Raw genomic sequence first — 70,000 nt, 5'->3', positions numbered from 1 at the left:
ACCCAAAGGTACCTGATGTCTTAAACTGATAAGGTGTGCATACTCTCCATACTGTTTCTCCATACACTTCCTAAGGTGCTGACAAGGAGAATTTGTCAAACAATCGAGAACTTCTTGAATGTTTAAGGTGATGTTGTACTTACAAATTAAATGACAGCCACTCTTAGGGGTAAAAGTAAAAAGTAGATTTGGTTAAAAGTATGTCTATTAGTTCAAATGTTTGCTGTTAGTCCATCAATATACACAAGCTGATTGTCAGCCAATAGAGTCAATTAATGACCACCAAACACTCAGCCAACATAAGTTGATATCTAAGTGTAGATAACTAAGAGTCAGCTTACATCACCTCACTATTGGTCAAATGTCAGTTGACCTATGACCATCAGTTGATGCTCAACCAAAACCTGATCATTTTGTAGCAAACATATTTCTGAGTGACCTACCTGTAAGTATGGACCAAGACTGAGTAAGGTTACTCATACTTACAGAACAAAAGATACTAAGAATGTGGCCGAGGAAATAAAATAAGTCTTATCCAAACACTGCCCTGCACTACATTCACCTTGTCAGCCAACTTTTGTACCAAATCTGAAATTTCACCTCCACTGCTGCTGCTGTCACTTCCATGGTGTTTCTTCCTTTTCCCTATTAAATTGACAGAAAAATTTGTTATATGTACACAGTCTATTTATTTTAACACATTCACATGCAAATTATGAAGAGGCTTCTCTCTGGATTGCATGAGAACAGGTCCATACCAATGAAAATTTGAGAGGTTCTCAGTGTTCCCAATGAGCCAGGGAGTAGTGCAATATTGCAGTTGGGTTGGTTAGATGAACATGGATCAGGTATAAATTGGAAGAGAACTCAACCAGTGCGAAAAAGTAAAAGCCTATGTTTTTTATGAATGTGAAATTACTTTTTAGAAAGTTGTCTGTTCATGGAATTTTTTGTACCATTGACTTGTTTTTCATTCATGTTACAGTTAATAACTGTTCACCACTTAAAAAGGAGGTAAGTTTCTGAAAAAACTGTGGCTGCATCAGTGGGGGTAACAAGGTAATTTGGTTTTATCAACTTAGTTGAAATTGTAAATTGGCCACCATAAAGAGTTAAAAAGCTGATGTTTCAAGCATTAGCCCTTCAACAGAGCAAATGATGAAGGGCTAACATTTGAAACATCAGCTTTTTAACTCTTTAGGGTGGCCAATTTACAATTTCTACTAAGTTGACAAAATTACCCTGTTCAAAACTTACACACACTATTTTATAAGCTTGCAGATTGAACAGTTTACCTAACAGTACATGTAGAAGGGAAAATTTAAGACTTAGACCGGTAATCACTTTGTATTGAGCCTAGTTTTCAGTTAATGTTTCTATGTTGTATAATCCATTACTATGAATGAGACACTTCTTGGACTGAATAATTGTTTTAAATGCACTGCGCAGGTAGTTAACCATGGACGATATTGTGAACAACTCCATAACGAACCCACAACCTGTAACATACCCTGAGTAAATCTTGTAGGTGATGGAGAATTGTTGTCCCATACAATTTCAAGAGACTGATCCAACAGTGAGTTATTACAAATACTACCTCCGAGGCGACGAGGAGTTCGCCGTAGTCTACTTACTGGAGGAGACCGGCTGAGGGCTGAAAAGTAGATATAACGTAATGGTGAACGAACACCCAGTTTACAATTCAAACCACACATTCGCTCTAACGAAGGGCTGCCGCTCGAAACGTCCGCTGTAAAAACTCTTTATTAAGGCCAATTTACATCATCGACTCAGTTGATAAAATCAAATCATCTTTCGGGGCCATTGAGGTCCACCTTGTCGGCATGCTTTGAAGAACGAGGCAGAAAACAAAAGGATGCATTGTGATTCAGTGAGATGTAATTAAGAGGCCCTGTATTCTGTAGTTTTGCCCATCTTTCAAACCATACAGCTCCCTTGTATTCTGTATTCAGTCCATGCTCAACGATACAAGAGAAACACTTTTCCTTCGCTGGACAAAAACATTCACACTAGCATAATTTCTTTTGTCACTGTCGCTATTTCATACCGAGCATGCACCGCTGAACTTAAAGCAAACGACTTTTCATCAAATTCACTTCATTAATTGCCAGAAATAATACGTTATAAAAAAACTTTGGAAAACATTAACAGTTGAATTACGGAATTGCCTTACTATCAGATGAACTACCTGAAGTGTCGTGAGATCGTCCGGGAGTCTTATCGAGAGATCGTCGCTTCCTCATTGGAAAACATTCCGTAATATTCATATCACCGTCCTGTAAACTTTAAACTCCACCATAACTCGTCAGTGAAGGAACACGACCCGATTTACGAGAGTGAAAACTCACACACCTTCCATGGTGTTCACTTCCCTCCACAAAACATGGCGGCAAGTTTTCGAAAAGCGAGCCTCGATTTCACACAGAGTCCCGAATGGTGGTTTGTCGTCAGGATCACACTCGGAAAGCGTGATCACGCGCGGATATCGTGCGATACTGCCAATGAAGGGGAGGGAGAGAGGGAGAGAAGGGAAGGAAGTGGAATGGTGATGGACTCAAATTGTGAAAAAGAACTGAAGACAGAAAAGGTGACAAGGTCATAAGTGGTCACATATCATAAACCATAACCCAGCTATTACCATTCATCAATGGAGAATTTTTGCTTCTCCCACACCATTTATTTACTGTCCATGCAAACTTAAAAGATCAAAGAAGCAATCATATGTCAATCTTTGCCTTTGATAAAAAATACTTTATTAAGGGAAGAGTTAAATGTTACATAAAATGCTGAAATATGAATGGCGAACTTGACCAGTGGTGTGGGAAACTGTTACTAACACAAAGCATTTTGAGTATACCGCACATGTTATTGTTGGTTCTCAATGCACATAAGAAAAAAAATACTGTACATGGTAACTCTAAATTTGAAAATTAATGTTCATTCATTACTTCCCTTCCCTAATTTCCTTCACTGTTTCACAAAACAAACGGAATCAGAGCTTTACGAGACTTTGGATAATCTTCAAACTTTGTATGATACCATCTACAAGAAAGAGAGTGAAAAAATCACCACACTAATGTTGCAAACAAAGACGAAAACAAAATCGCCACATTTAATAACCAATCATCCACTCCATGGGCACACATGTTGGTCAACAGTCAGTTGGTTCATTGTCAATGATATGTTTTGGGCCTAGCTCAGAGTCTTAGGTAGCTCAGCTTAAAATAACTCTGAAAAGGGTCCAAAACATATTTATATCCAAGAACAGTTCAAAATGACTAAAATGAAACAGGCATGATTCCCTCTAACTCTGAGTTTTGTGCTTGTACACTCGTCAGACAGATTTAATGAAAAACATTCTTGTTGGCTAATTTATATTTACATCGTTCTATATAAAAAAATGCAGCTGCTGATTACAATAGGTTGTTGATATATAATGGGTGAGAAAAAGTGAAATTGTAATTTTCACTTTTTCTCACCCAGTATATATTATAACATAACCAAAGTAAAGCGCGCGCTCTGATGGGTCAGTTTAGCGCCCCCCATTTGCCCATGGGTGTATGCTGCTGACGTGAGCAAATGCAAAGACTATTTTTCTGCGCGCACTCAAGAAGCTAGAGTCGCTCTCGGCTATCGCCTCAAGCGACTCTTACACTTCTTTCGTGCTTAGCAACCTCCCGAGTGCATCCATAACTCAATAGTGTACACTGTGGTGTTTACCATTTGTTAAACAACCTATTGTAATCAGCAGCTACTTTTTTATATAGAATGATGTATATATAAATTATCCTACAAGAATGTTTTTCATTACATCTGTCTGACAAGCATGTAAGCACGAAACTCAAGAGTTACAGGGAATCATGCGTGTTTCATTTTAGTCATTTTGAACTGTATTTTGCTCTACACTCATGTGTATTGAGCACTTCCCAACAGCATTCGCTACAATTTCGCACAATTATATCCAAGAACATAAACTGTATTAAAATCACTATCACTTTGGAGGGCACTGATAATTTGATAAATAAAAACTAAAAAAAAATGACAACAAAACAATCTCAGCAAAAAAATGTTTAAATATTTTTTATCAAAACCCATAAATAAAGAATACATCTGAAACGCCAGCAGTTTTGCTATTGTTTAAATATCCTTTTCATTAATAATGATAAATCTAAGTAGAAAATAGATGTAAAAGTGCCATCTTGATGCACATACCTGTGATGTTGAATTGCTCTTGGGCCGATATTAAATGCAGCAAACAAGAAAAAGGCTGAGCTGGGAAGTGACCAACAAGCAATAGCAAAACCAGCCCATTCAACTATTTCACCAAAAAAATTGGCTCCTGACACATATGTGAACATACCTCCTGGAAGATATAGATTACATTTATTTATACAATAATCGATTCTGATACAAAGAGAAAACAAATGCAACAATATGGAAAAAACATCTTGATTTGCAAGACTTACAGATCACCAGTAACAACTGTGAGCAATTATTTTCGGTGATGTACAACCAGGTTGTGAAAAAATGTGGTGAAGTTTTATTTCGTGAATTTTTTGTTTGCGGGGGACCCGGCTCAAAAGTCCCGGTAACTTAACATGCCTGTAAAGCTGTTCTGTTTTCATTCAAGATCGGGATTTCAAATGTTTTGAAAATGATGCAATAAAACTATCAGCTAAAGAAACAAAAGGGACTGGTTTGGGTGCCAGAACCTGCTTTCCTATCCTTTAAAGTGCACCTCAACCCAAATTTTTTTTTTTTTGCTTAACGAAATAAGCTTATTTTTTGGAGTATTCCTGTGCAAAAATGTTTTATTTGCTCAAATCTTTAATTTTCTGTGTCCAGTCAAAATACGGAAAATCGCCGCCATCTTGCCCCACGACCGAGTTTAAAGAGCAATGGCTCTAGCGGGTAATGTGATGTCAAATCGAGAACACGAAAGTCTGCATTTCACACATTTTCACTTGTTTGGGAAGGTTGTCATCGATATTGTCCAAAATATGCCAACTAGGTGTGTTGTACGAGGAATGTATGAAGCGCGATACTCTCTTGCAAATTTCGTTCGTTGCTACATCCTCCTACAACACACTTAGTTGGCATATTTTCGGACAATATGGACACAACCTTCCCAAACAAGTGAAAATGTGCGAAATGCAGACTTTCGTGTTCTCGATTTGACGTCACATTACCGGCTAGAGCCATTCCTCTTTAAACTTGGTCATGGGACAAGATGGCGGCCGATTTTTCGTATTTTGACTGAGCACAGAAAATTGAAGATTTGAGCAAATAAAAAAAATTTTTGCACAGAAATACTCCAAAAAATATGCTTATTTCGTTAAGCGAAAAAACATTTTTGGGTTTAGGTGCACTTTAAACTTTGATTTAGAAATGGCTTTGGGCCCATTAAGTTACTGGGACTTCCAAGAAACGGGTCCCCGGTCCATAAATTCATTACTGTACAGACCCAAAGCAACATAGAATCCTTTTCTTTTTAACCCTCTCTACCCTTAAATTGGTATGCATATTCTCCACACTGTTCTCTATACATTTTCCAAGGTGCTGACAAGTAGAATTTGTTTAAGAATCAAGAACTCCTTTAGTTGATGATTATTTCCTTTATTTCCTTGGCCTTAATGTGTGATGCAGGGGTGATATTGTAAGGAGAAGTTATATACTAGTCACTCTCGGGGGTTAATAATAACAACAACAACAATCTTTACTTGTACTCCCTTACCTGTGTCAAGTTAAAAAACAATATTGAAAACAAATAGAGGACTGCCAGTCTGGAATAACGATAGGGGCTGGCAGAGCCAGGCAGTCCGTAAACAACAACATTAAATGAAAATAAATTAATGGTCAGCAAGATAGCACAATTACACACATAAAAAAAAGGAAAGGAAGAGGAAAATGTTATTCACACATTATCAGAGGTTAAAGGCTTAAAATAGAAAAGCAAACTGCTGTTAATGGTGATGTCATCTATGCATCTGGCCTCCAATAGATCATACTTAAGAACCAATCAAAACAGTGTAGATTAGACTTAACATATAATACCTCTGTTGTTGATGGTGACATCATCTATGCATCTGGCCTCCAATATATCATACTTAAGAACCAATCAAAATAGTGTATGATTAGACTTAACATGTAATACCTCTTGGAATCTTGTATCCTGTTTCGCCAGGTCTCCTTAAGTTGCGTAGAATGTGATCTGAATGGATATTGATGGCCATCCCAATGAAAAATATTGCCAAACCACAAACAAAGCGGGGACTTGATACGTAAGACATGTCATAACGAGCATATTTTGTCAAATATCTTGCCTGCATGTATCCATTCAATGCACAAAACATAAACGCCAGAAATGACAGAAACATAGGAGTCGGTTTCCCTCCTTTGATAAGCCAAGGGTAAATAAGCGACCTACAAAGAAATATCCAAAGGATGATTGAGTTATTTATTTTCTTTTACTATCTCTTTTCAATTCCCTAAGTATTTAAGGAGAATGTTATAGGTCAATCTCTGGGAGTTGCAGTGCGTGATCCCAGGGGGGGTACTCCCTTATAAGAGCTTAATGGGGACGTGCGTCCAGCCAGGGTATGTTTTTTGAGATTTTTGTCGTAAACAGGGTATCAAATTTATCATTTTTTGTCTTAATCAGGGTATCAATTTATCAAATTTTTTCTTAAACAGGATATCTTTTCTTGGAAGATAAACAGCAAAATTTTTACAAGCTCTAATTTCCCCACCCAGGAATATATCGAGTACCCCCCCCCCCCCCTCCGTGCGTGATCCCCTGTACAGAGAACAGAGGGGACATATGGACGGTATGCTAACCTCTGAGTGTAATGTAATAAAAACAACGATAGCAGAATCATATTGGGAGTCAATCCAAAGACATCTTTGCGAGCATACAAAAGCAGCAGACATGGAACGACGAAGGCTGGTAGTTCTTGAACAAACCATGCAACTCTTGCATCTACAGCAAAGCCGTACTTCCGTGTTGAATTCGACGAAAAGTACCGTCCATATTCGGCCTTAAGAAAGATAAGACAGACTGCAACAATTACCCCCGTCACCATCATTATCTTTGAGAGAATGAAGATGAGCTGGAGTTCCTCCAGCCCTTTCGCAAAGTCTAGGAGGGAAGCCATTTTCTTAATATGCAACTGTGATGAAAACCTGGGAACGAGTAAATCGCCCGGTTACTAAGTTTTGTGTTTTGCGCCATGGCGGGAAATATATTGGAAAATCTTTGATTCACAAATTTTGACCTTTTTTTAGCCATGAAGCGAGAGATTTACCAACAGATATTATCCATGATGCATATGTATGGTTCAAGGGACTGTTTAAAAACCATAGCTTTGCAGTTCCCCGGGTAAGCGTAACGTAAAGTAACGAGAAAAATAAACATCTATCGAGTCGCTACATAGAACAGCTGACCCCGTGCTAATCCCGTATCATGTACAATTTACACCGGTGCTATCCATCTTGAGGCGGGTTTCATGTCTTTTTAGGCTTTATGAGTATTTATCGGCCTAAACAGTATGGTTTTGAGCCGGTTTTGGTCTGAAAAAGGTATCAATTTTTACCATTTTGTCTTAAATCGAGTGTGGTTTTTAAAGGAACCACGAGAACGAAGAAAAGTGCTCGTCTTTTCAACTCCAACTGAATTGTCGGAGAAAGATGAGAAGTCAGAGATATCATGCTCAGGGCCGTAGCTAGCGTGAGGCAAGACGAGGCAATTGCCTCGTCTTGATTTTAGCCTTTTCCTTTTTTTTTTTTTTTTTGCACCAGTATCGCTCGGCAATAAAAAAGTGAGCTTCCACGTTTGCCCAAGATTGACTTTTCTTAAGAAAAGTGCCACGGAAAATTTCTGAGCCTCTAGATTTCAAAATTTTTTGGGGGAGGCATGCCAGACCCGAAACTTGCTTCGTCTTGTTCTGAAGTCTGGCTACAGCCCTGATGCTAGCTGAATTTTGAGGTGAATTTTACCACCTCAAAGCTTAATTACAGGAGCAAACCTGGCGTAAAAAAATTTGTATTTACCGCAGTGATTCGATTGGAATATGGGAAAGGTTTCCATATAACCCCATGCTATTCTAAAACAAAGCCGTAATCCCAAATTGTTTTTACCATTGTTTTCTTTATCCAAGAACTGTTTGCATATATTGAAGTATGGGGCTGTACCAAAATCTTGCTAGACTTGCTCTAAAAATGTACAAAGGAAATGGTTTCATGAATACAATTTTGAAAATGGCTATAGATTTTAAAGAATATGCAGGCTTCAGTTGTTTGAATTCCACTGGATTAATTTCTATCTGGGGGATAGCACAGTTTGATTTGTGAACTCATTTCTACTGGATAGCAATTTATCCCGTTGGCAGTGTTATCTGCCCTTTGAACAACTGGGCTCAGATCTGTAAAAAGAGTGCAGAAAGTGCCAGGGTTAGGCTGAAATAGGGACAGGATTTCAGTGAAGAGGTGAATAACACACCCTTATCAAGAATTGTTGGGAGAGCCCTCTGTTTTGAATTATCCACATAAATTCCAGTATACCCCAAGGTTTTCAGTCATACAAAAACTTTTAAGTCCCCAATAATACACACTACTCTACACTGTGAAATGGTATCACATGTTTTACAAAGATTCTTTCTGTTTCTTTTTTCTTTTAGTGTGACATATAACACTCTAGTTAGTATATACTCACAAGATTATCAGGTAAGTCTTATAACAAATGAGTAGTTATCCTTGGGGGACCTATATCTGATATCCTGTGTTGCAAGAAGATAAATTATTGGTATTTCTAAGAGTCTAAAGCTTAGCTCTGTATGGAAACATCAGTAGATACAGTGTGATCTAACCCTTGTACATGGAAGATGAGAGAGAAAAAACACTACAAGAAATTATTAAATTATTAAATTATTTAATTATTATTTAATTATTTAATTATTATTTAATTATTTAATTATTATTTATTTAATTATTAAATTATTGGTATTTCTAAGAGTCTAAAGCTTAGCTCTGTATGGAAACATCAGTAGATACAGTGTGATCTGACCCTTGCACATGGAAGATGAGAGAGAAAAAACACTACAAGACCATTCCCATGCTGTAGAATCAACCTGAAACTCTTTCACCTTCTGGAATGTTTGTCAACAGTGGTACATCAAACAATATCACTCTTTGCTGTTAAACCTGAAAAAGCAGAATGATCATCAGAATTTTATATCATACGTACTGAGATTTACACTGTGATGTTATATCATTCATGTCTTTGATTGGGTGAACAATCTATTTTCAGTCATTTGCTTCCAATCTTTGAAACATGTCAGTCAGTAAGGTAAAATCTCAGTATGTATGATAATGAAATGAAAACATCGCACCATGGAATGTGCTTGAACAATTTTTTTTCACTTGTTGGGATGCAAAAAAAAAATCTCTTGTTGGCTGCACTCACTTTTTGGGTTTTTATTGTTATTATTATTATTATTTATTATTATTTATTATTATATATTGCAACTTGTAAATAAAAATCACTTGTGCACACATTGCATGTAATAGTCTCTATAATTATTTGCATGCTCATTTTGTCATTACTAATCCCACTAGATATCAGGACATGTGAGAAAACCACAAAGCCTAAAACTATGTAACTGTGAGTCGCTGCACAAGGCTTAGTAATCTTAAGCTGGATTGGCCTGTTACTCCTTTCCTTACCTGGCGACATTCCAATATTTGCACTGTTAACACTTTTTTTAAGTCTCTTTTAATGGTATTGTATGGTTCAGTGGTAAACTGTCACTATCAGTTGATTTTTGTATTTTGTAACCTAAACCCTTAGTAGAAAACAATGTTTAATCACTGAGTAGCTGTTTATCATCCATCAACTGTCATAAAGATATTTCTATCATCTTCAGTACCAGTTGTTGAATTTTTTGTCTGAATGTATTTTTTTCTTGGCGGTTTACTGTTACAGAAAAAGACAAGAAAAAACCACCACAAGCATCATAAGCCAGATGTGATGGAGACCTATTACAAGAGGTGTGGCTGAAGATATATTTTACAACCCATTTATTGTGTTTTTAGAGCAAAATGTGAATACTCGGCAAAGTGTTAGATATATAGTGCTTTCAGGACAGTGAAGTATTTGTAAATATTTTGCAAGGTACCTGAAATGGTTCTTCTGAAGAGAGCCTGTATGATTAAGGGTTTTCAAAAGCAGCTTGCCCCCTGTTATAACTAATAGATACTTCCTCAAAATGACTGGCTGCTCTGTGAAGAAATTCTTCTTTACTCCCATAAGTGACCAAGACAGAATTTCTCCTTACAAGTTATCAATAAAATATCCTGAAGAGAAATGATGAGGATAAATATATCTTATTAGATGTTTTGTTGTGTAATATCGCTGAGTATTTTTATGAGTTGTGCCGTATTTTGACGAACCCGTAGGGCGAGTCAAAATACAAATAACGAGTAAAAATACTCATTGATACTACCCAACAAAACGTCTAATAAGTTATTTATTATCCAACACGCCAAACTGTTATTTCAGTGTGGGCGAATTTTGCGGATATTTATTTACGGGGAGTGCGTGACAGAAGTATGTAAAGCAGAACGGAATTGGCGCGTTGTGTTGCTGTTTCTATTTTCTCCATTAAATGAAGAAATTTTCTGGTCGTCAAGCTGTTTTTCTTTGTTCGATTCATCTAATAAACTTGGATCTATATTTGCCAGCCATTCTGACTCTTCGTCATTGGAAATATGATTCAAATTGTCCGCCATTTTTTTTTTTCATAACTACAATCCAATTCTTCGCTTGTGCAATGCAAGAAAACCTGTTTAACTGGTACTGTATAATAGATGAGTACAAGTACGGCATGATATTTGTACTTGTCTGTGGCATTATTTGTACTCGTCTAAGTGTAGTTGGATAATAAAGAATAGTACGAATTAGGGGATTATTAGTTGATCCAAAACAAAATTCCCAGAACTAATACCATAAGAACTGTGTGGCAGACGGTAAGGAGAATTACCAATAAGATCTAGTAGTATAAGGGTAAAGTTAAAGGTGGCAAAACTGCCGCCTACTTGCATCCACAGCTGTAAATAAGGAAGCATCCTTGCCCAGAGCTCTCTAACATGCCTTGTTTTTCTAATAATAAGTTCCATTCTTAGTTTTATGTCTGGAAAGGTACAGTAATTTACCTCATCATCTTTGATGTATCAGTTATTGTTTCAAGTTAAACCTCATTTTTTCTTCTAAAATGTTTCAATTGTTAGATATTTGTCAGGTGTATCTCAAGACTCAGGAGAGCCTGTATTGTTAAGGATTGCAGAAGAGGTACGGGTATCTATACATATCAAATTAACAAGGGTAACTCGCATCTAATTTCTACTTACAATATCCCCTCTGAATCCAACATTAAGCTCACAAGAAGAGAGGAAATGATCACCAACTAAAGTAGCTCTTGATTTTCAAATGTCTGTGTTAAAAATTCCCATTATTATCATTATTCCCATTGTTTCAGAATCTAAAGATACAACATATGTTATGAACATGGTACTGTTGCCAAAAACTGTCCACAAAGTGGCATCTAGAACTTGCCAATGATGGAGAAAGTGTCTATTTACATCATACTCGTGTCTTTTTTTTTTGTTTTCCAATATTTCCATTCTTTCCTGAGGAGGTTGAGCTTTGTTTTTTCAAAACATCAGGTTGATTTATCACATTCTCTTCTGGCAAGAATAGTGCTTGAAAGACATCTATCTCACACTTGTTACGAGGGACAAAATCGTAAGTGCAGCGTTTTGTTTCTGACAGTATATATAAACCGTGTTTTGCCTTCTTACCTCTAGGAGTGACTAGCACCCAATTTCTTCTCACAATATCACCCTAAATCAAACATTGCAGTCGCAAGAATAACAGAAATCACCACCAACTAATGAATCTGTTGATTGTTAAACAAGTTCCCCTCGTCAGTACCTTAGGAAATATAGGGAGCAAGTATGGGAGAGGTATCTGGTCACTTCACTCCATGGTCATTTCGCCCCCAGTCACTTCGCTCCAACCAAAAGTCAGTTGGCTCCATAATCAAAGTCACTTCGCTCCATACAAAAGTAAATTCGCTCTTGGAGCGAAGTGACGGGGGGCGAAATGACCGTAATTCTATGGAGAATATGCTTATTGATGCGATGGGTTGATGAAACCTTAGCCCTGAAACTTTGATCCTCATGTCCGTGACTTGGATTTTTTAGTCATGGGAAAGTGTTACTGCAATTAGGCGAAATCTGAGGTCTGTGGCTCGGAAATTAACAACTCTGCGTCTTTCATATAAATATAATTAAGTAAGTAAGTAATTTTATTTAACCACATATCGCATATGAGCTATAGCTCGTTTAAATGCAAATGTGGAAACCCACCCATCCCACCCCAGGGGAGGACATTCATCACACAGTAATCTCGTGCGTGAGAAATTAACGTCTCCTACCCCTAACCCTGCAGGAGACGGGACCTCCATTTATTTGTCCCTATCCGAGAAGACTAGAATATCTAACCATTTCTTGATGTTATAAAAAGGTAGCATACTATTCTCAATTATTTTAAGACCTTGAGTGTGGGTCCGGCCGGGGCTCGAACCCTCGACCTCCCGCACAACAGTTCAGCGCTCTATCCGTTATTCACTTTAATCCTGATTAGCTGACGGTGGTTGAAACTAAAGAAAATAGAAAACGGTTGCAATAGTTGCACAATAGACAACTGAAAGAAATAACAAACAACACGGCGGAAAGAGGACCATAAAGTACTTACACTGTGACGGCGACAGAAACATTACTAAACTGTGCTTTGAGAAAACGAGAAAACAGTTATATCACATGATAAAGTTTGCAGGCAGCACAGAGCGACATAAGGCAGCAACGGAATGACAAAGAAAAGCGCTAATGAAACAAGTGTAATTACAAAGAGAAAAAGACTTAAGTAGATGAACTCCAAACACGCAAAAAGAAAAAAAATCAATAAGAAAAAATGTCGCACCTAGAACTTACAGGAAAGTTTACTTTTTTCTGTTCTTTCTCAGCTCCAAGAGGTGTCGTGAGCCAGATGATGAAAGATCCTCTGTCTCTCATAGAGGACAAGACACTAGCTACTGAGGTGCACCAGGTAGGATACCATAAACAATACAGCAGTCAAATGTCGGGCATGCGCGTGGGGATCCATCCTGGCCGGCCACGCGCCAGTTTCCCGCGCAAAATTTCAAAGAAAAACAAAAAAATAAGCGAAAGCAAATTGAAACGTTCATAGAAATTTGTAGAAGGAAACAAAAATAGTGAAAAATGAAAACTCAAGACAAAGCTTTTTCAAGTATTTGAGCATTGGCACCTCGGACGAAGGGCTAAGCTCTACAAGTCAGTTTTAGAAACTCTCTACGGTGGCTAATTTACGTCATCGACTCAGTTGATAAAACCAAATTGTTCTTCTACTCCCCCACCGACGCAGCACCACAGTTTCTTTAGAAACTTACCCCCCTTTTATTCATTCGCACGATTATATCGTTGCACATATACTAATGCCCGTGTGTTGAATTCATGTAGAGTTTTACTTTAAAACAAAGACTAAACAACGTATTTACCTTATGCCTCTCACTTTGTTTTCCAGTGTATACTGAATGATCCAAACTACGGGCCCTTGGTGGACAACATCAAACGGTATCCTTAAGATGTTAGGAGACAAAGAAAAGCGGGAATGAAAGATGGCATTTGAAGTTGCTCTCCGTGTAATTTAACGAAGTTTGAATGTAAAATACATGTATTTAGAGTACTTAAGTTTCAGTCTTTGTCAGGGACAAGACTTTTTAATTAGTAAGGTGTGCTGCGTTTCCTGGAGTTTCCCTTAACTTATTGACAGTTCTGTCGGTTACGAGTACGAGTTAATTCTACGAGAGAGACTTGAAAATCGAGGCATTCAGTTCCTTGGTGAGTGATAGATTAATCTAAAAGTGGAGATATTGAAATGTAAACAGGTACAGATATACGAAGTATCACTGATGATACTAGGTGAGCGGGGCCTGGTTTCGATTCCCGGATATGGTGTCGCATGTAGGTTGAGTTTGTCGTTGGTTCTCGCCCTTGCTCCAGTTTCCTACCCCGCAAAAAGAAAACAACCTTCCAAATTTCAATTCGATCCGGAGACAGAGGACAAGAAGAGTCACCTCGTGGAAAGTCCACAGCTAATTTCTCATTACTCTTTCCATTATTCTCGTTGTTTTCAGGGTTTCGTGCTCCAACTCCGCTTCCCAGTCAACTCAAATGGTCGAACGGCTTGTAACCGTGAAGGGAGTCGAGGGCTTGGGCCTGAGACCGAACTTTCATTAAGGGTCTCAGGACTTAGATGATTGGGGAGAATTAATTGAAAATTACTTAACATACAATTTTTCCAGGGCAAGGATCACAAACTGTTCTTGCGTTTCGTTTATTTTCACTGTTCTGGCTCTCTCAATGCAAATAGCAGGACACCTAGTGCATGTTTAAGTAAACTATTCGCCCTTGTTTGACGAGTGTGATACCCTACAGGTGTTGCAATGAAAAGACTTTTTGTGCCTTTCCATCTTAAAAATACCCGTACAAGAGAGCTTGCAATAAATCAAAAAGTAAATGAAAAAAAAAGACACTTTTTTTAACAACTGAAGGCCAATTTCGTCAAGTACCTAAACATCATGCCGATCACTGGGTATTTTGCCTCGCAGTCTTCTTCGGAATGTCACACAGTCCTTGTGGAGCTCAGTTGTATGACATATCTGAGAGAGAGACGGATTTTCCTGATAATTTCCTCTTCCTTTCGTTGTGTAGGTGAAGATGACTTGAGAAGTCGTGGATACGACAAAACACCGGACTGCAAACTGGAAATTCCTATCGGTATGTACAAAACCAATCGCAACTTCGTTATCTGCGTTTCGTCTGTTGCTTTACCAGTACACGCCGAACGAAAAGGGTAAAATAAAATGCTGGTAAATTTAGGATGGCAAAAATTCTGTTTCCTTTACCACCAAGTGACCAAAAATGGGGATATTAGAAAATCCTCCGCGTATGAAACTCTTTACGGCCAGTCCACTCGGCATAACTCGGAGTTTCAAAGGACAAGATCGCTCATGTAAGATGCCCAAAAAGAAAATCTGCAAGGAGAATCGTCTGTCGTGTTGCTTTGGTTAATTTTGGTTTTTAAGTTTTTGTTGCCTTGTGTTCAGCCATTGTGCGCCTTTTTTGAGGGTGAAATTTGTCTGAAAGTGGGTGTTGACTACTCAAGCTCCGAATATCCTTTGCTATTCACTTCTGAGCAACTCGCGCATGATTTGCGACTGAAAAAAGTGTAGCCGTTGCAGGAATATGTGAATGAAAATCATCTTTTTGTGCTATATTATCTCGCTGTTTTAGAATGTAGGAAAACAACTATTTACCTCAGTGTTGGAGGCTAGCGCCACCTCCACTTCGGCGAATAGTTATTCATTATCAACTGAGTTGACGATGGAAATATGCCACCACAAAGAGTTTCTAAAGCGCTGTTTTGTTTAGAAATTTACTCCCTTTCTTCGTGTCTTATTTTCAGCTGTAGACGGTTGCGTGATTAATTGGATTGAAAGCAAAGCTTCGTTTGGCGATGAGTACAACCACCAGACGTATTTGAAAGATCAGTTCTGGAGTTACTGGAACAGGTAAAACGATGGACGTTAGAAGACGTACGTCGCGATCCTTCACTGTTTTTGTTAGTTTGTTTTCGATTCTTCTTGTTGGTTTGTGTCTATTTCGTCTCGCGCAAAACTTTATTCACTTTGGAAAGCCTAGAAGTTAAATATAAACTCGTGGAGATAGGAAAATCCTAAAGAGACTGCGAAGGAGGCACTGGACTAGCGTAATGTGTGTGCTCAGACATTTTAACATCTTGTGTGTGGCAGCTGTGCGCGTGGCAGGTTCTGTTGGAAAGTCGCGTATTGGGTATTTTTGTTGGCAGTTTGTAAAACCCGTGTAAGGCTCTGGTGGTGTTTTGGCCGATTATTTTTCGACGTTCTTTTGTAACCAGTTACGGGACGTTAAGAGACGATCACAGACAAGGTGAGAATGGGAAATGTTTATGGATAGCGGAGAATACTGAGTAAGGATTGTAAATGACAAACTTGAAAACTTGAAGGTAACTTTAGATTGCACCTAACCAAGAGACCGTGATATATAAAGAGAACGTTAGACTATCGGCAGCGACTTATGGAATAAGTTATTGAAACCCCTGCTACACCAAATTCCGCTCTACCTCTCCCACCGTATTCTTGTGAGTGTAAAAGATAGTTCTGTATCCATCTCCCATAGCGGTGCAGTATCGCCATCGTGCGGATTGATAGCCCCCTTTTTTCAGCACTTCTTTTAATTTCTTCCAAGAAGTCGGGAGAATTCAATTCGAACTCTGATTGGAGAAAAATTAGATTAGTTTTCAATCAAGTATCAAAGTGATCCTGGAATGCTTTGGTTTTGCTCTACTTTGCTCTGTGATTGCCGGTAATCTAGAAAATTTGCGCGTGAAAACTGCTCTAAAACACATTGCAGATGATGGACCTAGAACATGTGGGCCAAACTTTTGTGTACAAACCGCAGCGCAGTAATGAGGTATTATTTGTCTGGTTTAATTTCGCAGATTTGGTCCAGGCATGGTGATTTACTGGTTTGGTTTCATCGATGAACTGGATTGCAACCGAGAGCGTGGAATCATCTTAAAAGATGACTTCCCGACAGATATCATTACCCTAGAATCCTTTTTAGAAACCTCTTGAATAAACAAAGGTAGATAAGGGAAGGAAGAATCTTTGTGGATTGGAGAGATCGAGGTTTGCCAAGCTGCCGTCGATTTGAACCAAAAAAAAAGGATTTTGGACGCAGGGTGTGTTAGCGCACGTCTCGCGTGGGTCACGCGCGTGTAAATCGGGACTCGACAGCGAAAGCACGATGCTTACTCCATGATTCACCTCCCGTGCCTGCTTCAAGTTGTGGAGTTCTAGATTGTAATGCTGAACTGTAATGAAGCTGGCATAGTACTTCTATAATACCTAAAGAAAAAGTTACACAATTCTAGAAGTCCAAATCACGGTTTCTGTAACATGAAACAGTTAAGAATGTTGGTGCTCTTCTTGGACGAGATTGAGAGCCGTAAAATTTCCCTGAAATTGTTACGGTATGCACCTATACTGGGTGGAGTCGGTAACCATCTATACTCCTGGGTAGAGAGAGGCAATAGTAAAGTGAATTATCTTGTACAAGAGTTGAACATGATGACCTCTCGAGAGGTCTTCCCGACCGTGTTGCTCCAGGGTCACTTACATCTAATTTGTCCTCACAATATCATTCCTGAATCAAGCATTGACGTCACGAGAACAAAGGAAGTAATCACCAACTGTTGAAGCTCTGTAAATACCACAAGAAATGCATATAGAAGACTACGGAGAATATGCTTTTTGACGTTAGAGTGTAAAAATCTCATTGGGTTGCTTACTCCCTCCCTCCCCCCCCCGCCGCCCCCCCCCCCCCTTTTCGGCTCAGGAAACTTTTTGTTAAGTTTTTGATTTTGTAGCCCAATTCTAGACCACTACATGTTCCCTAGAAAGGTTTTCTTTTCTTCTTTCTTTTAAGAATAAGCTACAGTAATGACTGCGAAACAAGCAAATTACAAGGAAGGTCCTTACGCTAATTACATTACAATTTAACTTAGGGATTTCACGTTATTTACAAATACATGTTGTACTTTTTTTTTTGTAATTAAAAATAGGTTTTTAAACTCAAGTTACACTTTTATCCTTATTAATTTACAATTTTAATCTTATAAAGAACCTGATACCTCTCAAAGAACATCTAACTTGAATTGTTACTACAAGGGTAAACAGAGATGGACTCTGTCAAAGGAATCTGTTCTCGTGCGCTAACTTGCTTCTACTACACTCTTTCGTACTCTCGGTCTCCCTCGTTTACCTCTGCTTGCTGTGTTTCTGCTCGTCTGTGATATTTCATCTCGACCCATGTTCCTCTCAGCCACTCTAGCTTTATAACCTTGAAATGTTTCGTTGGGTCTTAGAAGCAGGGGTACATATTGGACTTCCTGCGGGAGCCTCGATTCGTTTGGGTCATTGGAAGGTGATGTTATGGTCCGTTTCTCTACCAGAACGTAGAAGCCTTTGGATGCGAGATACTTGCTAGCGTAATCGTTTTTGTGGCTGCTGAGATCTAAGACTAGTCCTGGTATAAATAGAAACAAGAAAATATTTTGAGACGTATTCAGCGAGACTTAGATAATTGGACTTTTGATTATTGCATGACTCATTGGGAAACGTTGTCACCGGAATAAGTTTGCGTAAAACAGATTAAAATGTTTTGTGCTCGGAAGATTTGTCAACATAAATTGTTAACATTTTAGAGTTTAATTAGGGCAGTTTTCAGTTGTATCGAAAGTGATCCAGGGCTCCCTTTCTGGAAAGTCCCGGTACGTTTTGCCCGAAGCCATATTTTCAAATAAAATTGTAAGGAATAGAAGAGCAGTTGTAAGGAATAGAGGTAGAGTTCAATACCCTCACCAGTCCATTTTGTTTCTTCCGGGCCCCAGAATTGATCTGGTTTTGCTTTACTTAGCTCTGTGGTCGGCCAGAAAACTCGCGCCAGTCTCTCAACCAATCAAATGCAAAACTAAAACCAATCCCACTTGGTCAGTGGCGTTTTTCCGTGCTTCAAGCGGGTTGCCAGTTTTAACTTTGAGTTTTCAGTGGTTAATGATGTTAACCTTGGTTGTGATTAGTAGTTGTGATTACCTTGGGTTTGGTTTTTCGACACTTCATCGAAAACATGCTCTTATCAACTCCAGTCCTGTGCCGGGAAGATTGTATTCGCATGTGCTTTTTGTCGCCAAAAGGTGCAAAGAGCAGTGATGCATGTCAGCGGTCTTGTTTTCGGTTTGGACGAGAGGCCCGCTAAACAGTAGAAATAGAGTTTCCTTTTTCAAATTTCTGTGGTGTAGTTTGGACGTAGGCTTATTTGCGGCTTTTTTTTATGACTCATTCTATGAATGATTTTATTTGAGATTAAGTTGTGATCAAGAGAAAATTATGATTTTCTCTTGTTTTGATTCAATGTGTGTGTCTTTCCATCAAGCTGGTGAGTTGTAAACGTGCGGTGAATTCTTTTATCTTGCCTTTTACGATTACTTGACTCAAAGCCATCATGCTAATTCGTGCATTTATTCTGAAGCTTTTAATTGCCACTTCTGCTATTCGCTGATATTAGCCAGAACCATTAACCGTTAATTGTTGAGTCTGCTTTTCGTCGCTGAAAGTGCCTTGAGAAATAATTGGTTATTATTGTAGCCGGATAATCCTGGATTTTTTTCTCCTTTTCATACATAATCCCCTCTTTCGCGCCCCGTTTATTTGGTTTGTTTGTATAGTGATTACAGAAAAATTATTGTGAAAGCAGTTGAAAGATTGCCAAGTCTGTTACAATACCTAAGGAAAAAAAATACAAGTAGCTTAAACTTAAAGCAGTAATGGAAAGTCTTTGGGCCCTTATTGACATTATTAATCACACTAAAGCCTCTTGGATCTGCTATTTGCGATTTTTTTCGCAAACTACTTAGTTCTTATGTTGTCCATCTTAGTTTCAAGTAATTATAATTTCATTTGATTGTTATTTTGGCAAGGTTGCTTTGCGATGTTAAGCATGGAGTTGTTGCACTCTGCGGAACTCTTACAGGGTGGAAATACACGCCTCCATGGCAACTTTACGGATCTACGAAGATCGTTCTTAGAAAATAAACAAGATTTTCCATTCCTTACAAAGATTAGCCCGTATCATGTAAAGAAGTCCATAATTCTCTCTCGCTTTGGACCGTCTTTTTTTTTCTTCACGACACGGAATGAAAGAAAAAACAAGCTTTTTTGGCGGAGTGCAAATGTTTTCATGGCTTCTTGTTTTCAGGTTGATATACCATAAAAGCTAGCGATGTTATTCTGTCGAACCCTCTGGTTAACATTTAAAAGCTTCTAAAAACAGCTCGTGAGAACAATGACATTACTACTTGCATTTCCCTAACAAGAAAACCGCACATTCGTCACATGCTTCAGTAATTGCATTGAAGGCGAAATTCAAAACCTGATATTTATGTTGTCTGTATAAATCCACAGAGTCTCTTCGTAATCGAAAGGGATCCTTTTAATTTTCCGCTTCTATGTCAGTCTTCATTTTTTTGGAAAAAATGAACAGTGATTTACCATGACGTCTGCTTAGAATCCTGTTTTTGTAGGATCAGAATTGATCTAACGCTGTTATTAAGTCCGAGGTCATTTTAAAGTTATAGTTCTTTTTGCTCAAATTACCTCACGGTTTTTAATTCAAAGTGAGCCAACTTGTTGCTGCCTAACCCAAAGAAAAAAAAATTGAACGACTGTCGGTTTTGGCGCATTTCCAATTAACCTCCTCGCTGCTCTAATTGGAAATATTCATCTAAACGCTTCCTTATTTGAATTTGAATTAAATCAGATATTCATTATGTATGTCTATCCGGCGATGCTTAAAAGCTCTATTGAATTCGCTTCATCTTGCCGTCTAAGATTGTTTACTGTAAAACCTTCAGCCAAAGCCATTCTGATAATTTACCTGTTTCGTCGCTCAAGTCCAGAACTCTGTCACTATCGCCATAACCGCAGCGCTCTTTTATCGAGTTCAGTAGATTTACCACGGAACAGCTTGGATTGACAAGCAACGACTTCTGATCTCCGTAATAAATCGTTACAAACATGTTTGCAAAGCATGCATCGACGTCGTAACGAAGTAAAACAACCTCGCATCAACCCTTAAGTTTTTCGCAACTTGTCCACTACGGCGATGGTGTTTTGGCCGCGTCACAAACGCCACCCGAGTGATGTGCTCTTTTGCTTCAGACACGTTGACGATTGATTTCTTATTATATAAAGTACTTGCTTTTTTTTTTTTCGCATAAATGGATCTTGTCCCATAGTAACGGGCAGGTGATTTGAAGTAATATTCTTGAAACAATTGAATGGTAATGACTCAAATGAGGCATACACTGTATGATCGTGACCGTCCGTTACGCATTCGTTAGGGAAAGGCGAAGTTTGGTATTTGCAAATGTTTAATACGAAGCCCTCAAATTTGAAAGATATTCGTGTTACTTATTCCACTGTCGTTAGAAAGCGTGATAGAACCTAGAATTTCTTGTCACACCCGTGTAAGTCGATCGCCATAGCAACTTTTGCATTATTGTCACGCAAAGCTCCTTGTTGCGTGATGATCGTACAAAATTTTTTCCAACCTCGGTTCCAGGGCCCACTAGTTCCTCCACTCAGATACCCAGTAAACGAGGAAGGATTGTTTCTGCAGAAAAGCATTTGTCAATAAATTGAAATGGTCACAACATGTCTCATCAATCTGAAGTAAAGCAAATAAAACCTTAGGCTTGATTAATTAAACGAATCCTCTGGAATTGCCCCAAGAAAGTAAAAGAAACTGCTTATGCTAGACTCATGCTATTACCTAGGGTACGCAATTGCCTCTAGGGACTCGCATTACATTAAAAAAATGTTGCTATGAGAGGATTCCAGAGAAAAGTAGCTGGTTTCTGTCTTCAGAAATACAACCGAGAACTAGGATGGGGTACGCTAGAAACAAGACGAATGAAGAACAGAGGAACACAATGTATAAAATGAGTGATAATCTTACAAACATTAAAACAGAAAAATATTGATTGTCTCATAGAAAGACCAGAACATATAGAAGCCGTAAATTCAAACTTATAATACTAAAAGCTAGTAAAGATATTTTAAGCTTTGTTTTTTTTTCCCTAGATAGAAGTGAGTGGAATTCTTTACCTTCTGAACCGGCAGAACTTCCAAAAAAAAGTTCCAAATGTCCAAACTATTTTAAGCTTTGTTTTTTTTTCCCTAGATAGAAGTGAGTGGAATTCTTTACCTTCCGAACCGGCAGAACTTCCGGCAGACATTATGAATTCTAAATCAGTTGCTCTTGTTAAAACAAGTTTAACCAATTATTTTAAATAGGCATTCTGATTGGTTCACTCAGCTCGTACTCTGAGTCACCTTCTTTGGAAATGCATTACGCCAACTGTTGCCGAGCTGAAAAAAGTTCCAAATGTCCAAATTGTCAGGATTTAAAGAAATTTGATAGAACAATTATTCCATTCGCACTTGTTGGATACGAGATTGGTTATGGCCAACTCGGCGCTAAGCTCCTTATTGGCCATTGACTATCCTATATCCCCACTCATGGAATAATTTTTCATTATTTTTAATGATGTTGGTGTGATGCCATTTAAAGAGGAACCGAAGCCTAAAAATGAACCATTTTTAAATTGCAGCTTATAGTTCAAATAGCAATGTTCGAGGGTTTTTTCCAGTCTTTGGGCCCAACTTCGCCTCGGAAAAATAGTTTAAAGTGGTATTTTGGCCTCGTAGTACGGCGGCTCAGAAAAGCGATGTCAGCGGTCATTTTAGCTCGCTCTTACGTGTCACTGGTGGGGAAGAAAGATAATAAACCCGTACTCTTCCTACAGAAATTTGGTTTGGTTATGGAGTTATCGAAGTTGCGTGATCTGTAATGACGGTTAACTACGAAAATGAAATAGTAACAGTTGTTTTTCTTAAGTTGGTTCCCACCACTGACGTCATAAACGACCACTGCTGACCTATTTTGAGCCGACGGTCTTACAGCCCCAAAAGCGGGAAAAAGGCAACTTCAAATCGAATTTTCTCGTAAAAAACAAGAAGTGAACGAAAATGAATATCGACACTTTATCTTACTCCTCTAAAGCTAACTAGAAATGAATGCAAACAATATACCAATTTTAGGCTTCAGTTCCCCTTTAAGACTTTACCGACTCATTGACATGTAGATACAGATTTGAGTTTGGAAATTTCAATTTTGTAGAAAGTAAGGCGTGCCCAAATTAGCGTATCACCCGAAAACTGGTTAAGGAAACCTTCATTCTTTAAGGAAAATCATTGAAAGTGTTTAAGTTAAAATTTTTGAATTTGCGCGGTAGTTGTGCTTCACGGTTTGATGACTTTTCGTGTTTTACTAGTGACCCACCTTTGGGCTTTTCTGTCCAAGCGGCCAAAAATTAACAAGGAAAGAAAGGTGATGTTTCAATATTTTTTAGTTATATTTCCAGTTCTACTTATTGGCTTTATAATCTTCGTGAAGTTTAGTTCGCGATGAAAGCTCTTGTACCGACCGTCTCACATCTGAAGCCCAAGGTTTTTATTAGATTTAAGGCAGCTAACAAAGGAGGTGGCGTGGCCGAGCGGTTAAAGCGTTGGATTTGTAATCTGGTGACGGGTTCAAGTCCTCCGCCCTGTTACTCACGGGATTTGTTCCCAGTTGCCCCGGCCCGAGTTCATCTCTTCGGCTGCGCTGTGTAAATGGCCAATGAATTGATCTGCCTCCTGCTAGTTGGAAATTTCAAGCACTTTATATTTCTTGGAATTATTTGTTTCTCTCTCTTTCATTGGGTAAAGCGCTCAGAGGCTTGCAATAAGCGTTACATATGTTGTAAATTTATCATTTATTGTAAACTTTTGCGAACTTTTTTTCTTCGGGAAAAAGTTTTCACGGCGGATCAATGAAAAACCGTGCGAAAAATTTAAACCCGCTCAATAGTCACGATACCGGGTATCTATACGACAGAGTCACCACCCTCGTGTTTATCTGATTTTGAAGCAATGAGGAACCATGTTGGTCCTTTATGTATTTGTGAGACTGATCTGAAATATAAATGATTGTTCTTGAACGAATCTAGCCTTTCTTAAAATTTAACGGATGGATCGTAAAATTATCTGAAAGCTAAAGGGAATTACTAAGAAAATACCAGAGTGCAAACAAAAGAAATCAAATACGTGTCTCGGATTTGAAAAGAGGCTTTACCTTGGTGCAGAATCTCTATAAAACTTACAGAATTTCATTTCAATAGAAGAGCCAAAACGAGCAATTAAAAGGTTTAATGGAAGGACGAAAATGAGAAGTTAACCAACAAAGAAAACCTTCAACACTTACAGTATTTTCAAGTTGCTTTTCCTTATTCTTACTATAATGATTGACGTAAATAGAAATTACTACATTTATACTAGGCTTTTGTATTCTAAAGATATTCACAGCTTGTCATGCACATGGCTTTGCCGGCGTGTCCTGCTGTGATAAGGAAGAACTTTCAAACGCATAACTTCGGAAGCGAAAAACATCGTGTTGAATTGTCGCTAGTGACTATAATTAGATTTTCATGACGTCAATCAGCGGTACCTGAAAAGCACAACTCAAAGAACTTTGGCCCCGGGACAAAGACGGAATAAAAGAAAAATAAAATACAGGTAAATTGAACTGAGCAAGAAGAGAGCGCTACTTTTCTGAAAGCAAAAACGCCTGATTTAAACAAAAGATCAGCTGTTATCGAACGCTATACTTCAAGTGCAGAAGAGATTGTGTCCCTCTGGTAAAATTTCCAACCACAAGAAAAAAGTCGGTTAACACTATTGTCGTGCATGATCCTAAAAAAAAGGGATTCCCCGAAGGCCGCTTCTCTCGTTGGAGTAAGAAACGTACTTTCGTGGTGTATTTTCAAAACGTCCCATCATCATGTTGCGTGTTAAATTTTAGTTCGATAAGGAGAATTCCTGCAACTTAGAAATTAACCTTTACGAAAGGTCTTGCCGTAAAAATGTCGACTTCATGATAAATTTATTCATAACCAGGTGTCTTGATTGACGTCAGCACGAATCAGTCAATGCTAAAAAAAGAAATTTTATTGAAAAGATGTTGATTTAAATCACGCCACTGTAGTTTTACAGAAAAGGAGAATGTTACGTGAAAGGTTTAGTAACTAGAACACTTTTTACTGCAATAGTACTGCCGGACTGATCGAGCATAAGAAAAAACTTCTCAGATTTGAGGCTTGACTTTAGGCGAGGAGAGGGCAACAGGTAATTGCATGAAGTTTTTAGTGTCGCTTTTCCCTTCTCTATATTGACGATTTCCGTGTCCTCTCCTTGAGGTTATATGCTTTGTGAAACACTGAACGCCACCGCAATTTACAAAGGAACATTACTAGGAGAAAGGCGATGCGCTAAATGTTGCCTTGACATCCTGTTTCGTAATTTGTTATTATTATTTTTTTTTTTTGCTGCAACATGTTTGCCTTTTTCGCTTTGTTTTCTTGAAATATTCGTGTGAGATAATTTTTCCTCTCATGCATTAAGTGACTCAACGCTCAACCAACAGCAGGCATTTCGGTCTAAATTAAATCTTTTTCCTTCCAAGTATTCCGACTAAAAGTTTAGATCTTGAAAGATCTCAATAGCTTTTTCAACCGCCAGATGAGAATAAAAAAAACTATCACCTAGGGAATACTCATTGATTAAATCTCAGAATCAACATGCAAATAAATGTATGGTGGAAGGCAAACCAACATTTCGATTTTGGCGTTTCAGTTTTAAGACTCGAAATCCAATTCCTTTTACTTAAATGTAAATGCAATATTTGAAGAATTTGTAAAATGAGGTGTTTTGGAGCTTCTAGTTACGTCGTTCTTTTGAAAGAAAGAAAGGAAAATGCGTGGAACAGGTAAAACTCTAAAACTCTAAAACCCCAAAACTTCGGATTCCGCACTCTGATGCTTAACCACTGAGTCTCAGGGAAGGCTATGATTACAAAAGCTAAAGCCCGGTTCGTGTGCGTCACGTGTCCTGCATACAGCTATGATCGACATTGTCGAAAGCATCGAGGAGTCGTTAAAGTGAGGGTGGCTTTTTTCTTAAGGTAACAATTTGTATGACTATGGCTTCTTCTATGCCAGTTATTTGACGAAAACTCCGTCTGCCAGTTATTTGTGACTCATGTTCGTCATTTTGCTTACTGTGGGTCCCGCAAACGGTAGCTGGATACTATATCCGCCACTCTGTAGCACAACGAGATTTAATCTATGATAATAAAAGGCGAAGTGGTTTTCCTCTCATCAGGTGGGATTATCAAAAGTTTGTTTACCGTGTCATTATTTTTTGAAAATTGTACGTACTTCAAGGACCGTCAGTCTCTGGTAGGCCCAAGCTCCTTCCTGGGAAAGAGCAAAACAAATATAACCGGTTTAATTTGATACAAATGTTTCTTGGTAGGCATTACAATCACCGTTCCTTCTTTTGAAAACACACCCAGAAAATTTTCAGGCAACCAGTTACTTTAGCATAGAAGTTTATCGTTGTTGTCGTCGCTTTCAAAAGTGTTTGAATGTGTCTATTCACGGTGAGGTATTTGTTTAACCGCATAAATGACTTCACACAACCTTTCTTCTGAGACGGACAACTGACCGTCACATCTGAGTTTTAGCACGAATAGCGCTGAACTAGAGAACATAAGTACAATCACGTTTTAGAAAAAATGCTCGCAAACCGTACCGATTTTATGCTTAAGACCAGAAGCAACCGCGACGGCAACGAGGACGAGGCAAAATTAAAGATCTAATGAGCAGAACTGTAGCGCAGTGCGTTGTAAGACTTCGTACATTTCATAGCCGTCTTTTGCAAAACAACAAAGTGAAATCACCAGAATTTGCAAGGTCTAAGAGCGGAAACCGCGACGGAAAATTAAGTTTCCCTATGGAGTTCAACGCTGCTGACATACATTATGCTGAAGTTGAAGTGTGGAGGACAAAGAGAAAGTAAACACATCCAGCTATTCGCGAAATTCTAACTAAAAATACAAATTCCTTTTAAATTGTCATCTTTCACGGCGTTGCCGTCCTGACTGCCTAAGGTCTTTACTGTTAGAGCGCTACGTTTTTGACTTAGTCATCATCATCAATTATCAGCCAGTTCAGAAGTAATATTCCAAAAAATTCGACAGTGTGATACGGCGAGCACGGACCTCCAAGAAACCACCAGGCTTGTAGGGGGGAGGCCGCCTCGATTGTCAATATGTTTGTAATTAAGTTGTGGATGTTTTGCTTAGCTAATTCAAACTCATTTCATTAAAAATATAGAGAAATTAGTCGAACCACGGATCAATAGTGGGAAAGAATCCCAAATCTCAGGATCTTGGTGTAGTATTGTAAACTGCTTAAGATTAGTACGACAGTGGCAATGTGATCAATAACAGTTTGTTATTCGTGTGAATTGACCATGCTCGTAGGAAACAAACTGAGAAACATCAGAGGCAATAGCTGGTTATTACAATAAACATGAATTCAGCAAATTGCATTGCACTAACTTTGAAAATATCTCAGATACCTAGTTTAACAAATATGGGGAGCAGTATGTTCTGTATAGTTTGAGGTGGTAACGGCTCGCTCAGCTCGTTTGTGTAATTAAAAATTATTTTGAAGTTGGCCCCATATGAAACTACCAGGTTGAATTGCAATAAAAGACATGTAGGTAAATTAGCGAGTAGTACAGAGTAAGCTGGTATTATTCGATAATAAATGATATTCAGATCTAAATATGATAACAAATGACTTTGAGACTTCTTCTCAAACGAAGCTAGTATAAAGTTTCCATGTTAAGTGCTCGTCAATATAGGCACCTAAGAATTTTGTTTCATTTACTTAATTTAGTAAAGTAATAATCAATATCTAAGCCCATATGTGATAGTAAACTTTCAGTGCACCCCGTAGTTATACTTTTTAGAAAGCCTGAGGCTGACCTCAGTATCTTTCTTTTGCCTCACTGAGTGCCCTCACCACGTTTCATGCGCAAGTAGACTACGTTATGCCTTTGGACCTCAGCCAGTATTTCATTATTTTCGCTCCCATGTTTTACACACATCCGTTGCTTTTAGTTTATAGTTTTTGAACTTATTTCACACTTGGAAAGCGCTACCTTAAACTTGTGTAGCTGTGAATCAGTTTGAAATTACGGTTTGGTTGAAATTGCTATATAACGAAGTTAACACAAACTAACCCTTAACGTCGAAGGTGTTTGAAAAAAACAGTTTCACACTTTAAAAATAAAATAAAATGTTAATAAATAAAACAAAAAAAAAAAAGAAACAAAAGGAAGGCTAAACCAAATTTAGCTCAGGATGTGCACTCTTTCTATCAGCATGTAGTATCATAGATGCAAAAGCAATCGTTAAAGAATGCTTATAAATGCATCAAGGAAACGAGAGATGCACGTGGTCTGAATTCAATTATTCCTCTGTGTAGCTTTTTACACGCTTCATAGAACAGGTATGGCTCACTTTGGGTGGACGATTTCAAGAAAGTTTCAGAGATGGCCAGAAACGTTCACTTTTATCACACGTGGAAGGGCGTCAAGTTCGCCGTCTCCAAGGAATGAAAGAAACAGTTATGAAAACGTTTTCTTGTCTTGACAACCAAAAGCACTACGTGTTTGTGCTGCGTCATTAATCTAAAGTTGTAGAATGAAGTGATTGATTTTCCATCAGATTAGTTTTTAATATATAATTATGGAAATACTTTTTTGGTCTATTTTGAGAAAACACCAGTTGATTGTAACTCATACAGACGCCTAAAACTTATTGTTTTGTTTTCTCCCAGATCTAAAGCCTGGAGCGATTTTTTTTCTTTTTTTGTTTTTTTGGTGATTAGAGGCTGACGTGCTAGCTCGAGCGGGATGGCCTTAGGATATTATGCCATGTACTGGAACTTGCCGACTTACTTTTAGCCTCACGAAGTTTGCGAAAATGTAGGTTGTGTATGGGACAGTCGTCTTTGTGCTTAACCGAGCGCCTGTTTAGGAAATATGTACTCTTCAATGGTAATTATGAATTTTTAAATGAATGAAAGATTAATTACCGCTTGAAACTTTCTGTGTAAAAGTGGACAGGTCGCTGCTGATGGTAATCACTATGAAATTGTCTTGTAAATGTATAACAACCTCTATATATAACTAAGCACTTGACTAATCTGCGAAATAGTTATTCAGTTAAAACTGAGGAAATAATCAAACTTCAAAGCCTCTAATGTATCTGATTTAATATATTTCGCGGAATTATCTGAGGCCAGTTACTGCCTGGTTTAATTGCGATGTCGATTCACAGCGACGGTATACATGCAGTGAAAGTTATTCTGTAGCTTTGGGCAAAGGAACGTCTACGAAACGAGATGAATCATTCAAGTGTCAAATTTATGTCCCTAAGGCTAAAGTTCCTTTAATTGATTTGGGAAGCTGCGTGAAACCTTTTCCACGCGAAGTTTAGTTTAAATAGTTTTGAAAATAGTTTATTTCTCACTGTTCCTTTTTGATCGACAGAGCATTGTGTTATTCTTGTGCATTAAAATTTTAGCGCAGAACACAACTGTACAGAATGTTATTCTTCTTTCGCGTGCTATTCAGCAAATACAACCTGAAATATATATTCTTGATATTTTGACGCACATTCGAGCTTCAGAAGGATGCAGGTCCAATATCTTTGTATAACATGGCACACGTCAAACTTAATAGCACGCCGGATCAAGATGGCTAAATTTTAATACGGCTAAACTGATTTTTATGACATTTGATTCAAAACAATGTGACAACTCCTTAATCACAGTTTTTTTGAGAAGCTCTCGATTTTTAACCGGCCCGATTCACGACAAAGCAGATCGCATGCTTTCAGGCTTTGCGTTATTTATACTTCGATGTAAATAAACTCTGTAAGTAGAATTGCCACCCTCCACTTAAAGAAGTGTTTGGCGGAAAAAATACTCAAAACATTAGACCCACCTTTCGCCACTCAAAATACTAGTTTCCAACTCCCCCGTTCATTATGCCTTTGTAATATCAATGTTTCTTTGTTAGGTCTGGGAGCAACAAAACACTTCTCGTGTACGTAACAGTATCAGCATTTCTTAGTTTATTGACGAAACGAGAAAACCCTGTGCTATTGTTCAAACTCGACGTGAATATTCTAAAACCTAGAAACAGTCACGGCAAGAGAAAATTCCGTCGAGTTTTAAGTCACTAGCGCTAAACTGACTCAATTTTTTAAAGTGAGTTTTGAATATATATATATTTTTTAATTTCAGTTTGACGAAAGTCGCCTAAGAAATGCGATTGATTTTCGATATAATTTAATAATGAATATTGTCCGAGCCAAAATTTCATTCACTGTCATGTTTTGTTTATAAATTATCCATTAAGACTTTAGCAGCCTAGCGTGATAGCTGCCAGATACACTTACTCGAGTCTTCACGCGATATACAAATTTTCAAGTGATACATTGGCTACCTTTTGTCATGTAAATACACTCTACACACGCGATAGGGTGGGGACTAGTTGAAGGAAGTGTTTATAGATATCACTGGCGATACAGAGGGAAACATTTTTCCAAGAATCTGAACCGATCCTGGAACTGATTTTCACGAAGGACATTGAAGGATCCTAAAGCAAAAGAATTGTAAGTTACGTTTGGTTATAGGTTTGTTGCAACTTAGATTAGCGAAGAATTTTTTTGGTCGAAATTCGTTGGAAAGTAAAAAAGTCAGACCAATATAGCGAAACGATCGCAAAGTGGACAATATTTGGAAAACATAGTAAGTCTTTTCGCCTCCGCGTGTTTGAGGCTTTCCTAAAACCGTTTGTGTAGGGGCCAGTACAATGCAGTCTCTATCACGAATGCTTTGCCGTGATCTGTAAGAAAACTTGAAACAAAGAGTAAGACATCTACAAATTTCTTCCACTTGCCGTCTTGACGAAGAAGAGATTGTAAGCCGTTAAGTGTTTTAAACGAGTTATCACGTAAACAGCAAAATTGCTTATCTGAACGGCGGCCATTCAACCGAAACAGCTTTCATCGGCTGTAATGACTACAGAAATTCATTTACCGAACTCTGCTGTACATTTGAGAGTTTTTCGAAACAAAATGCTCATCCGCACCTATTTGTTAAGCTATTCCTCCAGATCTGGGTAGGTCAAATGGCTGATAAAATCTTAATGAAGGGTATTTTACACTTGATGGATGAGTGCTATGAAAGCTCTTATAATTGAATCCAAATGTGGCGATTTTTCCCGCGGAAGGCCTTACCACAAAAGAATCTATCACAACCAGAACAGACATAGCCCTTTTTATCTACAAAATGCGTACTTGTTTCTTTTTTTTTTTTTTTTTTTTTTTTTAACGCATCCGTCAATTGAGGAGCTATTGATCCATTAAACAACCACAAGAAGACTTTTTGAGATCATGGAGTGAATCGTAATTGTTCAGTCACAGCATCTCGCTTAAATTTGATTCTGGACGCATTGTAAGGCGAGACTCGGACATGAAAGATCCTAAAATAACAATAAAGTGACAGGTTTGAAGGACTTGTTTTCTAAATTCACTGAACCATGAGATATCGTTTGAGGGCGTCTGTCGTTGTATTTTACTCTTAGACAATGCGCAGGTTTCACTTTCTTCTCCGCAGCAATTTTTAACTTTTACGGACAATAATACCACATTTATCCAGTACCCACTTCCTTCAGAAACTGGAGGTGGCAAATTCTCTTGCAGTTTTGTGTGGCACTCTTCGTGTATCCGTAATGAGTTTTCTGCAGTTTTCTCGCACGAATAACCAAATACTTATATGGTGCCTTTAGGAACTGAAGATGTCAAATTCTCTTGCAGATTTGGATGGGTATAAAGCTTCGTGTGGTACTCTAAATTTTCTTCAGGGTTTTTTCTTACGCAGTCCATATTCATATGTATCAGTTCTGTTTAGTTGGGTGACCTTTCCTCTCCAAATCGGTAACTAGTGGCAAGGATGAAGTCGTATATAACTATCAGTCATATTTTAAAAAGTAGCCCACAAAGCTCAATGGATATAGTGGACTTTTGATGAACACCTGACTATATTTTCAGAGGTGAAACGTGATCCGCATATATTTTTTTTTTTGGTTCGAATGAAGGGAAAAAGTACATAGTAAAGAGAATTACTGTTGAGATCTTGTGAGTTGAAAGGTTAAGCTGATAAGCATCTGATGACCTGTTTTTCGTTTGCAAAGAAACTTCTTTTCTGTAGAAAAGTGTTTCTCATGTCGTATTAATTCATTGAGTCTTATTATGCAGAATTTTACTTTGTAATAGGAACAATTACGTCTGCCAAACAAAACTGTTATGAGTTACGCAAACTTCTTTTCTGTAGAAAAGTGTTTCTCATGTCGTATTAATTCATTGAGTCTTATTATGCAGAATTTTACTTTGTAATAGGAACAATTACATCAATTTGTGTCTGCCAAACAAAACTGTTATGAGTTACGCTCTTTAATCATAGCTGTGAATTTTTTAGTGATGATATGGCATGGCAAACTTGATAATTTTAAAAACTATCGAAAACGTGTTTGGAAAATGTTCAATTTATTTTTGTTAGGAAATGCAATCGATGATCTGTCCAGTCGCACATACCTAAGCAGAAGTAGTCTGAGGGTTACACATTCAATGTACTTTTTGTTGTTGAACAAACAAAGGAATGCCACATTTTAGTGCCTCGTAAGAGTTATTAATCCAATGGGGGGAGTCAGTGATTAAATAGGGAGGTATATCATAGTTGAACTATGTTTCAGGGTTGATTATGAGTCTCATTTTAATGAATTATCGTAAATAACGTTTATTAATACTTAAAAATTTGCATGTAAATTGTTTCTGAAAATCCTATGCAGCAGGAATCAGTAAAATATTGTATTGTAGTATTTAAATAAGAACTCAGAGGTCTCCAAAAATAGGGCATGAAATAATCAGGTTAAATCTCTTTAGCGTTTCACTGAATCGATCTTGCCTTTGCACAATCATTTTATAACATCTTCTTCTAAGGCGTTCATCGTATTCCTTTTAAATCACCTTGCTGTGTTTTTTTTGCAAACTTCCTTGGCATACTGTGCAAGTTATAAGCGAACATTGCATGAAATTCTAGCGACATTTTAAGACAGAACCAATGTATGTTTGTCCAAACAGAATACAAAGTTGAGTAATGGCATCAGGAAGTTTCAGTTGCCAAACCTAAAATATGTTTCAACTTACTTTCATTTCGTTCCGGTTATGCATCTCATGTCAAAGTGGTTTGTGGTTCCCAGTGCAACTCCTTGATATCATGAAAAGAGATCTAAATGTTGCTGATGTTGGAACTAATGGTCTTAATGATAATTGTTTGAACAGAGTCTCGAACAATCGAGTTTAATTCTGATGGGAAATGTTAACAACGTTATTACCCATATCTGTGAATTTAAGCAAGAAATTTTTGTGCACAGAACTTCTATCCTGTTTCCGTTGGAATAATTTTCCACAGCAAACTTAGAAATACAAGGGACAATGTGTGTCTGGATAAGTGTATGGTTAGCGGAAGTTTCGAAACAGAAATTGTGTCGGAAGCTGCAGCTTAGAGGTTCAACGACTTCCTCGAGATGACAGACGCTAAATTCCTTTACTTAAGGATCAATAAAACAGGTAGCAAAGAGTAAATTTGTCTGAGTCGTCTATTTTGAGGAAAAAAATAGAATCAAACACAATGTAGGGCATCAATTCCACGAGTTTTCAACAACGGAAGTCGATCTTCAAAGTGCTAATTTATTCCTCCTAATCAAACCCTTTTTTCAGTTCACAATTGTTTCAGTCAGCGGCGTGTCAATTATCATGCGACATAAATCTTCATTCGGTATCTGTTCGCTATAAGCTGCTCTTGGATACTTTTCATGATAAACCAATTCCATAGGATTGTCTCCTTAAAAGGGTTCCAGAAAGATTCAAGGTATGCCAATTTTGAGTAATGTTTATCTTGCCTTAGATCCTTAAGGCACTCTCCAAATGCTTATTGGATGTTAAGCGAAGCTGGTAACGTTAAAGAAAGGGTTAGAGTTAGGGCTACAGAAAGGAAGATGTTAATTTGTAATCGCCTGGAGCATGAACAAGGCTGTGTCAGCATAGGAATTTCAACCTTAGTAGGTTCACATTTCGCAGTAAGAGCCACCCGCCCACAAACCGAACGGAGAACTCATCATTTAACGAGCAAGGCCGTATGGTGATTCACACGCAATCAACATCCTGTACATGACTACCATCAGAAATCTCAAAAGAATCTTGTCAAGGGGATTGTGAGCACGATCGTCGAATAGAGAAATGAGCGTTTAAATTGTCACTTGAGTGGGACGAAGAATAGTGGTAAGGCATCCGTAAGGAGTCGAAGTTTGATCAGTTCCCACTCTTGAAGATGTAAGGGAGTGTTTTGAAAAAAAAATATCTTGTTGCGGTCAGTTTTCTTAATGTAGGAAATGTTTCAGTTCTAAGAGTTCCTTCAGATTGAAGGCTAAGAACCCTTGCACAGTATGAAAACTGGCATGGACTGCAAGAGAAGGACGAGAACTGCAGTGAAATCATGTTTTATTAGTAAACAATTCTAGGAAAATATTTGTTTTCAAATGATTATGGAGTCGTGAAGCCGCTTACATCTTTGAAATTTCAAGATGTTCTCACGGGAACATTCATCCACGGATTTTATGTACCTCAGTTGTATTCATGGTAACAAGTACCTTAACACAAGCTACTTTTCCCTTTCGATAGTTAATGGATGACGTGAGATGCATTTTTCTGCCTAATTACCTACTTTTTGAGCTTAGCTCTAGATCACCGCGGCATCTAATGGCCAGGTTTACTATATGATGCATTATTCTGTACAGTTTTAAAGGCTGGCAGCTTAAACTTGCATGGAAATTTTTAGACGTCGTTACTAGCCCCCCTAACCATAATTTTGCATGAGTAGAATTGGACATCTTTGTCATTTTCTTCTTTCTTGGCTCTGTCCTGTAGAGTCGCTAAAAAAGTTGAAGTTATCGTGATCTTTGCATGACTAACTAGTAGACATAGAACATTCTTGGACAGAACTATGTCAAATTGAAACTAAAGCCATGTTATAAAGCATATATAGTTCAAGTACACAAATGCTGATGATTTAGAGCCTAATTTCTTGGAAATGGGCATTCATTTTTTATCAGACAGGCGCATAGCAAAATGGGATGTTCATCGTTTAGGCGATGTTATCCACAGCACGTTACTAATATGATTTTTGAGATGAACATCTCAAACAACCCACACATTCTTTGATCCTTTGTTTTAATTATATTTGAAGTGGACAATAATAATGTGAGTATCACAGTTTACGCGTTTCCACGTTTTAAAGCCCGGCCCCTCCCGTTAGTGGGATTGAATAGAGTATTCATGCAACTGGCAACAGCCTAAATATTTTAACAACCCAACAGAGCAGAATTGTGTTGTGAGGGTAGAAGCACGCCAGGTTGATAATTCGAACTAGGTCTCATCTTTCATAGACGTTATACCGGTGCCATGTCTACAACATGGATTTATAGCCTAACGACTAACTTTTGTCATTTTTGCATAGTATTTAGAATTCTTATGATTCGCTTACTCTGATAACATTTAGAAGACTTTCGCCGATTTTCCCTGGTACATATTTTTTCGCGAAGCGAAGTTGGCATTTTTTCTAAGCGCGTTCTCTCTCTCAAGTTCAAGAAATAAATTGTCGCAAAGATTTCACAAAGAACGAAAGTCTTTTGAAGCAAAGTTTTTCAGATTGTTAGAAAATTTGATTGTCAGAAAATTTGATTGTCAGAAAATTTGAGCGCCATGTATTTTTCTAAACTTCAAAATGCCTCTTCTATCAATTGTAAGAAATAAATGGTCAAAAAGATTTCATACCGACTCTATTTTAAAGCAAAGTGTTGTAGATTGTAAAAGGAACAAAATGACTCAAACAAAAAATGCGAGTGACAAGAACTCTTCAAAATTGAAAACGAGAATGAAATATCAACTTCTGTGACCGGCTTGTAATGAATTAAGGAGGACTTTAATTACATGACAGTAAAGGAAAGCACTGGTTCACTGGTTTAGAGCCAAAGTTTCTTACCAACTATAATTTGAGGTCAAGTTTCTGAAGATCATTTCATTGAGTCCCATGGAGTGAACCACTCTCAAGTTCAAATGGATTTCTGTATTTTTTTAACCACCACTATATTAAAACATAAAATAATCTTCAATACTCCTTGTACGTGCTGGTATGTTAGTTTTTCGTTTCTCTGAGCGTAACAAAAATGGGAAGAAAGTACCTCTGAATGCAACTGGTAGGCTAATCTTCTGGTGCCGCTTGTAGTTGTGGGTACACGGAGACTAAAAATAATTTTGTTCACAAAAGCGCCACCTTTTTCATCCTAAAAAGGTTCCGGGTGTCTGACAGCTTTTTTCCGAAGCATTTTATTTTAACTAAACTTACTTTTTCCGTCTAGCTCCCATTTCAATCATGTCTACGTTTGTTAGGATATCTGAAAGCTTTTCTAATCAGAAATGAGACATTCAAATGGAACGAACTTCAGTACAGAATTCAAAACAAACGACCAAAGCTCCTCTAACTTCAACTTCAGTTACATTACACACTTTACAACTCATATTGTTACAACCAGTCCCAAAGCGGTTATCATTCACTCTGACGAAGCCTGACGCTCGAAACGTGAGTTTTGGAAACACTCTACGGTGGCAATTTACATTATCAACTCAGTTGATAAAACCAAATTTCCTTCAAAGATGTTGCTTTCTAACATAATTTTACCCAGCAGTAGCTTTATTGGTAACCGACTGAGACTTTAAACAAGAAAGATATGGAAACGGAAAATTATAGTTTGTAGAGTTACCTGTGGTATACGAAAGATTTTCTGCTCATGTTGGCTCTTCGTTGCTTTGTACGTTATCCATGCAGTTAAAAAAATCAGCCTCACCGGCTACGGAAAAAACTACCAGGTATTGACAGTCAAATTTTCCGTTTTTTACATAAGGCGTTCTTCTGGCCGTTATTAGGATCATTTTAACTTCAGCTTCACAATACACTGTGACCTTGCAATTCATATTGTTACAGCTAGACCTAAAAACGGTTGCCAAAGGCAGGAACATAGTAACGTGAATGGGCCAAAGAAGTAGAGTAAAGTTTCAAAGTCGAATGAAGCCAGAAATCGTTCATTGGTGAGCTCTCAGTGTTCTCATCAGTTTCTATTTAAAGGCACTGAATACCGCTTTTGGGAATCGCCAGCTTAATTTTGAAAAGCTCCGAAGATGAAAAAGTTTATAAATTGTCTTAGGTTTTGTTTGACGATTTGGTGCAAATGGGGTGGTCCAAGTCTCCTGTTTTTAATTGCCTGGCTTTATCGTTATCAGATAGAAAAAAGAAAAAAGCCTAATTTGGAATATGTAAGAAATTTAAAGCGTTGATGAAAACTTAGGGACACTCAAAATGGCACAAGTTATGATCAGTTTAATGCTACTCAAAATGGCACAAGTTATGATCAGTTTAGTGCTACTCAAAATGGCACAAGTTATGATCAGTTTAGTGCTACTCAAATTCAATGACACTGAGTTGGGCGAGATGGCCCAGATGAGATGGCAAGCCCCCTGCTTGAGACAGAGCTTTGAAAGACTCAAGCCTGTCAACAGAATTCCAAGATTTTGTTTGAGAAATTGCCCGGCAGCTTTTTTTAAGTGGGCGGAATGACGCAAGCAAGAATCTCCCGCCGAGTCAGACCATTAGCGTCTCTTGAGCGCTACGAACCGAATTTAAAAACAACATTAAGTATTGATAATTTTTCAGCCACACCTGACGAATCGTTCATGTAGATTATCTGCGTGAGGGATCTCGATGCTGAAAAGGTTTTGAGGCCGTAGCATTGTTGGTAAAAGTTTCTGTCTTAGTTTTCGAGGTATCGGTAGTATATTACCCCTTTTCTTTGGAGGAGAAAAAGAAAATTTTCAGTGGTGTAGACATAACTTCCTTAAGTATTTTGGAAAGGAGAAGCAACAAGCGAATTCGGTGAGTGAAGATCCTTTCGTTAACTTTTGCTACAAAAAGATCAAATTTTCGAGAAAAAAAGATTAGAAATATTGTACCGTGAGTATTAGCTTTTTAAAATAGATTCTTTAAATCTTACAAGAGACGCTGAATTCCATTTGCGAAACGGCCAACTGAAGCTCAGGGATATTCGAAGTGACAGTGTGGGTGGTTTTTTTAAACACCGTTTGTTTCTTCTCTTCCTGTCTTCTTTTCTTCTTATTGCTCAGGAACAGATTCGTTTGTTTTGCAGAGCCAGATGTGAAAAAAAAAAAAATTTTCTTTTGACAAGTAGACTTAGATGAATCTGATCTTAGTCTTATCGCTACAGTATTTTCCAAAACATAGTTATCAGGTACAATTTGACGGTGTTTTAGCCGCAGCACTGATCTTTCCCAAACACATTTCTTCTTCAAGTGGCTCGATAAGAAAGTGCAGGAGACTTTCGGGATCCCCACTACAGAAAGAACATTGAAGGCTTTCCTTCTCACTTTCCCTGCTCACCCTCACGTGACGGAAAGGATACTCGGTTCCATAATTTGCTGGTTTTAATAGATAGCTTTCGAGGAGAGGATAGTCTCAGTCACTATTTGGATCCTAAACATTGTCGTACGTTATGATGATCCCTTTACGAGAGTAATAAAAATAAGGAGCTAAGAGTTATTTTTAAACAAAAGAGACTAAGAATGCCTTTAAGATGGAGATAATGAAACACCGAACTGGAAAGCGTGAAATGTCCTTCCCTTAACCTAGTTCCTTTAAGTGTGCAATATTCGTTGATGGCGGGACCGCTTCCCAGTCAGGCGTCTTTGGAGCAACTTCGTAGGTGTTCGACAGTTTCCGAGTCATGGCTTAATTAGGCAGTGAAGATCGAACAATACTTCGGTTCTCTTACGAGAATCGATTGATTGCAGCGGCGTTATATAGCTATTTTCAGTGAACGGCAGTTTAGCCTTTATTGTAGACGGTTACTTGTCACTGAGTGTAGTCGGCAGAATATTTAGCATTGGTGGGAATCGAGCTTTTCTTTCACGGCTGCTTATTTTACGATTTTCTTTTGTATTTTAATTTATGGAAGATCCTCAGAGTTTTCTTTCACAGAAGATTGGGCAAACGTGAACCAAACAACGTCTTGTACGTGGTTCAGATGATTTCAAGTTTATAACAGAAATATTGCATATTCCTTTAGGAAAATACTTTACGTCTCCACAAAAGACAAAAGTTTCCACTGTTATTGGAAACAACGTTTTCAAATATTCTAAATTAAAAAAAAGGGGATCATTTAGATGCACTCACCTCAGTTGTTTTCAAGTTTACTATAAATGATACTAGAAATATTTCCATTAGGAATCTGCTCAATGTTCCCACAAAATATCGAAGCTCTCACTGCTTTCTAAACGTTCTTAATCTTGAAAAAAAAAATCATCGAGCTCAACTCAGCTGAGTGATAATTAAAATGCCAGCTCCTTTGTTTCTTCTTCTTCTTCTCATCGCTGAATGACTCAATGCTCCTTCAGTATCAACGAAACATGATTAATTGCCAAGCTTCTCTAGTTAGGTATTGTTTCCACACTGCTTTAATTACCTGACTGATGTGCTTTAGTTATTGGAAGAAGCTCTTGAAGTCTTTCATTTTTGTTTTTACACAACGTCATGCAAGACCAATATCTCGCCTGCCACCTGCTATTCAGAAGTCCAATATATCTCTATTAATGAAATGCGTGACTATCGCTGGCCGCATTTCTTGCACCTTTCTACAAAGCTACGAAGGTAGAATGAAGTTCAAAAACAGGGCTGGCTAAACACTTCATCGCTACAAATGATCAGTCCCATCAGGTCCTCATTTGTTTTAATCGAAGTTGTCAAAGGATTCACACCCACAGAAGACTTCAGCAGAAAGGAAGGAGAGGAAAAAACCGACGTTGAAGCCGTTCATCACACTGGCTATTTAGAAGGTCGCTAACTTACTGGGAAAGAGTTGTAATCATGGAGAGCATTTTTCACTATTCCATCTAGGAGAAGCTTAAATTCGATGATCACAAGCCGTACAAGTGATTTTTCGCGTCAAAACTACTGAGTTTTCGTCTGGGAAGTAACTGTGCGCATGCATGAAAAGAACGCTTTTAGTCATCCTAGATATAGAAAACCCATATGCAAACGTAAATTCATCAATGCTTTACATACACTTTAAATAATCGTTGTTGAAAAGTAAGAGGTTGTTTGTATTATTTTAGCGGAATTTTAAGTTTAAAGTTATCGATCTTTACTTACGATACGTACCTTATAGATTTCTTTCATCACTTGTTTCACCTGCAGTCCGAAGATAAGTGGTTTGTTGTACGATGTTCCTGAACGTTCCCCCCGCCTACCCGACAGAGGTGTTTCATTATTACAAAGACCCTCCCCGCCCGCTAACAAAGTGTCGTGATTGGCTGGATAACGAGTTTTTTCAGCTCTTTCAGCAGCAGTTTGCGTCGAGGGGTTCTCCAACTTTCAAAAGATACGAGGAAAAGGTAATCTCGATTTAATTTACCAAATAATTCTTAATAATCTTAGTTATTGGTAGAAAATGCCAGTGAAGACTGAGGTTCATACTCAGTGTAGGAAGTTAGTCACGTAAATCAGCGCATCATACAGTGAAACCGTATGATGCGCATCATACAGTGAAAATTCTGACGTCTTCTGTAATCTATTGCTGTAAAGACCCACGGCTACATGGAATTTATTTGTTTTACATGATAAAAAAGCAAATTTTGTTAATGGTGACGTCATCTAAGCGTCTGTCCTCCAATAAATCATAAGAAGCAAGTAGAAACCAATCTAAATGCTTGTAATATATATATTAAACCAAACCTAAAAGTGGAGCTCTAGCTCTTCACTTCATCAGAACTTCTCACTGGCTGTTGCTACTCCAATAACTGAAGGTTCACTATGTCCCCTTTCCCCTCAAATTGTGTCAGTACTGATGTATGTCATACTTTTGGGGAAGGGTATCAACCGCAAAAGCTGTTCTTCCCGCGAAATCATCAGCAGCGGTATATTGTTTGCCTATTTTTCATATCTAAATGATAGGAACAGTGCATGCATGGGTTCGCACGTGGTTTGACCCGTCCTTCACGCATTTGTAAGGGAAGAGCGCCCTTGGAACAGGATTTTATCGCCAAGACTGTCTCGTTTTTAATCAAACGTTTTGTTTCGAGACGGGGGGTAGGGAGGAATTTTCCTCCTCGTCTGCGGTAAAATGCGCTGATGCACAGAACTAATCTCACGAACTCACGAGGTCGTTAGTTAAAAATAAACGTTATTTTCACTGCTGCAGCCTTCAGATTAGCAGAATATCTTTTTAAATCATAAATCACAATCCACGCCGCAACGATAGTTATAACCTTGGGAAATGGTGTTGGCCATCGACAGCTCCTTGCTACTTACTTTCCCTGCTCTACTTTAAGGACTTGAAATATGTTCCTTGTTCCAAAGTTTCAAAAGTTCCGGTTATATACACACACTGGGGTCGAGCTTGTTACTTCTCACGGGTTTAGTCCATTTAATGCCAGAGCTTGTCAAGGTTTTTGTCGGCATTAAGTGACCAGGAGCATTGGGTAGATATGAAAGCGGGACTACAATCTCTCCTCTACGATAAGATGTTAAGATAGACTGACCAGTAAATTTGAAGAAGGGATAGGGATTCACTTAAGGAAGCGAAGAAAAATACTACACCAAATTTCTTGAAAAATTTATGCCCGATATGTTTTCACTTCGTTTTCAGCTTACGTAGCTCATAAGACATCGAGATATGATTATATGTCATAGTAATTTGCGACACTCTCTTTAGAACTTGAGTGTAAAACCTTGGACCGAGACAGGGAATTTCATTTCGTGATGGAGTCCTGCGTTTTACAATAAAAGAAAATACATATGATGTACGATCCTCGCAGTAGATAGCGCTATTTAAGTAATAGCGAAATTCAGACCTGAAAAAATCACGCCTCTGACCTCTGCGATACTAGTGCATCGCTCTACCAATTGAGCTAACAAGCCAACTGGGAGCAGGCCGTTAAGTTGATTCGTAATAAACCCGTGAAAGTGATAATCAGATACAATGAAATATATGAAGTTCATATATTTTGAACTGCGGTATTAGTTACATATGATGTACGATCCTCACAGTAGATAGCGCTATTTAAGCAATAGCGAAAATCAGACCTGAAAAAAATCAGGCCTGTACGGGATTCGAACCACTGACCTCTGCGATACTAGTGCAGCGCTCTACAAATTGAGCTAACAAGCCAACTGGGAGCAGGCCGTTAAGTTGATTCGTAATAAACCCGTGAAAGTGATAAATCAGATACAATTAAATATATGAACTTCATATATTTTGAACTGCGGTATTATTTTTTTCAGGTCTGATTTTCGCTTTTGCTTAAATAGCGCTATCTACTGCGAGGATCGTACATCATATGTATCTAATACCGCAGTTCAAAATATATGAACTTCATATATTTCATTGTGCCAAAAGAAAATACCTTGTTTAAATGTTTCTCTCTCGCCCTTACGTCAAATTAAACACGGTTCTGATTTGAAACGTTTGATGGTAGAAAACGTTTGGACCATTTTGTCAGTTTAGAAATTAACATCTTTCATCACGCCCTAGACACTACACGTCCTTGATATGTAAAATTTAATTAATAGCCGAGGTAATAAAACAGTGTGGCCACATTTCTAAACTCTCGACAATCGACTGAAGCAGGTTCAGACTAACGGTAAACTTGTCTGGAAATCCAATAAAAGTAATAAGGCCTTGCGTTTAATCCTTCTTAAAACAGATTAATGATGTGTTGCATTTAGTCGTCTGAGGGTGGAAAGGAGAAGTTTCTGATGAAGGTAACAGTTGAAAATTGCATCAACATTGCAAAGAATCCTATCATATCAACCTCTTGAATCCGACGGTCTCGATGAAAGGTGTTAACTGGAGTTTCACAAAAACAGAGTAAAAAAAATGTGAGACAGATTGCCTCGAGCGCGCGACAAAGAAAAATTGCGAGTCCCCCGCGATTGTTTTGAACCCTAGTCCTACGGATTCGGCGCGCTGATGCTCTAAAGGGAGTTATTAGACGAGCGTGGAACACAAAGACATTTGAGTCTCGTTTGAGAATCAAACCCCAGCTAGTTCTGATGTTTTAATTGTATGCTAAATAAATAGAGCAACAAAGGACTTGCTTGCAAGCCAAACGAACTCAACTGTATAAATTTTAAACCAAGGGAATTTTGTATCAATTTTATTGCCACAAAGCTCAACGATTTATTTTAGTCTATTGCGGTTTTGAAAAGCGTCGTTTAAAAACGTGACTGTTATCTCGTCCCCAAGCATCTTCCTATTTATAACTCCATCGTTTATGTTTTTTATGATTTTATTGCACAAGAAACAATGAAATTTGTTAGCCACGGCTGTTGCGGTTTCTACAAGATGGTGCAGTGCGTAGCCATAACATGGCACAGGGCGGAGCAGACTCGAGTACCCTTGTTGGCTTCCTTCTGTATTGGGTACTTCATCAACCGACATCAACTTCTACTTTCCATGAAATTGTTTATGTTAATTGAATTTTTTCGATCAAAATATCTTATCTTTAACGGCGTCATTCCCACTCGATTGATGTCAATTTTCGCATCTCATTCATTTTTGCTTAATCCAGAGCTGAGTGTCGCCGTCCTGAGTTATGATCTTATGCGATAATCTTTATTAAAACTTCCAGGTTCCGTTCAATATGGCTTTGTGATGTTTATTAACCTTTTTATGCGGCTTTAGGAAAAATTGATTTGCATATCATTCTTCACGACCGCAGTTACTAATCTGACGTGATACAATGGATTATACTCCATCAAACCCGTACACAATTTCAGCACAAAGGCAGGGTATCCATAAATGAATTCGAGGCCGGCTGAAAGGGCTCAGCCCTCTTTTTATCAAATGGAGATGATTTATAAAGCATTTGCATCATTTTCCTGATTAATCTAGATGTTGTCGCCTGATAATTTTTTTGGAGTCTTGTGTTTTGACAGCTAATGCCTCAAGGGATTAGTGAATATGGACAGAAAGGAGAAATCTTTTACATTCTTCTCTCTAACCCTTTACACAAAATTTTTGCCCACAAGCGCGTAGAGTTCAGTTGTGGTTTTCAAATCTTCGCCAAAATTCAATTCTTCAGATTACCGCAGATTTCTGTGTAAAATGTTTGTTTTAAATATTCAGGGACTCATGATAATCCGCTTGTGGTGGGTTGAGACAAAACTCAAAGTAACTTAAATGTTGAGAAGTTGCGATTGCCAGACCTTTTCCCCCGAGAAATCTGCTTCGTGCTCATCTTTGAAGACGGTAAACGAATTTATCAGAATTGTTCATAGTCATTTATCAGAATTGTTTGTAGTCAATTTGGTCGACACTTGACTTTGAGCCCAAGAAACCCTTTCCATTTAATTAAGCACATGAAGCCATAACGCACAGTAACAGGAGGCTCCTGGCAGTAATAGATCCGTGCTCTTGTGCCAAACCGTACATCCCCTTCTAAAGTTTTCTGTCCTTTCTTCAGTAAATCCTAGAAAACAATTAGTTTGTCAAACCCCTTTGTGTAATTTCAAGACTAGACTTACAGATTCTGAAGAAGCTTTTAGTTTTATTATTCGATTCATCTCAGACCCCTTGTGACTCTGAGTTAGATGCATGCTACGTAGCATTTTCTTTGTGATCCTTTTGTGTGAATCAAATGTCATCCGCCTGTTTGATGAGCTGACCTGTATCCTCGGCTCTTGATGGCAATAACAAGTCACTGAAAATAAAACATAAAACATTACTTAAGTTATGTCTTCCTCGAAGTACATTTCAGCCTTAGACAAAACCTATTTCGATTGAGGCTTGGGTAAGTTTTCTCTGTCCTCGTAAAAGTGCTAACAGACTAAAAGAAAAAGAGAAAGTAACTTTGTTTGCAATTTGCGTTTTAATAATCAGGGCTGAAGATCTTTCTTTTAGCATGAATGTGGCGTTAAACAAACATTCATGCTAAGCAAAGAGGAATAATATTCAGAGCCATGTTTACATTTGGTCAGAGCAGAGCAGAGCAGAGCAAACCTCCATCCAACAGTCAAGTTGGTTTTTACCACTTTTTGAATCGCCTATAATCAGGATCATTTGGATCTGCACAAGATTTAAAATAAAAAAACAAAAGAAAACTTTCCTCCTCAAACATTATGTACTAGTTCCCTTGCCTGTTCACTCTTTGGCTTTGGTGAGGATCACAAACTTTGTAAGAAAAAAAATCACTTGGTTGGTAGCGGTAGCCCTCGTTAAAACGTTCCAAAAGCATATTAACCGGCTTTCCGTTCTTTAACGTAGATCACAACTATATAGGAAAATATTCAAACTTGGCCATGTTTTGATGTACTAAAATACACTTTTTGATCATGTCATTCATAACGGTATGAAACAATAATCAAGAAGAGTTCTCTTTTTAAACCTGCTCCTCTCACCCAGAGAACTGCTCTACCGAAAAGAAGGTTGAGGCTCAAAGGAAACTAGTTTTTCTTTCACAATCCTGTAAAACTTTCCTTTGATACTGACTGGCCATAGAGATAGAAAAAATTCTTATTTAAACTTGTCTTCAAAACTCCAGTTTTCTGAGAAAAAATTAAAGTTAGACTTGTCATAATAAGTATTAGGGTTTTGGACTTGCAGCCTGTATCCCAAATTCAACCGGGCAAACTATTTGCACCACGTTGGTTAATAGTAGAATATTTTTAAGTGTTTGGTGGTAAAAACAAAACAAAGTTAAGGTCCTTCTATCCATAAATTTAAAATTCACGAGAGTCTATTTTTGTTTTGAAGTTTGTCCACTGTGTTCTCTTATTCGATTGACCCTGAAAAAGGCCTCTTTGGACCATTTACATTCGACGGTTTTCAAAGACCTTTTTCTTTAATTTTCATGTACAGTACACTCTTCAACTCAATCAAACTCTAATTCCAGTGAATTTTTTTGACTACTACTAAACGGAAAAAAGGGGAACAGGTCTAACAGCAGCGAGAGTTGGCTGGAGCTAGCTCGCTTGACACAAGAAATTCAGAGTTGTCTGTATTGCCGCTTCAACAGAGAAAGGAAAGTAGAATTGGTTGATAATAAAGTTGAAATCTAGCGATTGAAATACTAATGATTGTCCCTCGTCCTTATAATATCTTATTTTATTTTTTTATCCGAGGAATTCCATGACATTTTGCAGGCAAAACGACAAAAAATAACCAAAAATTTCCACGTTCCTTAAAATTATCATTGAAATAATACTCTGACATATGCCTTTATGTTTTTCTTTGCCACATTTGCACAATGAATTTTGAAAGGCGAGGCACTGATTCATTATTATCAGAAATAGGACTGCCGTAGAGATTCTTATAAGTTTTTAAAAAAACAAGAATTAAAACAAATGTTCTCTCTGAGGGGAACATTCTGCCTTTCAGTGAAAGCTTCATATTACAAGAGGAAACTGAATACCCGAACCGTTAAGCGTTTTGGGCGCCGCGATATTTGTAACCTAGAACATTTGAACAGCTCTGTTCACTGAAGAGGGCTGATTGCTATTCGCAACGATAAACTATAGTCTTCATTGCATGCTTTTAAATATCTTATGGTCTAAGGTATCGGGATCCTATTTTTAAAGCAAACTTGAGCGAGACCAAGGCGTTCTTGCAAAAATAAATAACATTTGTGTTTACGTCGTCACCTCTGCTGTAGGGCAGAGTGATGTGGATCAAACGTGGCTAAGAAAGGCCAGAAATCAAAATTTCTTTTGGAGTTTAAGAAAATAGTAGCGCCTGAGTTTTCTACATACAGCAGACTGGCGTCCATTGAGGGTGATAACAATCGGGGTGTTGTTCTTGTACACGTGGTGACCAGCTAAATACACATCCAATTGTTTTGTTGTGGAGCTTTTATTAAGAAACACGATCCAAACGTTGTACCTCAACACGACGGAAATTTTTCAAGTGCTTTTAGCCAAACAGTTGTGGCAATGTAGAATCATCTCTTTGAGACCTGTTTTTAAATTTACAAGTGCACTTCATTTTGATATGAAATATTCTGGGCGTAAATCTGATACCTCGCGAATTAGCCGGGAAAGTCCTTTGTTAACCAAGACGGTTTGGTAAAACATGAAAGTCGTAGATTTTGAGTCCACTGAACGCTACCTAAGTACAATGGTTTTATTGAAATTTTTGTTCTACACATAAAAACAAATGATGTAGAATGCTTTGAACGGCTTTGAACGAGACACACACAACCAGCAAAGGTTAACAATAAGAAAACGGATTCACTGGTCAAATGTAACTCGTAATAAATATAATAATCACACTAACTACTACCAGTACATAGCTATCGAAGAAGTAAAGCTTTTCGGTAAGAAACCATTCGCTAGAATAAATCTTCGTTGTTGTCGCGAGGATTAGTTAAAGCTTACATGTCTAAATCACATGCTAGCTCAATGAGAATCAAAATTATAGAAAAAGCGATAGTAATTTTCCTAATACCAACCCAGTATTGGCTTTTCTTTTCAGAAATTGAACTGTTAAAACTCTGAAACGGCTGAAATAAAACAATGATATTGTTGAGATGAAGACCATATTTGGGCAATAACAACACACTTGTCCACCGACATTTTACTTATGGTTGGGGTCCAAACTTTGCTGCGTCTTTTTCAAGTTCTTACGCGTTGCGTTTTTTTGTAAAAACATGCCACTCTTCCTTAGTTATTCGAGGACTTTTTGATTGAATGTTTTTGTAGTGTAATCCTAAATTCAAGTCCCTCTGTTATTAACCTTTGAAAACACCAAAACATAAACTGAATGTTCTTCTTGTAAGTTGATCTTGTGTAAAGCTTGCGTACATCCAAAATAAATTCAGTTCCACCTGAACTTTTGCGACAATTTTTGTTCTGCATGTCCACAATTAATCAACAGTTCTTTGAAAATAATCTTAGGAATTCAAACAAAGAGATCCTAGTCTCAACAAAAATAAAATTCTAAGATCATTAGCGAGAGACACTCGACTCCCCTGCCCATGATTTGTTAATGGACCCTTACTCCCGATTGCGGTTTTTGAGTTCGCTTGAAGAGCTATCAGCAAAAAGTGTTTACGAGAATGAAAATTACCAACAGCTTAAGTAATATATCTTGTTTAATGCTTGAGACGAAACATGTTTTTCTGAATTCAACAAAAAATACAAAGTTCAGGACTCATAGAGAGCAAAAAAAAATGTTTTGACCAGGTGTGCCAAATCCCCCTTCGAAAACACAAAAACCAAAACGCATGAAAATGGGTTTCATCAGTGAATCAACAGAATACGAATGTAAAGCCGCAGCGAACGATATTCGTCCGTCTAAAAGCATTTCCTTCACAAGAGTTCACTCGGGCTCTGAACGGGGATTCGACAGGACCCAGCAGGGCCTTGAATCAAGCCACCCAATCGCCTCTTGAGTCGCGGCAATTTACCCTCCGTGCGCTACAGCGGAACCGTCACAGTAGCAACATCTCGACTACTGGAACTGGTAAGGAGAAAGCGGTCATTGACCCTGTAAACCCCAACAGGCCAAGGAGATGTCTATGTCACATTTTCAAGATCTTCAAGCGATGCAAAACCTAGCACTGTCACCAGCACAATACGACGAAAAGGGGGTAGGTGCCGTATTGTAGATCTTGCCAAGATGGCAACCACTCGGCAAAGCAGAAGTTGTTTACCTGATAAGTATTTGGATTACGAAAAAAGTTTCTCGGATGCAAGAAGCAATTACTTCGTGAAAAGCTTCATCATTAATAGTTATGATAATTTTCAAGCATCAAAGATCAAGTTTTAATCGAACAAGACGATCGAAATATTACTAACATTTTGGCGTCTCATGAAAACTTGTCCATACTTTTTGAACTCAGACGGTAGGTACATTACACACTTAAGCATACAATTTTAAGTACAATTCTCGAAGTATCACTTGGTATTGTTTGATAACGATTCCGCCGCGAAAAGTTTCGTGACTTCGCAAGGTTTGTTTTTCAACTTTGAAGGAGACAAAATGGAGGGAAAATTAGCGTGTTGAGCCCCGATATCCGCCGGATTACCTCAAGCAAACTAACAACTAAACTAAAATCGAAATTGACTTAAACCTTTACAGGTTTACAATACACAAAGCGAAAACTAATAAACACTGTAAGCTGACAAAGCATTCACGGATGATTAATGTTCGATTGGCTTTCGCTCGTACTGTTCATCATAGCTCTGAACTCACCTTTAGGCATTAGTAAGCAGTGAAGATGGATTTTTGTGACCTAAAATCCGTAGTAACACGAGAACAAATGGCCCTTTGATTCGCCTCCAATTCCTAGACCAAACAACCCATTATGGTCCAACTGGAATTCTTATTTACCTGATATCACAGTTTTTCCTCCGCCACATCGGTGCTATGATTCAAAGATGAAAAGTAAACTTTTTCAACGGCAGTCAGTATTCATCTCAATCGCAAAGCCCCTCAGGTTCAAAACAAGGTTTCACATCTTGAAGTTTTTGTCGAAATAAGAGGTAGTTTGAGAGCCAAAATTTAAAGAAACAAAATGGTAAAAAAAAACCGCAATTTAAAAGTTATAATAATTTCTTCTCGTTTGCTTGGTGTCTTTGGTATGTTAAGTTTGTTTTCGGTCGCCTTTCATCCGCTTTCTTCAAGCCACTGTTCTGACAGACAGATACGGACATTTTGGACAGCTTTTTCGCTTTCCATCGCTATCAAATAACCAACCTCTTGAAATAAAGAACGTTCAGACGGCTTATCCTAGATACCAAATAAAATGGGAATATTCGGCATTAAGAGTCAGTTTTACGACTTGTATGAAGGAATAGAGCAACTCTGCACTTCAAAATAATTAGTCTATGATTGCAAAGCTCTGAAGTGTCCCACGTCCCCAATTTCGTTTTTCCTTCGAACAAGTTGATGTTAAGGGGAGAACGCTCGTACATCACCAGTCCATGAGGCCACTACTAGAGTCTACATTGACGAACGAAGACTATTTTGGCCATATTTGATGTTCTTGATCACTCCAGTGAGTGTGTTCTTGTTTTTTCCTTTCTGTAAACACCATTGGTGTCATTTATTCTGCGTCTATGTTTCAAAGTGCTCTTTGCTTCTTTGCGACGGGACAAAAAACCGATCGAACACCTCTCGCAAGGTTCATCATTCATTTGCCGGTAGAAATCGAAGCTCGCCTGACCATTCGGCTACCTCCTTAATTGTGCGGTAAATGTGCGTTGATCGCTACTCTAGAGAAATGTCAAAGCTTATAACTCAGGACCTTTTCAAATTTAAGTCAACACAACCGACACACGGCATATTAATAGTCATGGCGGCATCGACAGTCGAATAAAAGAATAAAACTATACTTAAAAGTGAACGCTTACCCTTGAAAAGAACCGCGTGTTTTTTATTTACTTATTTGAAGTTAACTTCTATGGGATGCGGCACGTTATAGCAGTCTGACAACAAGATAAATCGAAGGTAACTAGGAAAGGAGTGAGCCTATAAAGGTGACCGGGGAACCTTTCATAGCGTGAAGTGTCGACCACGCTTTGATTACATCCTCTTCGATTTTGCAATGAAGAATTTCTCTTCCAACATATTTACGCCAAGAATGGTATTGGCGCTGGAAAATGTACTAAAAAAATATACACTTGATGAACAACAACAACAACTAGACGGAAGATATTGTCCCTTTAGGAGAGAAGGCAAGATAGAAAGAAAGTTTATATATACACAGCCACCTGCTCGGCTGCGTTAGAAAGCTGAAGTGAGGATAAGGCAAATTTTTACTGAATCGTTGGATTTTTATACCTGAGATACAATCCCTCTTCAAGGTTTTTCTTGGAAAACCGCGCTAATTCAGACATTTATTTCATGTCGACAGATTTAAAAACTAATTGAAAATCGCGTTTTGCAAAGTAGTTTCAGAACCATCTTTTGTTGACAGACAGCCACCACATAGATTAAACAGCCGACAAAAGTGATTATCCAAAGCACACCCTTAAAAACTTTTACTTCGTATTTTGCGTTGGGGTTATTTCTATTAAAGTACATAGATATTTTTGTACACAGTGAAACACCTCTTGCATTCAAGAAAAGGCGTGGTGTGGTCGATCATTCAAGGAAAAGGAAATCTTTTCCTCGGCGAGAGAGCGTTGAATTGTTGGGCGGGAAGATTATTGTTTGGTTATCCCAAATTTACACGAAAATTTGCGCCTTGATCTTTGTTCTTGACGTAAATGACCCAAAATAATTTGGCACCGAATAAAGGATCGCCAAACGAATAAGGACTATACAAAGAATCGACCAAAAGTTAAAACACGAATTGTCATCATGCCACTCGTCATAGCGGCTATTATGCTCCGAAGAAGAGGAGCCGGGATATGTCACGGATGCAATATCCACTTCTCCTGCTTACTCTCCTAAGCTGTTTAGCAGCTTTATTGATGGAAAAAGCAAAGCCTGTTAATGGTATTAAAGTATGTTCGTAAAGCGTTTTCCGGTTTTTGGAAGGCCAACTAGTTTGACCGCACTTCTCTGCAGCCGACCTGAAGCATCAACATAATCGTCTGGTGCTAAACGCTCCCGGACAGTAAATTGACAAGTCCAAAGCTTTCTTTAATAAGCCTAGGTTAACCTTCGTTTTCCCGCCTTTTCAATCTTGCTGGGATAATTAAGAAAAGACAGTGCAAACTGAGCTATCAGCATTGCTGCGCTGTTTGCGATGAAGTTGTCAAAATCCAACCAGCTGATTGAAATGGGCTGAAATGGTGAACCCTAACTTGGTGAACTCATTTCTTGGTGAAGCTCGTCGCCATTAACTGATTCATTTTAAGAAAATAACTCACAAATATGAAACCTCTGCTTTTAGAACACTGATTAATTTACACAATCTGTTTAAGGCCATAGGTATGAGTAAAGAATTTTCTTCATTTAGTTTTTCAAGCTGAAGTCACACCACGAGAATGTATCTTAAACACGAGATCCTTTTTTCGCTGATATTATTACGATCCACTTCGATGCTGCTGAAAAACTGTTTGAATTTTTTAAGGTGAACCTTTGTTTTACAGCTTTATATCCAAACAAATAGGATTTATGCGACGAAGTCCCGTTTGACGATTAAATTTAACATGCCTCTTTCGTGTGAAACCAATATGGAGGGCAGATGTCAACATGAAGGCCAAGACAGAGGGATACAGAAGTACGAGTTGTCAAATCAACACCAAGAGATGTGTGGAAGTAAATCAAACTCTAATTTCAAAAAGGTGTGGAAAACATTTTACCCGGAAAGGTTTTTTTCGCCATTTTAAATCCGTGTTGACTGACTCGTGTCTACAAACGGATGAACCTCTTAACGTTAGATATTGGCCGAGTTTTCATTTACGGCAAAGCTTATGTTATCTTCATACCGAGTCAAGAGATTTTCACTATATTGCACTGAGAAATCACATCTTAAAAGTCAAACGAAGCTGATCGAACTTGCGTTGTACAAGTAGATTCGATCGAGAGCAAACTTCCCGTTCAGCTAAATAGGTGGCACAAATATTGCATTAGGAAGAATATGCCAGTCTGAGAAAACTTGCTTCATCATCACCATTCGAGGTGGATTTCAGAAGCCTCCTCTACTAAGAGCACTTTAACATTTTCGATGGCTCCTGGCTGCTTTTCATAAAATACAAGTGGTCTATATTTAGGTGCGAGAAAAATCCTTACCTCGAATGAAACCTCCTCACTTCACAGGTCGTAAAGAGCTGAAATGTGTAATCCTAAACCGAACCACCGTTTGAGGTTTATTGAAATCATATGTCGTTCACAACGGTAGTCGTCAGAAGTATCGAGAGGTCGATTTCGAAATAAACTGCAGACGTTAAGATCAAAACGCAGGCTGATAAACGTAACGAAAAGGCCCAGCTGTTGACGAGAACCGAACAAACGATGAAGTGAAGGTGAGGTTAGTTTCATTGGTACAGTTTGTTACGGTAGGGAGTTTCATAACCTCTTTACTCTTACCCGCCATTATGCAAGGTTATGTTAGGGTCACGTTAAAATAAAAAATATGGGTATCTGTATAAATCTAAGGTGAGGAGCTTTAGTAGGAATTTGTACCAAAAGAATAACACCGGTACGAACCAATTTTCAAAACAAAGCGTCCAAACAAAAAGGTGAAAAGCCCCAAAAAGTTCAAACGCATTGTTTGCAAAATCGTAAGAATCGTCAGTCGCTTTTCATCAACGAAGCTCGTTTGATGTTTGTGTTGAAATGCAGGTAAGCAAGCAAGCGGAACAACCAGACTGAACACTACAAAACACTTCCTTCCTCACTGTTCAAACGCAATCCCGTGAGCGGTCTGCTATGACCGGTTAGCCGATGGTACAGCAGTTAAAGATCGTTGTTAGTATCAAATAGCCCGCGTCTCTTTGTTCTCAAGAACGATTTTATTGTTTTGTACCGAATTTGAAACTATTAAGATTTCTTTAACTGTTCGTTTAACGTAAGCTCCCTAAACAACATGAGTATCTTATTTTAGAAGTACTCGTTTTCACTCTTGGCTTTCAGTTCAAATCAATCATCTTTCTCTTTAGTGTAATCTCCCGGTCACTCTCTAAAACATGGCGTCACTACTCTCCCCATAAAATTTCCTTTCGCCACATAAACTAAACACGTATCGTGCAGACATGTTTGTATACCATCACAGCATCAATTGCACCCTCTTTTACCAATATAGTTGTAATACAAGTCCTGGTCTACTTCCACGATGAAAACATTGAATCGTAGAGACTAACCTACTGTCTTCGTGGAGCTCCAGCGCCTTCTAATACCCCTCAAATAGCGAATAGTTCCTACAAACCGCGCTGCAAAGAAGCCTTCGTTCGCACTTATTCTACAGCGACTTGAAGCGCTTTTGATTGATGCCATAGTTAATCCTAAAATGCTTAAAATACCCTATTTGCTAAACCGCCGGTTCACCAGAGTGTTATGAAGCGCACTAATGGACACGACATAGTTGTCATACCTTTGTTGTGAAATTGAAGTATGGTTTTTATTTTGCGACAACTCAAAGCTGTTAGCTTGATCACGGTCTGTCTTCGCCGATAGCGAACTCCAGAGATGTATAAATAAATCAGGTGGCAGTTTTAATGCCTATTAAAGGGGCAAAGGTTTTTTAATCCGATAACACAAACACACTGTTTTCCCCCACACGGCGGTAAAGAAAAGCATAAGAGAAAGAAATAAACAGCGACATGACACCCCGACACTTGGGCCATGCTTGTAATGACAGATTTCATTGTAAACTCTGGAGAGCAATCCTAATTTCATGCTTGATGTACAAACTTCAAACGGTCCTTTCAAAGCAATTTGAGTGTAGACGTTGCCTTGTCACCAACCGACTCGAGGTTGTTGGAAGGTTTTCCTGAGCGGCTTGGCCTTTACTGACCGTAAAGGAAATATCTTATAAACCCAACTACATATTCAAATGATGATATCAGGACTTCGAACCTTGAACTGGCTCTCTTAGGGAAGAAGCTAGGAGATCAACTTTTTTTATTGTACAAATATCCGTCTGAAATTTCGAGTTCTTACGACTTTTTTTTATCAAAACAAACTTGCTGGGTCAACTACTGAGTATTGATGGCGGAAAGGTCTATCGAAGCCGAAGTTTAAATTAGTGGCGAGTGGCAAAAATGCAAAACGTTTACCCATGCGTGACCAGACGACTTCTAGGCATCATATCAGACTTTGTGTTATTATATATTATAATGTGTCAAAACTTTCGCTGTTTTCAAGCCTCGCTTGTCACATACATCAACTTTTCGCGGTTTTAATAGTCGAGCAGTTATCACCCTGTCGAACGCTCTCATTCGCTGTCTTTCATTCGACGTTAAAACGAAACAAGATGTCGATAGAATAACAGAAGACAAGCCGTCAGATTCCGATCAGCGAAAACTACTGCGTTTAATAACAGGGGTCTGTGGTGCTGAATTGATAAACTATTTTGATGGAATTTTTTTTTCGGGAAAGGAATGTCAGTTGTGGTTTTGCTCTGTTGATTAATACATGGCTGTGTTTGGACCCAAGCTAAATTATTCACAATTCTGCTTTGTCGGGCTGCCTTAGTTTCTTGATCTACGTATTTTCATCTGGCGTAATTTGTAATTCTCTTCAAAAGTAAAAGTTTAATGATTTTAAAATTATTTTCATGCGGCTAATCATTGTCATGCGACTGGGTAGATAAGTACGAGGATCTAATTAGCAAATGTCAGCTTGGAGGATGAAGCTTTTCGCCAGAACGTCATTTGCTTGACTGCATGTTGAAAAGTGCGACAACTGGATTGACAAACATAGCTTCGTTACAGTTAGTTAGCTCAGACAAAACGTACACATCCTGCGCGCACCGTGAACTAAAACAATTCGTGCCGAGCGACATCGAAAACTGATTATGTTACAATGCACTCTGTTTACTGTGCAGATGAAACCCGAGGTGGCGGCCTAAACAACTCAGCTTAAGCCGTGCCAACACGCTCTGAAATTGCTTAAGGTTTGGGAGTCTCTTTGGAACTTAAAACTGCTGAAAAGTTACTCCACGTGGGATTAATTTGATAACGATAAAAAAATTATGCCGACAAATTTGTCATAACTCTGTCTTTTGATAGGAATGTTTGTGCCATCTGCGCGGGGTGCCGCAATGTTAACTTTTTTTTGTTTTTCTTGTGATTTTGTTTCGTTATGAGTTTTCGCCTTTGAAGGAACGCGTGATCCCTGTGTTTGATTTTACTGAAAGCCACTCTCAAGAATTTCCTAATTTTATTAACAAGCTCTCGCGGAAATTTTCTCTTGCAAAGAGGGAGCAAATAACAGTGTCTAATTTCAGTTGCTAATTATAAGTTCAGGTCTTGGATTCACCTCTCTTCGCCCGCCGCATCACGTACTTAATTTGCATGAGCAAATCAGAGATCTTTAGATTAGGCACAACCTGAACGTTTAGTCTACGACGGACGCCTTTCGTAGTAAACGAGCATTTGAAAAGTGCTGATGATTATAACTTGCAAAACAACGGGCAGACATGAACGGACAAGTGCGTAACACTGTTTGGCATGCTGTTACTACTGTCAGCAAACACACGAACACGCTCGCCGCAAATTGTTCAGGATTACCCTAGCGATCGGATTTTGAATAGCTCGCAACTTTAGCTCACTTTAATGACAATGAACTTCACAGCAAGCACTGACAAGTACACAGTATCTTATGCGGTTTCAAGCATGTTCGCTTGGATGTGTTGTTTTTAGCCGAATGTCGCTCTTCTCCGCCTTTCTGACAGCTTTTGACAAAAGGCGTCACGTTTCTTCGTTATCAAACAGACAAGGAAATTGATAGTGAAACACAATCCGTCAAAATTACTTTCAATTTACGACAAATTCAATAACGGCAACCAAAACATAAAGGAGCAGACAAGGCGCAATTTTTTTGGTGTAATAACTTTAAATCCAAATTGACCTGCCTGTTTTTACATTTCCTTTGTTTCAGCTGTATTTGAGTTTTTAACGCGTTTATTAAAGTTCATTTTGTGTTGTTATAGAAAGCCTTTCCCAGGCAGGAACACTACAAAGCCAATTAACAGCAGGTGTTAGAAAGCTGTCAATCAAAGTCGACAATGGGTTGTTTTACATACTTCCCAACGCATCGAGACATTTGAAAATTGTTTTGTGTTCTAATTAAATGGGGGTGTGAAATTTGAAACATGCATGCACGGAAACCATGCCTATGGCAAGCCCAAAACATGTTTTTAAGAAACTGCCATTCATTCGGAGCTTTGGTGACACGTTAGAAATTGCACTCGATTACTTTGTTGTAAGCTTTTGAAAAGGATGACACGCCCCAGATCCTGCGTAAAGAACCACGATGGCTTAGACAATGGAGATTGAAATGTTTAGACATATTATTTGGCTTGGCGGATGAGATGTGCCCTGATTGGTCGGTCAAGCTAATTGGTTCCACCAGGTATTATTGAAAAGTGGCTGGTTTTATGAAAATACCCAGGAGAATTGACTAATGGCTTTGCCTCCGTTCCAAAGTACTTTGCGTCGTTCTATTTTAAGGGAAAAAGCTTATTAAGGTTTGAGATGCCCTGTCAAGTCAAATACTACGCTAAGTCCTTCCTGAATAAATTGACTTTTTCTAAACCTTCCTATAAGAGAGAATTATTTTCCTTTCATGCTCGGTGATCCTGATCAACCTCTGAATTCTCAATCACTCGTTACGTGACAAGGGCCCATGGAGATTTTGAAAGGTGATTGACAGACTTGTGGCCAAAAGCCACGAGACAGGCTTGACAATTCGTTACTAGTTGTGTTGACGGCCGTACACATCTTTTCCTTACATTGAGTTGACGGGTTGTAAGTTTAGAAAGCTATCCAACTGTGTCAGCCCTAAACTGATTGTCAGAATTCGGGATTAAACATTTGCAGCAATTTTACGATAACAATCCTCCACAAAGCGGCTCGTCACCCTGGAGTGGAGTGAATAAGCATCGTATGGCACAACGGGTCAGTAACCGAGCGTTCCGTTTGCCCGTGATGCCGGCTTCTTGTGGTGTGTGTGCATCATTTTATGCTTATTTAGCGCTGCTGTTACGCTCTGTCTTGCAGGAGACGTAAGCAACAGCTGACATGATCGTTTAATTTTGCAGCCTTATGATGAAGTGGGCCCTTACGCGATGGACGTTGCAACCTCAATGTACGATCACAGTCGCTCAGCTCAGATGCAACACATGAACCACACGAGCGCTACCTCGCCGTACCATCACACGCCAGCCTCCGGAGGAGGAGTGTCGAATGCGATGAGCGCCGTTTCTGATATTCATAAGAGAGATAAGGAGTTAATATATGGGTACGTACGTTACGATCGGCTCTCAGCTCAGATTTGCATGTCATGCGACTGAAATGTATCACTCACGATCGACTGATCTATCTAAAAATCTCAGTGATCACTGTCAACCGCGCAAACTACAAATAGGTAAAGTTACACATGACGGTCATAGAGCACACGTATTGGCTATTTACACAAGACGTCCTGCAGGATCATGATCGCAAATCTTTTCATTTGCACTGCGGTAAATGAACGCTTATTAACTGAACTCTATTCATTAACATGAATGCTCTAATTCCAGGCATTCACTGTTCCCTCTTCTGGCACTCATCTTTGAGAAATGCGAACTGGCGACGTGTACACCTCGGGAGCCCGGAGCTGTTGGTGGGGACGTGTGCTCGTCCGCTTCATTCAACGAGGATATCCAGGTATTTTCGAAGCAGGTATGTTCACAGTTTCTAACCCAGTAGTTACAGTTATCCCCCAGGCCTTCAGGGGACGGATATCCAGTGATATACTAGTCTGACGTGATCGTTCAAAATCGTTCTTGAAGTGCAACAGTTTTCATTCTTGAGTCACACACTAGGATGATCTAGCGAAATCTCATAATGGTTTCCGTTTGTTGTTGTGTTTTTAGTTCAGGAGTGACAAGACAATTTTCTCGTCCAACCACGAAGTCGATAGTTTGGTAAGTGTTGTTTTCGTTTGTTTTCAACAAACCGTAAGCTATCATTTCAAAGGTGGACGTGTTAAAATATTAATACGAACCCGGTTGATTGAATTTAAATAACACAAAATGTTGCCACATGCTTCGATGCCTTTATACGTTGATTTATACACGCACAGCAGTCATTCAAGGCTTTGTATCTCCTCGGTGTCACGAGCCGTAGCATGAAGGATTTCTTCCCTTTCTCTGCTTATTTTTTGCCAATATTTGGGTGCCTTCTATTCTAGATGATTCAATCGATCCAAGTCCTGAGATTTCACCTCCTGGAATTAGAAAAGGTAAGAAAATATTTATGTAAGTTGATTCGCGGGTGTCGTTTGTAGTCAGCCATGAGCAGTCACATAAAAGCCTGTCGTGCAAGCGGAAAGGTAAAGACAATTTCTTTAGGCTCTGCGAGGCCCTCAGTTATGTGTATATAAGCAAAAAAGGTCCAGACATTTTTCAGACGAGAATTTGCATAATGCATACATTACGCTTATCTTTAGTTAGAAATTTAATCTCTTGTTGTCATTTGCTTTTATTCGATGGATTTCAAAGGTATTTCTTCGAGCTAACACTACAGTCGAGTTTAAATTAGGAGAAGCCGTTCCTGTTGTTAAAACAAAATCTTTATAATCCAATTCAGATCTTCTGTTCTCTCTCTAGGTGCACGAGCTGTGTGACAACTTTTGTAAGCGCTACATTTCCTGCCTTAAGGGGAAAATGCCCATTGATCTTGTTATGGACGAGAAGGAAAATATCGGCAAAAGCAGAAGCGACAGTGATACTTTGGACATCGATTCACCGCCAGAAAGCGCCCTGCCACAGGTACTGTAACCCGATGTGTCATGTATTGCGACCGAACGCCACGCTTTCGCCCCGTTTTCCTATGGTCTTTTTTTTCATCTAGTGGATGGCCTTCGTGGAGGTGTAAATTTCTTTCACAACATCACATTATCATCTAAGTGGATGAATGGCTATTAATAAGACGCGCGAGAATGATACCGCACGGTTACTGTACGGTCTTGGCAATCTCGCGATAGAAGTGAATTGCCTGCAGCGCGACCCAGGGCGAACGGTTCACGACTTGATTGACGAACACTGACTGCAGTATTTATGTTGCGCCCCGCGGCGATGTTTTCTAAACTTTCATTGTCCAATAAGTTGAATGGGAAAGTAAAAACAAATTGTTGTGTGGTTACTGTATTTAAGACGGCTCGTTGTACGAGCCGTCACAAGAAGTCACCAAAAGTCATCCAGTAAACCATCAATTGGACACTTGTGATGGTGTTATATTTTGTCAAGTTGTGAGAAGTTTTTATTGAGCCGAGACAGCTCTTTTGGCGTATTGACGTGTTGAAAAAAAGGCTCTTTCGTGTCCCAAACACTGGGCATTTATCTAAGATCAAATTCACACCTCTACGTTTTGAACCTGACAAAATCACTAACAATTGAATGGTTACCTGTTTTCACTTTAGACAGGTAAAACAACCGCGCTCTCAGACAGAGTCCGGGAGAAAACAACGATATGGCGGATTAACTTGTAAAATTATTAGCGCGGCGGGCTAATTTTCTTGTAGGTGGGATTTTCGTCAATTACCTCTTCACAATCACTACTGACAAAAAGTGTGTTAGGTGTCGAAACTTTTACACCTCTCGCTTTGCTTTTCTTATTCACTTAGTGTCAACTATAAGAAAGGATTTAAATTGTTTCTTCGCGCTAAAGGAGATAACACGAACAATTCACGCGACAGATCGCTCATCCTTGCGCCTTTTTCCTTTTCTCATTGCAGGCATCAAACTCCCAGAGCTGGCAACCCGGTCAAGGAGACGAAGCCACCGGTTCAGGTTCCAATTCTCAGTCGTCGTCCCGACCACCATCCAACTCTGGGGTCGATGGGCCTACAACTCCGGAAGGTGAGGAAATGACTAAACCTTTTATTAAAAGCGACATTTCTATCACTTCTTTATTAAATTGTTTCCGTGTTCGATGTCTTTTTAATAATGTCTTCAGTAATACATCACTAAAACGAGAATTTATCGGGGGTACTGTTTTATCGCGCCTTTATTATGCTAAATGAGTAGCTCTTGGCCATTGTTGTAATCCACGTTGGCAATTATATAAAGAGTGCGATTGAACAGTGAAAATTATTGGTTCAGCCTTACGTCTATTCTTGTGGGCTTTTATGGAGTTGAAAGCTTTATGTCTCTGTTGACACAGCTGCATAAAGGCTTTCTTTCTGTTGGTAATTAAAAAGAATATCACTTTACGCGTTTTACGACGCGAAAGGATAAGGCGTATGCAAATTCTGCTGCGTTTTCCTCATATGCATACGATTATAGTCATTATCTGTCGTTTGCTAGCACAACCAAAACACCTAGTATGTGTGACTTTGTTACGAACGCTTTTGTGATTTTTTTGTCTGCAATGATAAACAGACCGTGATCGATAATGAGGCTTTGAAATGAGCCCTAAAAAGTTCAGGGATAGCTTATCGCGTGCTTCTCATTCGGTGAACGCCTTCTTTTGATTGCGAGGTGACAAGAATATTTTCTAGTACAAACATCACTAATTGTCAAAGAAAAGTTACAATTAAGGTGAAGGGAACAGCACAAATTTCTTTTCCTCCCAAAAACTAGCTTGTTTGTGTGATCAAACAAAGGAAAAGAAAAGAATTTGTATGAATTATTTTGACAATGAAAAGACGATAAAATTAACAGCTAGTAACAGATGTGCCATCTTCGTTTACTAAGTGTCAAACATGAAGCTTTCTAAAAGATGAAAACTGAAGCAATCATTTCTAATGGACAAAATAATATTTATAAAATAGTATTCGCCTGTCAAAAAGGAAGACGCTTTGTGCAGTTCGGCTACGTTCTAATCAGCAATTTTTCTCTCAGGAATAGATTCAAATGTTAATTAACCGCAAGACCATGTCAGTTATTCGAGCAATTTTGACAAGAGCTTCTTGTCTTTATGCGACGTAAGCTTTCACTGTCAAGATTTCATATAGCTCACTTAAGTTGGAAAATGTGTGTATTTTAAAAATATTGAAGCCGATAATAGCTTGCCTTTCATTTAAGTGCATGTGTACCATCCCTTTCTGTCATTGTCTCAATTCTTGACAGTATTTCTTGATTCTTTGATAAATCTGACAAGATAGCCTCTTGCAATTTCCTCCAGTAATTTCCTGAAGTAGTGTCAACCAATAATTCATTATGCTTTTGTCGTCACTTATATCTACAATCTCCGGGGTTTAGTTTCGGGATTCTAGGAGTGAAAAACAAAGAAGAACAAGCTCTCGCAAATTAGTGCGCACCACTTCTCGTTGAGACCTTTTCGCCTCCACAATCGTTAACTTTTCAAAACTTTTGTTATCGTCAAGTGGTTCTGGAACTCGTACTTTCTATGTGCTCTCGAAGATGCCTCATGGAAAACAATTTCAAGAGCTTTATTGCTGTCACGATCGAATACCAGGTGAAAGAAGAGTAACATGAATTAGTATGACTAAGGGCTGTTGTAAGTATTTAAGTGAACCTGATGGCTTTTGTCAGCATCCAAGTACTGGGGGTGTCAAATTTCAAGGATCTATCTGTAGTAGATTCTCCTCATGGTGGTGAAATTCTAGTCTTTTATCTTGCCATGCCCCTTGAACAAATTAATTAAGCTCAAATAACGCGGACTTTAGGCTTTGCCAGCCATTCTCTACCTTATCAGCTTGTTGAAGGTAGTTTAAATCCTGCTCAAATTCCGCATCTTGGTTTTGGTGCTTTTAGAGATAGGAAACAAAGCCATAAAAGTGCGGTGATAGCGTCCGATTAACTTAATTGCTTCTTGTCAAAAAATTGAAAGCAAGACCTTTCCTCTGGAATCGAATGGACATTTTTAAGGGTTTTACTCTCCTTAAGTTATAAAATTTCGTCAACAGCGTCGAAATTCTCGATTGAAAAGTAGTTTGTGAAAGCGATCTTCGGTTAATCCTTAGTTGAGGTCTGACGAATGTTTCTTCTCGAGTGACAAATGCACGCACGTAAGCTAAGAGGGATTTAGTTTTTACTGCCTTTAATAATCCGGTAGGCTTAAGCGCCAACCTGATTGCTTCTCAGCATGCGTCTTGTGTCGCAGGGTGGACGCTCTTCCATCTTATTTTTTTTTTATCCTGCCTTTAGCTCTATTCAATTTCCAACCAGATGTTTGCTTGTGTTTCGCCTCATTTTCATAAAGATGTCATTTTGAGAGAAAGAAAGTTTGACTTGGAGTATTTATCATTCTTTCGTGATGTTTACTTAATCCAAGACACTGAGCTAACATTTCCTCCTTTTTCCACCCACTATTTACATTGTCGCTTCTTAAGAGGCATAATGTGGCAGCGATGCTGCGAAAAAAGTGACTGGGGCAAAGCGGTGAGACTCGACTGCGGGGTGGGGCGTTCTGAAAGCCAAAACACTCTCTCCCTCGTTAAATGCAAGAAAATCGTTCCACCCTCTCTATTGTTTTCTCCAGAAGTTTAAGTCAACAAAGCATATCACAAGTCTCTTATCGCAGTCATCCTTTCGATGGGAAGTTGGAGTGTTTTCACTAATATGTATTTGAAGGAAATGGGTTGTCTTGTCGTGAATGACACCAATAACGCTATTGCGAAAAGTTCTGGGAATATGTCAAGTAGGTCTTTGTGATTTTTGACAGGAAACTAGAGTAGCAGGTGTTGCTGTAAGCCTCTTCTCTTTGGCAGTAGCCAGAGAGTGTTAACCTTCTAGCCTCCACAAGAAAATTAGGCTGTCAGAACTGCCTTAATCCTTCTTGTATGCAAAACTAGCTGTCCGTGCTATTTAACTCTTTCAAGTGAATGAGGGGATAAAAATTGCAGATGTGATCGCCTTAACAACGTGTCGTATTCATTACTGTCTATCTCAATATTCTCTCAGTGCTACGTGTAACAGAATAAGGTCTTGAAGTGGCTCTCGGTAACGACAGTATTTTCTAAGGAAAACATGGCCTGCCTCTTCATTTCAGACCCTTCGTTAAACACGTCTGTTGGCTCGGAAGATGGCAACGGTGACACTACGGACGACGAACAATCAAAGAAAAGCCAGAAGAAAAGGGGGATCTTTCCTAAAGCAGCAACTAACATAATGAAGGCCTGGCTTTTTCAACATTTAACGGTAAGAAATTTGTGTCTTTAAGAGTTAGTTCGGATTCTTTGGTTAACAAATTCAAAGCGAAAACTGAATTGCCACTGTTTCCAGTTTGTGTCAAGAAGCAACAAGGTTGTTTCTTTGTTTTGAAACAGAACGTAACAGGTCGCTTGTTCGATTCCTTTTCACATTTAGTAGCAAGCTCGGTTTCTCTTCTGTCATATACTTCAAAACGTTTTATTCCCCATTCTCCTTTTGAAGCCTCAAAGAATAACTGAACCATATTAGGCAAATTCTAGTAGTCTACTTGAACCGCGGGGGTGTTTGATTCTTGAGAGCAGAGGAACTCATAATAAACTGGTGGGGACATTGATCTTTTTGGCACCAGTTTGTGCCTCCTTGCGTTTTACAACCTGTCTCACGCAATGTAACTGCCTTAGCACCGTGAATGAAAGTTCACAAATTTGTTTTTCTCCGTTTCTCGTTTACGATGTGTGATCCTTCTTCAAGAAATAGACACAAACTTCTCTTAAGGATTCGTCCTGCTGCGTTAGTTAAACCGACACTTTCTTTTGCTACCTATTCGGTACAAACTTTTTCTTCCAACTCATTTGTTTGGGTAAATCAAAAAATAAGCGGGTTTTAATAATTTTTCTTTTTTTAGCATCCATATCCATCCGAGGAACAGAAGCGATCCTTGGCTCAGGAAACCGGACTTACTATTCTACAAGTTAACAACTGGTGAGTGGTTGATCTTTCATCCACCCAATATTATCCTTGCCAGTTATTCTCTCATACCTCGAAACTTCTTTAGTAAGGGCACACGGATATATGAACTCCGAAAAAAAATTATCTTCGCTGTTTTAAAATTAATTTCTTTGTGTCATTAGTTTCCTTTCTCTTGTTAGTTGGTACCGGAAAGTGCTGCCAAAAAGTTAGTTGATTTCTTGCAACATTTAGTAACAGGATGTTACAACTGCTTCATATCTTTGGCAGGTTCATCAACGCGAGGAGACGTATTGTTCAACCGATGATAGATGCCTCAAACAGAGCAGGGAAATCACCGGTTGTCACAGTGTTTAAGTCAAGACGACGGAAAAACTCTCTCGGTCAAGGTCTTCCTTCACCGGGACCGAGATTCGGTCCTCCAGGAGCACCCCCAGGATATTACCCAGATCAGCATCACCCCCCTCCTCATCCCAACTACCACATGGACGGTGGAGTTCCACAGCCCCCACATTTTGGACCAAGAGGATATATCCAAACAGGCGATCCCTCAGTTAGTGGAGTGGGTACAATACCTCCAATGTCAGCTATGACAGGAGGACCGCATTCCATGCACGCTCAAATGCCCGCACACGCCTACAGATCGCCTATGCCTCCAACTTCGGTTCATCAGGCGCAGCCCATGTACATCCCTGGTCACCCCCATGCTATGATGATGCCCCCACCGGGGCACCCGCACGCTCATCCACATCATCCTCACCCGGGACACCCTGGCCATCCGGGTCTACCTTCCACACAAACTTCACCTACTTTAATTTCGTCAGAAAATGTGTTGACAATGTCACAGCCCGTCATGGACATGCACTCGAGTTAAAAAAAAATATGAAGTGTTAACAGATCCTTCATTAGCTTGTTATGTTTCGCATTGAACGTCGATAGTGCGCTTAGTCAAGTATTTTTAGACATTCGGAAAGCAAAAAATATAGAATTATTGATTATATTCCCGGAAAGTTTGTAAAACTTTCGGTTTATGAAGATTTTATAGGAAAAATTCAATGAATAGATATGATGTGTTGCTATAGAGATCTATTAAACTTGCTTCCCTGTCGTGTGATGATTGCCGCCTATACTCTTCCTTTCAAAAAGGAGATTTCAGAGAGTTTTAAAAAATGAAGACACTTTTTGTATGATTTGAAAGCTGTTTCTCCAAGAAAGGTGTTAATGTTGATATGATGTACCATATTTGAGTAATAACGACAGTTTCTTAGTATTTTGTTTATATGTGATGCTATTTTGTAAATGCAAATAGATAGACTTTTAAAATTAATCCAGATATATATATATATATATATGATCATGATTGAAAATTATGTATTTGTTAATGAGAATTGAAAGAAGTCACAAATATAAATGCTCGCTCAATGCTTCGCGAGACTTTGTTCTGTACTGAGTTTTCAGTGGTCTCTTTGTTTTTACAATTAGTAGCTAGGTGTTCCTTCATTCCGCTTTGAAAAAACCACGGTTCCCAGTATTACTTAACATATGTGAGTCTCATGAAAACAAACCGCCTCCTTTGTGGTTTAATTCTGCTTGCAATCAAAAGCTTTCTTTTCATGAAGAACCCCACAAACTAACCCACTGAGGGACAAACATTTAGTACAAAGGAAGAGGAGGATTCATCCCCCTCTTTGAAACGAAGCAACATTTTCTGCAATATAGGCATCCTTAATTATCGATTCCCGAGAAAATTGCTTTCCAATAATCAAGTCTGCTTTAGATGAAACGTGTCACTTCTTCTCTGGAACTGTATGTGTTATTTAAGGTTCCACAACAAAGTAATTATCGTGTTTAGTGCGGCAAATTAATGTCTGCCAAACCGTTTTGGGAAATTTCCAGAGGTTGAAGGTTACTTTGCTGCAATGTTTTCAATTTAGACCCCTTCCGCAGGTATACTTAATTCGGGTAATTTGCATCTAGCACGTAACTTTGCACTTTGTCACAATTTCCGTGGGTGCTAGGTGGCTGCGAAAAAAGAAATGTCTTCGCTTTGTTTTCTGAAGTGAAAGAACGCAGTTCTAGAGATACCATAAACGGCATCGCAAACACCCAGCGGGAAGGTACGAAGATTTGTGTTTTGAAAAAGATAACAATTGCACCTGCAATGAGCCACGACTCCCCGGTTAGAGGACTGAGAACATTTACACGTGAAGAGGGGAACGAAATTGAATTTAGATGCAGATCTTTTCCTTAAGTGGCATTCCGTGACAGCATCCCAAGTGAAACGCTTATTAAAAGCAAGCAAAAAAGACAGATGGGTTTTTTCAACATATGTTTTGGAATCATTAAAAACAACTTAGTGACAGCCTCTTGAAGAACACGCCTGTTTGTTCCATAATACTTGGGGCTTGTTTGCCACAATTCAACAATAAATTTGGTTTCCGTACTTTAATGCAAGGAAAGATTCATGAATGATTGCACCTGAGCAGGATACCAGCCATATTCTTTACGACACATGAGAACCAAAACTATACTGTGTTCCTAGAAAGAAATAACCCCGCCACTAGAAAGATGATGTTTTGAAGAGTTGTAGGCGGTGTTTTCTGCAGTAACCCACAAGCTGTTCAGGTGGGTCACCAGTATTCTAACCTGCCTCCTTCGATTGTTTCTCTTAAGAAACGAACACCTTTTATCAGTACCAAATTAAGAAAAAAAAATAAAGACAAAAGACGGAAAATTGCTTTGTTGACAGGCCGCGAGTGTATTGACACCATTTTCAAAAACGACACTCCTGCAGTTATTAAAACTGAGTAACGTCACGTAATATAGCGCTGAAAAGGAGATATGAATTAAATGTAAGAATCTGTTGGACGTGCAAGAAAACGGAGTGGAAAAAACTAAAATAGATTTGCAAAAACTGTAAGGGTTTTTTTTGTCTTGGCGGTCTTTCTAACTAAAGTTATATACACTCCATTCAGACCTTTTCAGATGTCTGTTTACCTGTTCCTAGATACACTTGCGTTTGAACTAAGATATTACATGCTAATTAATAGCTACTTCGAAGGAAAATTTCGATGACAATTCTGGCAAAAATAAACCACGTTTGCAAATTTGTGAATGTAAAAAAGAAAGGACTACGACTCTTACACCTGTGGCCAACTGATAGCCAAGTTTTTTCGTCGCATGCTAGATAATGACAAAGTAAAATTCTTAGCTATAGAGGACGTGTCCTCCTGCAATTAAAGACAAAAGCTGTAGAGGGTATTGGGTGCAAGCATTTACCTCTTTAAAATCGAAGAAACTAAAAGGAAAATTGCAAAGAATAGGGCTTGATAAGGAAATACCAAAGAGCCTCCTATTGTCTCAGGCTCCTTCCATAGTTTTATTTTTATTTCTGTAAAAATTTGTCTGATCAAGTTCTAAATGATTTTTAAGGGAGAGCGGCGAAAACGAGATTTAAAGCAATCACTTATTCAAATTGATAAATGATCGCTTCTGTTCTCCACTTTCAACCACTCGTCTTGAAAAGAAAATTGGAAAATAAGTTGAGGCTCGATAAGAAAACTAAGATCGACCTTCCTAGTGCCTTCTCTCTCTAATTTCGGAAAATGTGACTGATCGCTTTCAAGAAGACTGCTATAAAAGGTAAGCGGCGAACGAGGAATTTAAAGCAATCACTAATCTCTTTTTTCAAAAAAGGGCCTTCAAAATAATAAAACTTATTGCCTCTCCTGTCTACTTTTAATCACTCGTCTTGACGAGGAATCGTGCCAAATTGTCAATATGGTTGTATCAAGACCATGCGAAAATATTCGCGTGCGTTGGTGCCTTAAGCAAATGGCCGGAAAAACAAGATGGAGAGAGGTACAATCAAACATGAAAGATCGTTTTAGCGATCGCTGACTCAATATTGTTTGAAAGGAAAACCAAAAATTTCACTCCTCTAAACCGTTTCACTTCCAGAAATCATAAAGAAAACTACATTACCGAATCTTGGATAGCACATTATTTAGCATTTAACAAGAAATACCTTTACAGAATCCCGACATACAATCATTACGTCTGTTCTTTTTTTTTTTTTTCTGTTTAGCATATGACAAATGCAAAATATTTTCCACAGAAAGTCGACGTGTTTGGTTTCTAACGAAATATTAAACGATGCTTTTAACGAAGCGTTTTTCATCTCCCAACCGGTGCACAGCCACTATGGAGCAAATCTAGTTTCAAAGAACAAACAGCAAACAATAGCGCAAACTTTATTAAAATCAACGCACTTATCTACAGCACTAATAGACCTGGATTCGCCAAAGTTATCCGCTCGTACCTGTTTTGAGAAAATATGAAACCTTGTCATTTTGAAAGGTACTGACATTTTGGGCCTTCAGAAACATTCTATGTTAAAGATGATAAAGATAAACTTCGTAGAGCTCCTTAAGTTTATATATTACATCCTGGTTCAAGGAATTCTTTTCACACAATGAAAGGCCTCCTACATGGTACCTCGTGCGCTGAAATCGAGCATACAAAAATTTTCACTGGTATCACGATGTCACACCTGTTCATCCGAGATTTGTGAGTCTGATGGCATGTGGGAAAATTTAATTCCTCAGAGACAACTGCTCTGATCGCCACGACATGTTCCAATCCTTTTTATTTAATTTTTAAGTTTGGTTCTTCTTATTCTATTGTCTAGGAAGATTTGTATGGTTTGCATGTGGGCAAAATTCCGGGGAAAACCTCTGGATATCGCGACATCTGTTCATCTCAAGTCCCATAAGAAGTAAACAATGTTCTCTACTAAATCCCTCGTTTAAAAGTGTTACATCCTTTTGTGATGGCCTTTCAGCCAATTTTCAAGCCCAGAGGAACAAAAAGGAATGCAAGACACTAGGTTTTCTCCTTACGAGAGTAATATTAATTTGTGAGGTTGGTTGAGGTTTGTCTGGTGGTGTTTGTCGGAAATAAAATAGTTACACGAAGCTGGTACCATAAGCTAGTCCTTTCTCAATCAATCTCACTTGAATGAGTTTTTTTATAGTCATTTACTTCATTGTTTTCCAAAGATTTCTAACTTACACGTGGAATATCTGAACTGCACGCAGCAAGCCATACAAAATGCAAATCCTCTTTCGCCACCATAAAATTAAGGTTCTCATTTCCCCACCCACCTTTGATTAGCACAACTATAATGGCATCTGAGTGACCTCCTAGCCACAAATTGTCAAAGGGTTACTCCATTCTGCTATTCTTCAACGCAAAACTTACTGAAAACGTCTAATGGTTGCCACCTTGGTAGGCAGAGAGAATAAAATTCCACTCACGTAGCAGCCTGTATCGTTTGAAGGAATGGCTTTCTTTCGTTTTTTACTGAAATTCTTAGGCGGTAAAAACTGACAACTTTTATTGTTAAGGCACTTTTTGACGACTCCTAGCATCAGTATTGATCAATTGTGCTAAATGGCGATTTACAAGAAGTAAGATATGGCTAATACGAAGTAAGGTGATTCGTAAAGTCGACTTCTGACATAAGCGGTACGATTTTTGCCGAAGGGATTTTGAAAGTTTGGTCCATTACAAT

At 38.5% G+C, this 70,000-nt stretch overlaps 5 protein-coding genes and 2 long non-coding RNA genes across 14 annotated transcripts in view; 3 read left to right on the top strand and 4 right to left on the bottom strand.

Annotated features, from left to right (window-relative positions):
- The window catches only part of LOC111320978 (uncharacterized), a 5,433-nt gene extending 2,825 nt beyond the window's left edge, over positions 1-2,608 (bottom strand). The window contains exons 1-3 of the mRNA XM_022923728.2: positions 2,210-2,608; positions 1,511-1,654; positions 563-645 (exon numbers count right to left, since the gene is read on the bottom strand). Coding sequence (XP_022779463.1) covers positions 563-645; positions 1,511-1,654; positions 2,210-2,288 — 306 coding nt within the window. The 5' untranslated portion in view covers positions 2,289-2,608. The remainder of the gene's footprint in view (positions 1-562; positions 646-1,510; positions 1,655-2,209) is intronic.
- Positions 2,609-2,757: 149 nt separating this feature from the next.
- LOC111320981 (3-oxo-5-alpha-steroid 4-dehydrogenase 1) lies at positions 2,758-9,489 on the bottom strand. Of its 2 annotated transcripts, XM_088763089.1 has the most exons (7): positions 9,162-9,489; positions 8,732-8,795; positions 8,158-8,232; positions 6,859-7,058; positions 6,176-6,444; positions 4,234-4,384; positions 2,758-3,063 (listed from the first exon to the last, which is right to left on the bottom strand). In XM_088763089.1, the coding sequence occupies exons 3-7, from the start codon at positions 8,158-8,160 to the stop codon at positions 2,997-2,999; spliced, it is 690 nt and encodes a 229-aa protein (XP_088619215.1). In that variant the 5' UTR covers positions 8,161-8,232; positions 8,732-8,795; positions 9,162-9,489; the 3' UTR covers positions 2,758-2,996. The 2 variants fall into 2 exon arrangements, with proteins under 2 accessions (XP_088619215.1, XP_022779468.1); XM_022923733.2 differs by lacking the exons at positions 8,158-8,232; positions 8,732-8,795; positions 9,162-9,489 and having other exon boundaries at positions 6,859-7,175.
- On the top strand, positions 7,198-17,835 carry LOC111320979 (CDAN1-interacting nuclease 1). Of its 2 annotated transcripts, none has more exons than XM_022923729.2 (11): positions 7,198-7,399; positions 8,697-8,742; positions 10,001-10,065; positions 11,305-11,365; positions 11,740-11,818; positions 13,101-13,183; positions 13,679-13,728; positions 13,928-13,995; positions 14,869-14,934; positions 15,623-15,728; positions 16,697-17,835. In XM_022923729.2, exons 1-11 carry the CDS (start codon positions 7,308-7,310, stop codon positions 16,830-16,832), a joined length of 852 nt encoding a protein of 283 aa, XP_022779464.1. In that variant the 5' UTR covers positions 7,198-7,307; the 3' UTR covers positions 16,833-17,835. The 2 variants fall into 2 exon arrangements, with proteins under 2 accessions (XP_022779464.1, XP_022779465.1); XM_022923730.2 differs by having other exon boundaries at positions 15,623-15,752; positions 16,697-16,835.
- Positions 17,649-21,025, bottom strand: LOC111320976 (uncharacterized). The gene is made up of 2 exons (XM_022923725.2): positions 20,692-21,025; positions 17,649-18,285 (listed from the first exon to the last, which is right to left on the bottom strand). The coding sequence occupies exons 1-2, from the start codon at positions 20,831-20,833 to the stop codon at positions 17,972-17,974; spliced, it is 456 nt and encodes a 151-aa protein (XP_022779460.1). The 5' UTR covers positions 20,834-21,025; the 3' UTR covers positions 17,649-17,971.
- Positions 21,026-30,328: 9,303 nt separating this feature from the next.
- Positions 30,329-65,871, top strand: LOC111320994 (homeobox protein Meis1). Of its 6 annotated transcripts, XM_022923748.2 has the most exons (11): positions 30,329-30,453; positions 40,220-40,416; positions 57,679-57,878; positions 58,159-58,300; positions 58,495-58,545; positions 58,812-58,862; positions 59,230-59,391; positions 60,357-60,480; positions 63,578-63,726; positions 64,364-64,440; positions 64,696-65,871. In XM_022923748.2, exons 2-11 carry the CDS (start codon positions 40,246-40,248, stop codon positions 65,297-65,299), a joined length of 1,731 nt encoding a protein of 576 aa, XP_022779483.1. In that variant the 5' UTR covers positions 30,329-30,453; positions 40,220-40,245; the 3' UTR covers positions 65,300-65,871. The 6 variants fall into 6 exon arrangements, with proteins under 6 accessions (XP_022779483.1, XP_022779484.1, XP_022779487.1 ...); XM_022923749.2 differs by lacking the exons at positions 30,329-30,453; positions 40,220-40,416 and adding an exon at positions 48,412-48,609; XM_022923752.2 differs by lacking the exons at positions 30,329-30,453; positions 40,220-40,416 and adding an exon at positions 52,763-52,939.
- On the bottom strand, positions 43,149-51,033 carry LOC111320996 (uncharacterized). The gene is made up of 2 exons (XR_002693915.2): positions 49,215-51,033; positions 43,149-44,724 (listed from the first exon to the last, which is right to left on the bottom strand). It is a non-coding gene; the product is annotated as an uncharacterized LOC111320996 (long non-coding RNA).
- A 559-nt stretch (positions 65,872-66,430) lies between the features above and the next one.
- LOC148728440 (uncharacterized) lies at positions 66,431-69,224 on the top strand. Its single transcript, XR_016002440.1, has 2 exons — positions 66,431-67,050; positions 69,116-69,224. It is a non-coding gene; the product is annotated as an uncharacterized LOC148728440 (long non-coding RNA).
- The last annotated feature ends 776 nt before the right edge of the window (positions 69,225-70,000 follow it).

The sequence above is a fragment of the Stylophora pistillata genome, chromosome 6 (genome assembly GCF_964205215.1).
Source record: "Stylophora pistillata chromosome 6, jaStyPist1.2, whole genome shotgun sequence".
Lineage (NCBI taxonomy): Eukaryota > Metazoa > Cnidaria > Anthozoa > Scleractinia > Pocilloporidae > Stylophora > Stylophora pistillata.
This window is presented reverse-complemented; position numbering and strand designations above follow the sequence as displayed.

Excerpts from the sequence above, each read along its gene's own strand:
- LOC111320994 (XM_022923748.2), top strand. The coding sequence starts at position 40,246 with ATGTTCCTGAACGTTCCCCCCGCCTACCCGACAGAGGTGTTTCATTAT. Across the intron at positions 40,417-57,678 it reads TCAAAAGATACGAGGAAAAG|CCTTATGATGAAGTGGGCCC; the intron begins GTAATCTCGATT and ends TTAATTTTGCAG. Across the intron at positions 58,301-58,494 it reads TCCAGGTATTTTCGAAGCAG|TTCAGGAGTGACAAGACAAT; the intron begins GTATGTTCACAG and ends TTGTGTTTTTAG.
- LOC111320976 (XM_022923725.2), bottom strand. The coding sequence starts at position 20,833 with ATGTTTGTAACGATTTATTACGGAGATCAGAAGTCGTTGCTTGTCAAT. Across the intron at positions 18,286-20,691 it reads GGACTTGAGCGACGAAACAG|GACTAGTCTTAGATCTCAGC; the intron begins GTAAATTATCAG and ends TATTTATACCAG.
- LOC111320981 (XM_022923733.2), bottom strand. The coding sequence starts at position 7,175 with ATGGCTTCCCTCCTAGACTTTGCGAAAGGGCTGGAGGAACTCCAGCTC. Across the intron at positions 4,385-6,175 it reads AGGATACAAGATTCCAAGAG|GAGGTATGTTCACATATGTG; the intron begins GTATTACATGTT and ends TATATCTTCCAG. Across the intron at positions 3,064-4,233 it reads AGAGCAATTCAACATCACAG|ATGGTATCATACAAAGTTTG; the intron begins GTATGTGCATCA and ends TCTTTCTTGTAG.
- LOC111320979 (XM_022923729.2), top strand. The coding sequence starts at position 7,308 with ATGAAGCGAGAGATTTACCAACAGATATTATCCATGATGCATATGTAT. Across the intron at positions 11,819-13,100 it reads TTGTTACGAGGGACAAAATC|CTCCAAGAGGTGTCGTGAGC; the intron begins GTAAGTGCAGCG and ends GTTCTTTCTCAG. Across the intron at positions 15,729-16,696 it reads TTCTGGAGTTACTGGAACAG|ATTTGGTCCAGGCATGGTGA; the intron begins GTAAAACGATGG and ends TTAATTTCGCAG.